Below are 72089 nucleotides of genomic sequence, written 5' to 3'. Positions count from 1 at the left end.
ACGTGTTTACTATGATGCTTGAGGGAAATGGTAAGGCCATTAGGCCACTCTAAGTGTGAAATATCTAATTATGGGTAGAATTGCATATATCAAGATCTTAAAGGAAAGAACCTTGAGAAGTAAACCATGATGTGTTGAATGTATGTTATTTGTGTGTATCCCGATTGGATGAACTATGTTATGTTGTATTCTTCCGTAATCGTATGCATTCTTGTTGAATGATCTACGATGTAATGGCATGAGATCCCAATACTTGTATATAAATATGATCTTCAAATGATTGGTGTGAGGTGTTAATAAATGCATGGTGCATGATGGCCTGTGGGCATGTGAGTATGCGTTGTTGTATACTACGTATTACTTATGTTATTGATTGTTAGGGGTACGTATGCCCGAAATAGTCTGTTGGTCTAGAGCTGAGTCAGTTCCACGATAATCTTAGTCGTGCTATGATCGATGAATTTCCGATGATTTGAGAACTTAACGTAAATTCCGTGAGAACTTAGTATGTGGGGTTTTGAACAAGAATATCTTTTTATTCTTGTGCCCAAAGAATTGATTTTATCATTGGAATTTCATGATTTTGTAAAGTGGGTAAATACCCAAGATGTTTTAATGACGAATTATGAGGTTATGAAAAATATAAATTGTTTAAGCTTTGATGTACATGATTACTTTATTATTCCCAAGTTATGATTTGATATGGTGAATTTCATATTTCTACCATGAGTTTATATTTCAAGTTTTTTCAAGATATGATTTATGGAACTTTGAATCGTCCAATATTGGTATACATAATAACCTTATTATCTTGTTTTCTTGAATTGAGATTTTATGCCATAAATTGCATACCACTACTATAAAAAAAAATTTGAGGATTCTTGATATAATAGTCATGATTTGAGTTACATTACGACATACAAAATCTTACTATGATTTGAAGATCTTAAATGCTTTTCAAAATCTATTGTCATGATTTGAATATTGGAATGAAAGAATGATCATTTGAGAATATTGATTTACATCCGCAAAGTTGGGGTGATTTATATTGATTTTAAGCTCGCAGAGAGGAAATGTTGTGTTATTGATACCATGTTGATGTTGAGGAAAATTAAAATATTTTGAGCTAAATGTGTTGATTTACGAATCCACAAATTGATATGATTTGATAAATGAGAAAGAGACTTGATCTGGTCTTTATGATAGACCCTTGCGATGTTGTGGTGGATTTCCAAAGATATTTGATTTGGTCTTTATGATAGACCCTTGTTATGTTGTGGTGGATTTCCTAACGCGTCCTGAGCTAGTCGGGGAGTATTACTTAGCACCGTGAGGGAAATTTGGTATTTTCCCAAACCTATGTGCCATCGTAGGATTGTTGATGATGATATTGTTGGCCAGAGAGCTGAATTGTGATTATGAAAATTTTAAGGTTGTACTCCCTGGCAAGAGTACAACACTCCCGCCAATGGGAGTGCTCTCCCTAGGAGGGAAAATGTTTGTATTCTACGCGGCTCAAGTGGGGTTGTCGGTTATAGGAAACTCCCCCGTCCATAAGAGTATGTTTCTTGAACTATCAAGTCGCTCCGAGTCTTAAGTTGATGAGTTTGGTTGTCTATGATGAGTCATGAGAATTTATGATGAATATTGATGATTTTATGTTGATTTATGGGATTTTACTTATGTTTTCCTCTCTATAATATTATGAGAAGTATGGATAATAAAATTCAAGCCATGTGAATCTTCATTTTCCGTACGCATGTTTTACGAAATCAAAGATATTATTCAAATTATTGCGTGCACCCCCACATATTCAGTTGCTTATGAGGAGTCATGGTGAGTTATGTAACTACTTCCCATGATTTCTGTGTCAGTATAAATCTTTAGGAGTCAGGGGTGTGAGTTTATTCGATTGATCAGTGTTGGTATCCTGTGATTCAGTAATGCAGTACGCTAGTACAGTAGTGAGTTCCAAGGACAATAAAGTGGTATCTGATCTGTGGTATCTGGTGTCGTTATAATTGTTATAGTGGTTGTGAACTGTGCATTCATATATGTGTTCTCATTCGTTATTCTCATGATTATTCTGTTGATTAAATGTTCATGCATAAGCCCTTGTATTTAGCCTTCCCTGCTTGCATACTCAGTACATCTTAGTACTGACGCATTCGCGCTGTGGTGTTCTTTTATTTTAGGGCACCATAGGTTCAAAGGAGTGAAACTTGGAGCATCTTAGAAGTCACTTGTATAGCAGCAATGGGTGCAGCAGTGAGTCCTCATCATCTGAGGATCTTGTTATTATAGTATTTGATTTTAGTAGACGGAGTTAGTTGGGGGAATTGTCCCTTCAACTCCACAGTTCAGGCAGTGTAGAGGCTTTTCAGACAAATGTATTAGTGTGTGGTTTAAGGTTTTGTATATTTCTAGATGTTTGAACATTATGGCAAGTGTTAGCCAGTTTTCGCATGTATTTTATTATATTATGCAGTGAACAGGTATAGATATCAGAAAAAGGGTTAGCTTGTGGTCCTTCGGGATCATAAGCATCGTGTGGCGTTTTGGTTCTCGGTAATCGGGGCGTTACAGAGATATTCAAGGAAAAATTCATTAATACCACATAAATCCCAAAATATAGGCTTTTCAATCAAAAAGAGTACAACCAAACAAACCTATATCAATATCAGGCCAACAAAATCATACAAGACCCCACACGATCGCACATACAAAATAATGTCTCAAAACCACCAAATATTATCCACATAGGCTCTAACACGACACATGGATCACCTAAACATATTTTTCATGATATAACCCCATACCAATAACATGCTTTTATATTATTATTAATTACCCAACCCGGTTTGAAGAAAGTTAAGTCATAACCTACCTCGAATGCTGAAATTAGGTCCCAAAAGCTTTCAATCCGAAGATTTTACCTCATGAACGGACACAAAATCAAAAAAAAACATACAAATACAGAATCTACCTGTCAAAAGAAAGTCAACAATATTCATAATTCCTATTTTTTAGTCGGAGTCAAAAAGAACCCCCAAAATGGATTTTTGAAATAGAAGCATAAAATTATAATTTAATTTTAAAAGCATGTTTCCTATACTCATAGGAGTCTACAGCTGAAAATTCATGTGAAAACGAGTTTAAAATGAGGTTCAAATAAAAGAAAAACTATTTTCAAGCTTTTCTAGGGAAAATCTCCCCAAACTCATTTTGAAATCAAGAATTTGAAGTTGTTTTGAAGGTGAAATCGAGAGGAAAAATGATAATTATAATATTAGAAAATTACCCATAGAAGAAATCTCAAAAATCCCTTTTGAATCATCAAAATTCGTGCTCCTGAGCCCTAACAATGGTTAAAATGGGGTTTTGATTCTCAACATGGGGAGACATCACGAAAAATAAAATAAAAGTTCTTGGTAAATGGGAGAAATGGAGTTATACATTGATAGACATTGATAATATGAGAAAAATGCATCGAAAAATTATCAAAATCAGAGATTCCTACCTCCAAAAATGTCAAAAATATGAAATGGGGTCAATTTTTGGTCTTAACCATCAGCAATGGCCACTAAAGCAGCCTATTAAATGGTCAAACGCCGCTAAAGCAGTTGACCAGCCGCTTTAGCGCCTACACCAGTACCAGCAATCTTCAAACTTTATTTTTGACCCTCGAAACTCATTTGGAGCCTTATGAACATGATCCAATAGTGAAATTCAATTGTAAACACATTCAGAATCCAATAGAATAATCAAATTTATGAAAAAATGTCATTATCACGAAATGGACCCTAGGACCCTATTTAGACTATTTTCAAACCGAGGGTCAAAATGGGATCCAAAGGCCACAAAGACCCAAATTTGACCTTCTAATTCAATGACGGTATGAGATTTATAAAAAGACAATTTTATAAAATTGATACTCCAGACCTAATTTCACAACTTTTGGAACTGAAGATCGAAATGATATATAAAAGCCATAAAACTACACCAACCATGTTACCAATCTCAAATCGATGTTTCAAATCTATTGGTGCAGTTTGTTTTGCCATTTGACACACAAATCAATAAACATTGAGCGAAGTCAACTATAAGACTTTTCAAGCGACCAAAAACCACAAACTCGCACAAATCACACAAAAATGCATTGAAAATCATGTCAATCATCGCTACACCCCATAAATACCACAAAGCAGCCACTAGGAGGGGTAAAATTGTCAAATTAAATAGAAATTAGTATTTCACAAAAATTACCTAAAATCAAATCATTACATTATCCACCACTGAAAATCTAGTATGCACTCAAATTGAAGCAAGGAAAATACCTGAATCAGGAAAAAGCTAGGGGTAACTACCACGATATAAGACTCGACCTCCCAAGTAGACTTATCTACAGGTCGCTGTCGCCACTGGACCTTAACCACTGAAATATCTTTAGAATGCAACTTTGTCACATCTTTAGTTAAGATGGAGACAGGATCCTCAACAAAAGACAACTGCTTATCTAACTGGATTGAATCCTAATGAATGACATAAGACTCATCTAGAATTGATTACCAAAGGATGAAAACATGAAGAAATAGATGAACAACTGATAAATCTGGAGGTAATACTAACTCATAAGCCATATCCCTAAAAGTTCAAAGAATCTCAAAAGGTTCAATATACTTGAGGCTAAGCTTGCCCCTCTTCTAAAATCTCATCACACTCTTTACGGGCGATGCAACAAGAAAGACAGATCACCAACACTAAATCTCAAGGTACAAAATCTATGATCTACATAGCACTTTTGCCAACTCAGAGTCGTTCGAAGTCTATCCTGATTGACCTAAAAATTATCCAAGGACTCATGAAGCAAGTCTGTACCTCGAGATCTAATCTTAATAACCTCAAACCAACCAACTAGAGAGCGATAATGCCTATCATACAAGGCCTCGAAAGGAGCCATCTCAATACTAGAATAGTAGCTATAATTATAAGAAAACTTCATCAAAGCAAGATATTGCTCCCACTAACCACCAAAGTCCATAACCCAGCATGAAGCATATCCTCTAAAACCTGAATAATTTGCTCCGACTTACCATTGGTCTAGGGGTAAAATATTATGCTATGATAAACTCAGGTATCCACACCTCCAAAAAAGTCTTCCAATAGTGAGATATGAACACTAACCTCTATCTAAGATGATAGACACTGCAGACCATGAAGATAAACTATCTCATAAATATAGACACAAGCCAACCTCTCAGCACTGAAAGAACCCTAAATCTGAATAAAATAAGTAGATTTGGTTAATTGATCCATGATGATCCAAATACTATCAGAACCATGAGAAGTACGAGGCAACCCAATCTCAAAGTCCATAGTGATCCATTCCTATTTTTTCTGGAGAATGGGTAACCTCTGAAGCAAACCACTAGGTCTCAAATGCTCGGCCTTCACCTACTACAACATAGGTAATGAACTACAAAATTTGCTATATCATTTCTCATACCACCCTACTAGTAATGCTACCTCAAATAATGATACATATTAGTCACTCCCAGATGGATGGAATACCTGGAATAATGAGACTCCTCTAAAATCAATTTAGTCCAATCACCCACTCTCAGCATGCAAAATCGGCCACCAATCCTCAAGATACCATGTGGATTAAGCGAGGCTTTCTTAACCTCACCATTCAACACCTTATCCTGAATCACTCTCAAACAAACATCATCAAACTAATAAGCATGACTATACTTCATCAAGAAAAACTAGCCTCCACGAATGTTAAAACACACGCAAGTGTCAAAACATGAAGCCTAAATATCTGGTTATCCAAATACTAAATCTTTAAGGTCAAAGGCCTCTCCTGGGTTAAAAGATACACTAAGCTATCCATATTAGTCAACTTTTGGCTCAAGGCATTTGCAACCATATTAGTCTTGCTCGGATGATAAAGAATAGTCAATTCATAATACTTAAGCAACTTACGCCTATGGCGCTGCCTCATATTAAGATCTTGCTGAGAGAAGAAGTATTAAAGGCTATGATGATCCTATAAAATCTAACAGCAGACTCCATACAAGTGGTTCCTCCATAACTTCAAAGCAAACACTTCCACGCGCAACTCCAAATCATGGGTAGGGTAATTCTTCTCATGAGGCTCTAATTGATGAGAAGCATAAGCAATAAATCCTTGAGCTTTTGAAAAAAAAAACAATGCCCTCCTTGGTCAAAGTAAAGATAGGAGATAAAGTCAATAAATCCTTAAGCTTCTGAAAGCTCGCCTCATAATTATCAGACCACTAGAAGCAAATCTTCTTTTAAATCAACTTGATCAATGGAGCTACAATAGATGAAAAACCCTCATGAAAATACCAATAGTAGCCCTCTAAACTAACAAAATTCCAAATCTCAGAGGGAGAAGTAGGCCAAGCCAAATCATAAACTAATACAATCTGGGATGGATCAACCATAATACTATTCTTGGTCACCACATGACCCAAGAAAGAAATGGACTCCAACCCAAACTCACACTTGGATAACTTAGTATACAACTTCTCATTCCTCAATCTCTAAAGCATAATCTACAATTTTTTTCTCATAGTCGGCCTCGCTCTTGGAATAAACCAAGATATAATCTATAAATACAAAAACAAAGGAGAAAAAATATGGTCAAAATACCTAATTCATCAACTCCATGAATGCAGCTGGGGCATTGGTCAACCCAAAGGACATAACCAAGAAGTCATAATGACCATACCGAGTTTGAAAGGCTATCGTTAGAATATTCAAATCTCCAATCCTCAACTGGTATACCTGGACCTCAAATCAATCTTTGAAAACATTGAACCACCCTAAAGCTGATCAAACAAATCATCAATACGAGGAAGAGGATACTTAATCTTAACTATCACCTTGTTCAACTAACGATAATAAATACACATATGCATAGACCTATCCTTTTATATTACAAACAACATAGGCTTACCCCAAGGTGATTGATTTTTCACAAAATACACTCTAGTTAGAAGTATAATGCAGTTGATTGTAAATATAATAACCTAACTAGGTTGGGGTCGATCCCATAGGGAAAATATGTATAGTTGCTTGACTTTGATGTAATGCACGAGCAGTACAAGAAAGTAAATAGGGGGATTTTAGTATCAATTATAAGTAGTAACCAAATCTCTAGTACTTTTGAGTTGTAGATAATATGAGACAAATTCTAGGCTTATGTTCTCCCTGGCTTCTCAACTTCATAGATTTCTCGCGATCAACCTAACTATTATACTATTCTGTATGCAAAGTCTACAAGATAGGTATTATCAGCCGTCTTAAGGGTACAAAGATAAATCTTACCTTTTACCAGTTAAGTCTCAGGGTGTCTCTTTATTTCTCCTTGCTAAGACCTTATCTCACTATCACCTTTTGGGATTAAGTGATTAGATGAGATGGTAGAGACTAAAAGGGGGAAGTGAATCCCAAAACACTATCCTAATCTTCTTTTCTCGATCACAAACTCCCTTGTGGGGGTGGATGCGAATACAGGCTATCTCAAGCTACTGCAGCTACTTAATATTAATTATCATGAAGACGATTAAGATAGATGCAAAAACCCTAGAATAGATTAGCCACAACCCTAGTCAAGGAGATTAGCCACTCATGTTTGTGCAAGAAAGCATGTTTATCAATAAAGAACACATAAAATCACTTGCACAAGAATAAGATGAATAAGCTCAGAAGTATGTAATTGAATAAACCATAAAATCTCAAGAACAATTGTAAAAGTATTGTAAAGTATTGTAATAATATGTAAAAGAGCGTAACCTAATAAAAGATAAACCCTAGGGTACTTATAGTATCTCAAAATAACATAAAAATCCTAATAAAAATAGGAAAGGTTAAGTTATATTAGCAGTCGGTATGACTCATTTTTCACTCATACCAATATCATACAAGTCGTACCCTACCTTCTCAAATCTGTTCCAGTATCTAATCTCCTAAGGCTTCAACTTTCTGTTCAACATACGACTTCTGTTTATGAGTTATACCTGAGTGTATGACTTATGTCTTTCACTCGTATCCACCTAGAATTTTGTCTTTTCAAGCTTTGAACACTGATTTGTGTATGACTTCCGTGTACGAGTCATACTCAGACCTCTGACTTATACACTTCTAAGACTTCAACTCTTGGATGGTAGCTTAGGTTCTGTTATACTTACGAATACTCTGTACGACTTATATCTTAGATTACAACTTGGATACTTGAGTTGTATCTAACCCATACTTTATTTCTCAGGTTGGATTTTAATTTTGTTTTGCATACGATTCAGCATATGAGTCATATTAAATGTTTACAACTCATGAGATGACTCGTATCTTGATCAGAGTAGGTCTTTTTTAGGTTTTTTTTTCTTTTTTCATTCAAAAACTATTGTAAACCTATTTGACCTGCATTATACACTAAAGTGCATCATATCTAACAAAATATCCTAAGTTTCAAGCAGAAATTTAAAGTTTTAAGCATCAAAAGTGTCGTGTTTCCATGTAACATCAAAACCCTCAACTTAGACTTTTGCATGTCCTCAAGCAAAAAAAATTAAATACCTATTTTATAGCATATAGACGATGCTTAAACAGGAAGATCTCAAGCACACCATGGCAACGATTTTGAAATTGATTTAAATCTTGTTGTTCCCCTCTTAATTTTAACTTTTCAACTCAAACAGCATATAGAAATTTAGCATACGTAGAAACATGAAGGAATCCGATGATGGAATTACATTATAAATAGACACTTTAGCATAGACAAAAATTACATTCATCAAACAACCTAGTAGCATAACCCATGTGCGCTCACAGTCAAGGAAACCCCCTTCACTCTTAGTTTGGATAACCCACTCTATTCAGGGATATAACGAATAACTCTCTCACTCATAAAGAAGTATCATCGGTGCTTACAGAATTCCATAGGCTTGCCCTTATTCCCTTTTCCTAAGTTGTCAGACAATAACAGTAAGATCACTATAGGACTTAATTTGGCTTGTAATGTAGGCTTAAGGCTGGTATAATATCTTTTGAGATTGATTTAGTGACTAAGCCTCCTGGACACTATGCTTTTCTCAGGGTCCACCTACTTTTCACTTCTTCTTTTATTTTTGCCCTTATGTCTCCTTTTTCTTTTTAAGCACATTTCTATTGGGCCGGGTGTGGTTTTCGAGCACTTATTTTTCTTTTCTTTTTCTTTTGTTTTTCATTGGAACTTTTCTTTCTTTTCTTTTCACCACGCCTGCTCAAATTTCCATTATTTTCTTCTTTCCATTTTCTTCATACTCATTTTCTCTCATGCACCCCTATAATAGCCACCCTCAGCTTAGGCAATTTTCCTAAGTTGAGGTGTACAGTGTCCATAGAAGGACCAAGCCCAAAATAGGTTAATTGTAAGTTAAACGAGAAGGTGCTAGGTGTAACAAGAAAAATTAGTCAATCAAGGCTCAAATATTTTGATCAAAGGGATTCATTTGATTAGACCATTTTAGGCTCAAGTGGACTCTCACAGAAATGGCCTATGATCATCTCTTACTTAGCTATCCTAGACCTAGGTAAAACCAATCAGGCAAGTTCTAGATTCTTGGGATACAGTAAACCTCACATGCACTTGCACAGGGCTACACTACTAAGTACTAGTTATCTAACTTTGCAACTATTTTGTCCCTAAATAGTCTATCCCTAATCCTAATGCCATTATCAGATTCACAGTAGTCCCACACACGTATACAAATCACGCAATTAACTAAACAAAATTTTTTGAGGGGGCTTAACTTTTTTGTCATAATTTCAGCACAATAACATATCAAATCAATAGAGTTTTAAAACCCAAATCAATAATAAAATCATTCATTACAACTGAAATTTTTCAAAATCCTCAAAAATTATAATAAAAAAATAATTTGTTGTCATAGGTGCTCTAATATTCTCCTTATCTTAGCTTCCTGCATCAAACTTGCTAGTCATAACAGACTTTCAGTCTTAGCCACTTATACTTTTAGCTACTCCCAGAACTTTTGGAATAACCCCCACCCCCAACTAAAAATTATTGCACTATCCCCAGTGCTACAAAAATTAAATAGAGTAAGGATAAAGGTCATACCTAGGTGATCAAGGTGCCGGTGCATCAATATTAACATAGGAGCCCTCAGATTGGGTTCCACTCTCATTATCTACCGTCCCATCAATTAGGACTGCATCAATAGTAGTAGGGGCACCACATCGACCCCTATAGCATCAAACACTTAAGCTATCAATCCACTATCTTCCCTAGCTATCTCATAGACCCACATCTCTTGGTCCTGCTCATCCTGATTACTATCAAGTTTGGCATTCTTCTTGGCTGCTCTAGCTTCTTTCTTCTTTCTCTTCCTCTCTCTTTTTTATTGTTCAGACTCCTCAATAGAGCATTAGCTAGGTCTGCCCAAATATTAGACACATGGATAGTAGGAATCACTGTCTCTAAATGGGCTCAGCAATCATCGGTCTTTCATAAAGCTTTGAGACAATTTTCTTAATTTTTGCAGACTTAGATTTAATATTAGCTATATTATATGTCTACCCTCTACTCAAATGTCAAGTTATCCTCAAATCAAAAGCATCTAGGTGCCTCTGGACTCGCCTATCCTGCTCCTCAAACTACCTGTTAAGCCAGTTTTCCACTCCTCCTTCCATATGACCTAACTTCACATTAAGTGTGGCTAATTTGGTTATAACCTCAGTCTATACAACTTGGGAGATCATTATAATACTGGGGGCATACCCCGTGGCCTAGGTGGCACTGACTAAACTGGTGGTGGGGTAGTAGAAGTACCCGTTGAATCAGTATGAGGGCCCTCAATAGCCTCAGCTATAGAATGGATATCAGTCTGATCATTCTGAGGGAATAATCCTATAAAAATATCTATTTTCTATCTCGCTGTTCGGGCTAAAAGGTTGGCCACATCTCTAATCTAGCCAATGTCAAATATCCTCCGGGATTTGATTATTTCATCTATCCCAGGGAGTTCTAGCACTCTCGCAGCCAGGTATATTTGTGTAATCATACATGGGTAGGCTAGTAATGCCTTTTGACCCCCAACTGCCCTATCTCTTAACTTTTGGGATAGGAACTCAGTGACATCAAACTCGTAACTGACCGTGAAGTAGGCTATCATAGCTGTCTGAGTCGGGCTTAGGAAATTATCACCAATAGTAGCACACAGCCGGTGTCGGGCTAGTTTATACCAAGCCTTACCCTTAAAGTTGAGGGTACTGTGGGATTCTTCCTCTTCGGCCCTTTTGGAGGTGAGTCTAATTCTTGGGGTACCACTTTTTCCCCTTTGCTTTCTCGGCTTCCTTTCTTTTCTGTGTAGTTTTTCCTGTGGTGGTGTCCTTATATAATTCTCCACTTCTATCAGTGAAAACCTCAAACTCAGAATCATTGGATTTTGCACTCGCAACTAGTGCTTGCTTAGTCACCTTCTTGGCTTGCTTAGATAAGGAAACATTCTTTGGAGGCATTGCTCCTACAAATGTACCCTCATTAGTAACTAAGTAAAGAAAAGAAAAGAAAATTTTTAAACCAAAGTTCAATGTGCTTGTTATGCTTAGGGTACGAATGGTAGGTATTGGTCGTACCTGCAGGGTACGACTCGTATGCTCGAGTTATATCATATATAGTGCATGACCTTTTTTCACTAGTCAGCTTATGACTCCTAACCGGTCATACCGGCAGGATATGACTCATTACCAACAGTAATAAGAAGATCAGAAACATTTATTCTACTTTAAATCATCCCAGGTGGTTACAAATTAATTAGTACGAGTCGTATGGTCTGGGTAAGACTAGTATGATCGAATTGTATCCATTTTAGAACCTTAAATTTGTTAAAATTCTATGTTGTCAATAGGTACGTATACCATTACACTCCCATACCAATGGATACGAGTCGTAAGAGGTTTAGTATCCACAGCAACATAGATGTCCAACTTTAAAGTTTGATGTCCAACTTTAAAGTTTAACTCTAATTCAATTTCCCAAAACACCTACTATAATTTTCAACCATTTCAATCATTTTAACACACACAAACATATCAAATCCATTTCCAAAACCCTAGATATAATCCAATTTCTAATTTCCAACATGAACACCTAAGATAGGTTACCAATAAATCAATATTTGCATAAATCCTACTTAACAAAATTTATAGTAGGAACCACAACTCATTCTAACTTCAAAAGTAAAGAAAATAGGTTCGAAAAACTTAGTGTTTGGAAGATATAAAAGTTTTTCTTCCAAGTTCTAATTGTTCTCAAATTCGCATTCCAATCAAGAAAATTGAGCAATTCGAAGTTGATGGTAGTTTAATCATGTGATTTCAAGTGATTTTGTGGATTAAAGGCTGGAACTAGATTGAAATGTGGTGTGGGTACGAGTTAGGTCAAACGGGTACCCAATCAGGTGCCCCTTCTTATTTTTAATTAAAGAACTGGCCAGGTCAACCCGCAATCTGACCTAGTAAGCATGGGTATGATTTGTGATATGATTTGTACCTAGGATTATGGTTTATTTATTTAACTCGTATAGACCTGAACCTTACCTAGGTTCTAGAGTGGGTACGACTTAAGGTGACGAATCGTACCTAGGGGATACGACTCATTCTGAGAATCATATCCATTCTAGAAACTATTACCTAATTTTGATTTTTCTCCCAGGTCAATACGACTCCTACTCATGAGTGGTACCGTATAAATATGACTCATAAAGAGTCTGTATGACTGGTTTTCTTCATCTTTCCTTGGTATTTTTTTATTTTCTTAGCCCTGCATATTGAACAGAAATATTACCCTATAACTGAATAAGTACAAAAAACATAGGTTGCCTCCTATGCAGCACTTGGTTTAACTTCGCGGCACGACATGGCTTAGTTGGATGCTAAGATTTCACCAAGTAGCCTCATGGCATGCGTCCCATGCAGTGCTTGATTTAATGTTATGGCACTACACAATTTCCTTGACTACTAAGTCTTCATCAAGGCCAATATCAACTACTTCATTCATGTTTTTTATATTTCCCAAGTAGTGCTTCACTCTTTAACCATTTACCTTGAACGGGGGCTCACCATCCCTCTTCAATTCTAAAGCACCATAGGGATAGACTCTTATCACCATGAATGGAACATACCACCTTGACCCGAGCTTACCTGGAAACAAATGAACCTTGTCATTATAGAGCAGTACTTGGTCACCCTTTTCGAATACTCTCTTCTCAATTTTGCGATTGTGATACAACTTCATCTTTTTATTGTAAGGTGTTGAACTTTTATATGCATATAGCCAAAATTCATCCAACTCATTAATATTATTTAACCTTGACTTGGTTGCATTCTTCCACTCTAGATTCAGCTTCGCTAACGCCCATAGGGCTTTATGCTCAAGCTCGATTGGTAAGTTGCAAGCCTTGCCATACACCAACTGATAAGGTAAGGCACCTAAAGGGATTTTATAAGTTATGCGGTAGTCCCACAATGCATCATCTAACTTTCTTTCCCAATCAGTCCTGATGGCATTCACAGTCTTTGCCAATATGGACTTGATTTCTCTATTGGACACTTCAACTTGTACACTAGTCTACAGATGATTGGGCATTGCCATCCTATGTTTAAATCCATATTTCTTAAGCAAATTCTTGAATAGATAATTGTAGAAATATGACCCTTCATCACTAATAATAGTCCGTGGCATGTCGACTCAAGAAAAAATGTTCTTTCTCAAAAATACAGTGACACTGCGTGCTTTATTATTAGGAAGTGTTGTAGCTTCCACCCACTTTCAAACATAGTCTACAACAAGAAGTATGTATTTCATGCCAAACGAACTTATGAAAGGTCCCATGAAACCTATGCCTCATACATCAAATACTTCCAATTCTAAAATAGTTCATGTTTTCTAGAAATCCTACCTTGTCATTGGCATTGCTCACAAGCAGCAGAGTAATAAATCTTTGTATATGGTTGGCCAATAGTAGCCACATTCTAGGATTTTATGAGTTGTGCGGGCACCTACATGATGACCCCTAACTGGCGATGAATGACAAGCTTCAAGTATTCTCATCATCTCCACCTCAGGTATACATCTGTGAATGATTCCATCTTCACAAATGTTAGTTAAGTAAGGTTCATCCTAGAAAAATTTTCTTACCTCATGCATGAACTTTTTCTTTTTCTGATATGAAAGGTCTTCTGGGACTAGAACATTGGCTAAGTAATTTGCATAATCTGCAAACCATGAAATTAGATCTTGGGAAGCTGCCAATATCTGCACATCTGGAAAATTGTCATGAATCTTCAACCCATTAGCAACTTTCCTCCTCTAATCTAGAAAAGTGATCTACAACTTGATTTTCTGTGCCTTTTCTGTCCTTCACCTCAAAGTCAAATTCCTGCAACAATAGCACCCACCGAATAAGCCTAGGCTTTACATCATTTTTAGCCATTAGGTACCGTAATGTTGCATGATCAGTGTGCACAATTTCCTTTGTCCCAATCAAGTAAGATCAAAACTTTTCAAAGGCAAAAACCATTGCCAATAACTCTTGCTCCGTCATGGTATAGTTTTTTTCAGCAGGATTTAGTGCCTTACTAGCGTAGTAGATGGGATGAAAGATCTTTTCTTTCTGTTGGACTAATACAATCCCTAAGGCCACTCCACTAGTGTCACATATAATCTCGAAAGGTAAAGACCAATCAGGGTACACAATGATTGGAGCAATCACCAAATTGGAGCAGTCACCAAATTATCTTTTAGGCTTTCAAAAGCCTTCCTACATGTGTCATCAAAATTAAATTTTACATCCTTCCCCAGAATCTTGCAAAGAGGGTTAGCAATCTTCAAGAAGTTCTTCATAAATCACCTGTAAAAACCTGCATGCCCTAGAAAACTTCAAATTTCCTTAACAAAAATTGGGTAAGGCAATTTTTCAATCACCTCAATCTTTGCTCGATCAATATCTATGCCTCTCTTTAAAATCTTGTGCCCAAGTATAATTTCTTTTTTGACTATAAAATGGCATGTTTCCCAATTAAGTACCAAGATGCATTCTTCACACCTTTGTAAAGCCTTTGCCAAGTGAATGAAACATTTATCAAAAGAGTCACTAAACACCAAAAAATTATCCATAGAAACTTCAATGGAACCTTCGACCATATCAGAGAAATTAGACATCATATATCTCTAAAATGTGGCTGGGGTGTTGCATATCCCGGATGGAATTCATTTGAATGTAAAGGTCCCATAAGGACATGTAAAAGTCATCTTTTCTTAGTCCTCAGGAACAATAGTGATCTGATTATAGCCTGAGTACCCACCAAGAAAACAGTATCATCCTCTGTTTGCTAACTTGTCTAACATATGGTCCATGAAAGGCATTGGAAAATGATCCTTTTGAGTCCATGCATTCAATTTTCTATAATCCATGCACACTTTTCATCCAGTGATTGGCCTCATAGGCACTAGCTCATTCTTCTCTTTAGGCACAACAGTTATTCCACCTTTCTTCAGAATGCATTAAACCAGACTAACCTAGTTGTTATCAGCAATAGGAAATTCCATACCAGCATCCAACCACTTGATGATCTCTTTCTTAACAACCTCCTACATAGGAGGATTAATTCGATATTGATATTTAATAGATGGAACACAATCCATCTTAAATTGTATTTTGTGAGTACACAAACCAGGTGAAATACCCACAATATCTACAATAGACCATCCAATAGCCCACTTGAAATTCTACAACACTGACAATAATGCTTTTACTTTTTATTGGCTCAGATCAGCTGCAATTATAACTGGCAAAGTGTTGTTGGCCCCCAAAAATGCATAAATCAAGTGAGATTGGAAGACCTTCAACTCTAATACGGGTGGTTCCTCAATGGATAGGCAAGCAGGTGGAGTCTTTCTACTCTTTAAGTCTAAGTCAAGATTCGTTGGTGCAAAATTATAAGAACCACTCCTATACAATACACATACTAACTCCTTATACTCCTTGATACCATCAGAGTCAAAATTCATGATCACAACTGTAAGTGCTTTAATACCTAGTCTCTCTTAAATTGGAACAGCCGCATCAAAACCATCATCCCATAAAGTTACTGCATCAACATCATGGAATGAATCTACCTCTTCATCATACACATTAATAACATATATCACTCTCAATTCATCAGGCTGTCTCATGGATTTGCATACATTGAATATCACCTGTTCATTATTCAATCTCAACATTAGATGTCCCAGCTCTAAATCACTCAATGTCTTTTCTATAGTCAAAAATAGTCTTCCAAGAATAATTGGGACTTGGAAGTCTGCTTCACAATCTAAGACCAAAATCAGCAGGAAAAATAAAATAATCCACCTTCACCAATATATCACATAAAATACCTATTAGCTTTTCACACTCCTGTCTGACATTACTAGTCTCATGGTGGTGGGTTTTGGAGCTTCCAACCCTAATTAATTGAATACCATAAATGGCATGAGTTCGATGCTAGCACCTAAGACATACAAAACATGCACAAAGTTGAAAGATCCAATGGTGCAAGGTATAGTGAAAGCATTGGGATCCTTTTTCTTCTCCACTAATGATCTAGTGGCTACAGCACTACAATGATGAACATTATCAACTGGATCATAACTGAATGCTCTCTTCTTGGTGATCAGATCCTTCATAAATTTTACGTATCCAAGATCTTGCTCCAATGCCTCTACTAGCAGTATGTTGACTGAGAGTTCTTTTAGTATAGATAAAACTTATGGTACTTACCATCTTCTTATTTCTTTTTCAGACTTTATGGATAAGTAAAAAGAGGTTTTGGAATGGGATTCAGCACAGATTCCGTAGCCTTCTCTTCTCTGTCATTTTTCTTGCTACTACTCCCTACATCAACTAACTCATCATTATTTTTCTGCTCATTAATAGTGGGTACAAGTGGATCTGTAGTGACTTTATCACTCTGAGTGGTAATGGAATGGCATTAGCTATCATTTATGGGGTTTACCACTGTGTTGCTTGGAAGACTGCCAGGTTGTCTCTGATTTACTGTGGCTAACATCTAACCAAATTACTACTCCAAGTGCTTTATTACTATAGCATGTCACTCAACTTTCTAGTTTAATCCTATTAGATCGGCTTTGATATCCTTTAGGCAGTTCTCTTGACTTTCTTTCCCTTTGACCAGCTCAGATAAAAGTGTTCCCATTCTAGACTCTAGACCTCAACTACCTAGTAGAATATACTCGTCACTATTCTCTTTATAGTCATTTTTATGCTGCCAATCACTATTTTTGTCTCTCCTCCTATCTCTGTATCTACGTTATAATTGTTTCAAACTTGATTCCCTTACCCTTGGGCTCAAAAATCTAACAATCTACGATCAAGATACTTTTCTTCTTCAAATTCAATTTTGAGTAGTTTGGAAGTATACCCCTGTGCCACAACTGCATTCACCTTCTTAGCACTTATTGATGCAAATTGTTTTATAAGCAACCCTATATCTATATTAAGTCATGCAAACTCTTGTACTACCATATCATTTGTCTCTCTGTAGGTATTTGTTCCTTCAATAGCATATATACCACCACCGCATTCTGAATCTTTTGTATCTCATCCCCTATTGGTCATAACAATGTCATCTAGCATTTCCTATGCAGCATCCCAACGAAGACACATAAATGCTTCTCTTGAAATAGTATCTACCATAGCTCTCAAACTGTCATTCAGTGATCTATAGAAGATTTATAACAAATTAGATCCTTTAATTATATGATTTGGTACCATGCTCAGCTTCTTCTTAAATCAAAACCGTGCCTCATACATAGACTCTACAGGTAACTGCCTGAAATTATAAATTTCACCCTTCAACTATAGCAACCGTGTAGGAGGGAAGAATCTGCTCAGAAACTATTTCTTCAACTTGTGCTAAGTAGTGATAGATCCTCTTGGAAGTTCCCCTAACCATAGAGATACTTCTCGTATCAAAGAAAATGGGAACAACCTCGATCTCAATGCTTCCTGATCAACCCCTGGAATAGTATAAGATATGCAGATCCCTAGAAAATTTGCAAGGTGCATGTTTGCATCATCCTTAACTACACCCAAAAATACACCCTTCAGATTCAATAATTTTATCATAGAACTCGTTATATCAAACTTCATATTAGGGGCTGAAGCAGGAGGAACAATGGCTTCAAGCTCAGTAAGCTCAACATAACCCAGATCTTCATCATCCTCCTTATATGAATCTAAGTATTGATATGCCAAAATAAATAGAACTCTGTCTCTCTAATATCGATGATCAATAACCTGTCTAGGCCTGACTAGTCCACCTTACTAAGCTAACCCTACATCTGTAGCAAGTCTAGCCTCTTCAACTTCTCTATGTTCTTGCTCCAACAGTTGTTGTGTTTGTAAGTATACAATATTCTGCAGATCTAATAGAACACAGGGGAGTCCCACATTTGGATCCACTGGTGAGGGGTCTTGAACCCCTTCATGAACTTGTCCTAACATCATTCTCAGTTTTTGAAGAATTTTCTCTGGTTTTGGAATAAAAGAGAGTAAGGGATAGCCTTTACTCCTGGTACTTAGAATACACCAGCGTATGCCAAATCAAAAATAGAACATAAAAACTTGTGAACTTCACCAATTAAATTTACTACTCAAACTGTAGTCCCCGACAATGGCACCAAAATTTGATGTTACCCAAAATACACTCCAATTATAAGTATAATGCAGTCGATCGCAAATGTAATAACCCAACTAGGTTGGGATCGATCCCATAGGGAAAATGTGAATAGTTGCTTGACTTTGATGTAATCCACGAGCAGTATAGGAAAGTAAATTGGAGGTTTTAGTATCAATTGCAAGTAGTAACCAAATCTTGAGTGTTTTTGTGTTGTAGAAAATATGATACAAACACTAGGCTTGTGTTCCCCCTGGCTTATCAACTTAATAAATTTCTCGCAATCAACCCAACTATTCTACTGTTCTGCATGCAAAGTCTACAAGATAGGTATTATCAGCCTCCTTATGGGTGTGAAGATAAATGTCACCCTTTACCATTAAGTCTCAGGGCATTGCCTTGTTACTCCTTGCTATGACCTCATATCAAAAATCACCTTTTGGGATCAAGTGATTAGATGAGATGGCGGGGACTAAGAGATGAAAGTGAATCCAAATCACTATCCTAATCTTTTTCCTAATCACAAACTCTCTTGTGGGGATGGATGTGAATAAGGCTATCTCAAGCTACTGTGGCTACTTGAGATTAATTATTGTGAAGACGATTAAGATACATGCAGAAATGCTAGAACAGATGAGTCTCACACTTTCTCGATGTAGCTAATCCGCCAGGTTCCCACAACCCTATTTAAGGAGATTAGTCACTCGTGTTTGGGCAAGAAACCATGATTCTCACTGAAGAACACATTAAATCACATGCACAAGAATAAGATGAATAAACTCTGAAGTCTATAATTGAATAAACCCTAAAATCTCAAAAACAATTCTAAAAGTATTGTAAAGTATTGTAATAATATGTAAAAGAATGTAACCTAATAAAAAATAAACCCTAGGGTATTTATAGTACCTCCAGATAACATAAAAATCCTAATAGAAATGGGAAAGATTAAGTTATGTCAGCAGCCGATACAACTCGTTCTTCACTCGTATCGGCATCATATGAGTCGTACCCTGCCTTCTCGTATCCGTTCCAGTGTCTAAGCTACCAAGGTTTCAACTTTCTATTCAGCATTCGACTTTTGCTTACGAGTCATACCTAAGTCTTTGAATCATGCCTTTCACTCGTATCCACATGGGACTTTTGTCTCTCCAAACTTTGAACACTGGTTTGTGTACGACTTTCCTATATAAGTTGTACTCAGACTTTTGACTCGTACACTTCTGAGACTTCAAATCCTGGAGGGTAGCTTAGGTTCTGTTATGCTTACGAATGCTTTGTATGACTCATTTCCTAACTTATGACTTGGATACTTGAGTCGTATCTTCCCCATATTTAGCTCCTCGGGATGGCTTTTGATTCTGTTTTGCATACGATTCAGCATACGAGTCATATCAGATGTTCATGACTTAAGAGATGACTCATATCCTAATCAGAGTAGGTCTTTTTCTTCTCTTTTCATTCAAACATTGTGGTAAACCTGTTTTACCTACATTATACACAAAAGTGTGTCATATCTATAAAATATCCTAAGTTCACATAGAAATTTGTGATTTTAAGCATCGAAAGTATCATGTTTCCATGCCGCATCAGTGATACACTAGGTCAGATAAATTCCTTATCCAACAACTCCTGTAAGTGATCTTTTAATTCCTTCAACTTTGTTGGGGCCATCCTATAAGGAGGAATATAAATAGACTTGGTTCCCAGCTCAACATTAATAGACAAGTCAATATCATGAACTGGAGGCATACTAGGCAAATCTGTAGGGAAAACATCCATGAACTCATGGACAACACAAATAGAATCTAAAGGAGGGAAAAAATACTAGTATCATGAATATGACCCAAATAAGGCAAAAATCCCCTCTCGACCAAATGAACAGCCTAAAGGAAAGATATAACCCTCTTTAGACCCAAATGAAGCACGCCTTCTAAGATATCCTTGGCATAATCGGCGAAACTAAAGTCAAGCTCATAACATAAAGATCTAGGACAACAAGATAAAGAGCTAACCAATCCATACCAAAGATGACATCAAAATCTACCATATATAATACAATCATATCTACCTAGTCTCACACCCAGCAAAAGTCATAACACAAGATCGGTGCACCCGATCAACCATTAAAGAGTCTCCTACAAAGATAGATACACAAATAGGCATGGCAAGAGGTTCACAAGCAGAATCAAAGCCTGAAGCAAAATATATAGAGACATAGGAGAAAGTAGAACCCAAATCAAATAACACAAATGTAGATCTAAAAGAAATAAGGATGGTACCTTTAATGACAGCATCGGGGACCTCTGCCTCTAGTCTAGAAGGTATAGCATAGCAGTAATCACATCCACCACCTAACTAGGCAGTCCCATACCCACCAGCATAAGCACCACTACCTCTATCTCTCACACCCTTAGTAGAACCTCCAATTTTTATAGCTGATATGGAAGTAGCTCTAAAACTTAAAGGGGACAGTACATAGCCACATGGCTAGCCTCATCACACACAAAGTAAAACCATATTGCCAGACTCAATAGAAGGATATATGGCTGAGCTAGGATGACCACCCAAAGATGCTGAACCAAAAGACATACAACCTAAACTTTGCAAGGCTACCTTTACTGGTCTACCATGAAACCCATGAAAACTTCTAGAATCTCTACCTCAAGAAACGTGACCTCTGAACTCGCCATGATGGTGCACCTTATTCACGCCTCCTAGAGACGCTCAAAGAATAGATGAGTCATCTTAGCATGATCCGCAATTCTCTGAAATGATGCCCCATATACTACAATTTGAGTCATAACTGGTTGAAAAAAATCCAACCCCTTCACGAACTTTTGAATCTTCTGAAACTCTGTGGAAATACTAGCATAAGAATCTCTAAATAAGTCATGAAAAGGGGCCTCATACTCTGCATCAGTCATAAAGCCCTGCTCCTAGTAATCAAATTAATCTCTTATCTGATCCCACAAACTAAAAGGCACAAAACTATCCAAAAATATCTCAGTAAACTAATCCCAAGTTATCTTTGGCGAACCAAAAGGTCGGCAACCAATAAGTAACCTCCATAAATCTTTGGCAGTATCTCTTAATTGATAAGTAGTATACGCAACCCTATGTGACTCAAGCGATCCAAGGTTATGCAACTTCTCATGATAATCAATCAAGAACTTATAAGCATCCTCGCCTACAACACCACTGAACCTCAGAGGACCTAAATGAGTGAATCTCTCAAACAATCATCTAATGCTCAAAAGACATAAATGTACTTGCAATAATAGAAGGCATAGTAAATATGACTGGATGAGATCCCACCTAAGAAGGTAACATGGAAAAAGCTAAACTTCTAATCTCAGAATACCAAACTCCAATACAAGTGCAGAAAAGAGTGAAACACTATTTAGAACACAAGGTATGAAAGTTCTGCACGATGAGGAACAAAATAAGGAAAGTTTTCTAAGGATATTTTATAGCCTCTCAAAGATAGATACAAACATCTATGTACAAATCCACGAGACTCTATTAGACACCCCGTGCTTACACTGTTAGGACCAATCCACCTGGTTGCTCTAATACTAATTTGTCATGACCCAAAAACCAAGGTCATGATGGAAGTTGTCGCGCAATCCTTGACAAGTAAGTCTATCACCCAAACTGATATAGAAAGATGAATCAATACTAAAATCCAAGGAAAAACTCCTAGTGCGGAGTTGGACCAAACACATATGTAGCAAAACTAAAAATACATAGTCAGAGATACCAATACAATATTCCAAAACCTGGTGTCACAGTATAAGAACTACTAAATATATCACGAATGTCAAAAGATAAAATAATAGTCCAAAAATAATCAAAACTCTATATCTGGATACAAAATAAGATGTGTATTACATTGGAAGAGCTAGTAAATCAACTCTAAAAGCCTGGATCAACCACTACCCTGAATATACTCTAGATACCACCTGAATCAGCTGTTGTGTGTCTCACTCATACCTGGATCTACACCAAAAGGGCACAGTAGGGGTGAGTACTGTCCATTTATACTCAATAGGTATCATAGGTCAACCAAGTAAAGTAAAAAATAAAGCGTAAACATACAAACTATAGGAACGTCACCTGTAATTAGAAAATACCCAAATGATAGCCCACATCGTCTCTAATAATATCTCTACTATATACACATATTGAAAATATTGGTACAAGGAGAAAACATAGATATACGCGTATAGTAGGTACAAGCATGGAAAAGCAATACAAATAGGCAGATATCACATCAAAAATAGAAATACAACACAAAATAAGCATAATATATATAGGGTACAATAAATATGATGATGTTAATAATGAAGCATGAGGTCATTGCACAACCTCTGCATACACCTACCGAGATCTACTCCCAAGTAGGACCGATGGGTTGTTCTCCAACCCATATACAACCAATATTCAATACCAACATTCATAACTCCTCTTTGGCATATATATCGATAGAAGGTTTCTAAAATAGTCACATTTTCTATTAGAAAAGTAAGTATTTCTAGTATTTTTATGGTGGTACCAATGTTTCATGAATAAGTATGATATGAGGATGTAATATTCACAACCAACCAAAATAAGAGTTTCCAATATCCAACCAATGTATTAACTATGTGAGTCAAAATCCACTCAAGCCAACCAACCATCTATGATACAATATAGTCTGTAAACCATCAAGAGAAATACTCAGTGAAAAGTTTATTGATACTATATAAATCCCAAAATATAGGCTTGTTCCACCAAAAAAGTATAACCAAACATACATAAATCAATATCTGGCCAACAAAATCATACAAGACACCACATGATCGCAAATAGCAAATAATGTCTCAAAACTACCAAATATTATCCACATAGGCCCCTACACGGGCACATGAATCACCTAAACACATTTTCCATGATACAACCCCACACCCATAGCATGCTTTTATATCATCATTAAATACCCAACCTAATTTGAAGAAAGTTAAGCCATAACCTACCTCGAATAATAAAAACTTATCTAAAATACTTTAATTTGGAGATTTTCCCTCACGAACGGACCCTGAATCAACTAAAATGTATAAATAAAGAATGTACGCATCAAAAAAATCCAACAATACCCATATTGCCTATTTTTTAGTCGGGTTGAAAATAGACCTTCGAAATAGATTTTTGAAATAGAAGGGTAAAATTATAATTTTATTTTAGAAACATGTTCCTCATACTCATAGGAGTCTATATCTGAAAACCCATGTTTAAACGAGTTTAAAATGAGGTTCAAATCAAAGAAAAACTATTTTCAAACTTTAGCAGCAAAAACCTCCAAAACCTATATTGAAATTGAGAATTTAAAGTTGTTTTGAAGATGAAATCGAGAGACAAAAATAAAAATAAAAATATTCAAAACTTATCCAAGGAAGAAATCTCAAAAATTCCTTTTGAATTGTTCAAACTCGAGCTCCCGAACCCCAACAATGATAAAAATACGTATTGATTCTCAACTTGGGTAGAAATCATGAAAAATAAAATAGAAGTTCTTGGTAAATGAGAGAAATGGAGTTATAAATTGATAGATAATGATAATACAAGAAAAACGCACTGAAAATCGTCAAATTCAAAGCTTCCTAGCTCCAAAAATGTCAAAAATATGAAATAAGGTCCATTTCTAGCCTTGACCATCAATGATGGCCGCTAAAAAGGCATTTTGGCCGCAAAACCAGCCGAGTCAAATGGTCAAAGGCTAGTAAAGCGGTCGACCAGCCACTTTAGCACCTACACCAGCACCAGCAATCTTCAAAAATTATTTTTGACCCACGAAACTCATTCAAAATCCTATGAACATGATCTAATAGTAAAATTCAATTGTTAAACACGTTCTTGATCCAATGGAATCATCAAATTTATAGAAAAAGGTATTTATCACAAAATTGACCCCCCATTTGAACGAAGGATCAAAATGGGATCTAAAGGCCACAAAACCAAACCAACCACCGCTACTAACCCAAATTCGACCTTCTGAATTCAATGGTGATATAAGATTTTTAAAAAAATGTCATTTTCACAAAATTAACCCTCGAGATCTAATTTAACAACTTTTTGAACCAAGGGTCGAAATGAGATATAAAAGCCATAAAATCACACCAACTATGTTACCAACATAAAATCCACGTTCAAGATCTGTTGGCATAGTCCATTTTGATATCTAATGCATAAGTCAATAAATGTTGATCGAAGTCAATTATAAGGCTTTTCAAGGTATCAAAAACCACAAACTCGTATAAATCACACTGAAATGCATTGGAAACTGTGACAATCATCCCCATACCCCATAAATACCATAAAGTAACAACAGAGAGGGGTGAAATGGTCAAATCAAATAAAAATAAATATTTTATAAAAAATCACCGAAAATAAAATTATTACATCATCCACCACTAAAAATGTAGTTCACCCTTGAACTAAAGGCAAGAAAAATATATGAATCAGTAAAAAGCTGTGGATAACTACCATGCATATCAGACTTGACCTCCCAAGTAGACTTATCTACAGGTCATTGTCTCCACTGGACCTTAACTACTAGAATATCTCTAGATCACAACCATCTCACATCTCTAGCTAAGATAGAGCAAAAGACAATCACTCATCTAATTGGACTAAATCCTAATGAATGACATGAGACTCATCCAAAATGTAACACCAAAGCATAAGAATATGAAGAATATGAAGAATTGAAAGAACAACTGATAAATCTAGGGGTAATGCTAACTCATAAGCATATCCCCAATAGCCCAAAGAATCTCAAAAGATCTAATATATTATGATATTATTATCAGATGATGTTGGATAACTATACAAGTCTAAGTGATATGTTATAAGTATACTTATACATCCTATTATATGTGTATTTGTATGTACCTAAAACACCTCTAAGCAGATTGTGACTTGTAGAACTAGGGTCCCTATATAAGTTGTAATCATGTATCTTATTAAAGGCATTAGAGCATGTATTATCAAAAAGCTTATTTACATACAAATATTGTGTGTTTCTATATGGTATGAGAAGCCATCTGGGAAATTTTTTCCCTTGCAAACTCTGATCAATATTTTCTCTCCCATTGTTCCCACCTCTCTTGGTCATGCTCACTATTTTATTTCCCTCAAATTAACTTCTACCAATTATTTATTTTCAGAAACTCAATTGTTACCCTTTCACCGTGGTCAAAATTTACTGGAATTTGTTGATGGTTCCTTACCGTGTCCATCATATCATATCATCATAGAAGTAAAATAAGAAAAAGATACTAAAGGAAAAGATATTCTTGAAATTAATCCCTGTCATGCCTTATAGATCCAATAGGATCAAATCATACTAAGTTTGATTATATCTTCTCTTGTTGAAGAGACCTTGGTAATTGTTATTAGTGTCGCTACCTCCAAAAGGTTTGGGATGCTCTAGAAAAGGCTTTTTCTTCCCCTTCCAATACTCAGATTCTCAATCTTCATATGTCCCTCCAAAATCTTAAGCAGGATAATCTTTCTATCACCCGATATCTTTAAAAGGTTAAACTTATTTCTGATAAGTTGGTTATTGTTGGTAGACCTCTCTGCCTTGTGGATATTAATATCTATATATTTAAGAGTCTTTGTTTTGACTTTAAGGACCTTGTAACCACTCTTTCTGTAAGGCTTGAACCGATGACATTCTTCGAACTTCCTAGTTTGTTGCTAAATCATAAGTTAATATATATGTACACACCTTATCTTCCCTCACTATATCACATTTGCCACAATCTAACCAAATTGTTACTCACTTTAGTCAATGATCTACCTCAAACGATTGCTCTCATAATCATACCTTTAATTATACCTATAATAATCATGGTCATGGAAGAAACTCTAGAGAAAGAGGTGTAAGAGGTGGTCATTCCTCGTCCTCCCAAAATAATTTGCATAGACAATCATGGCGGAACTCTTTTGACACCAAACCTCGCTGCCAAATATGCAATGGAAACAAGCACTAAGCCGACACATACTTTCAGTATTATAGTCACATAATTAATCCTTCTACATATCTCTCTCATCAAGCACTAATTCCACTAAATCAATCAACACACTATGTAATGTCATATCCCTTAAGCATTCATCAAGTAGAGCCATACAAAGGAATAGGTCAACTATACGTTGGCAATAGTACTAATCTACCTATCCACAATACTGGTAATTCCCGATTTTACTCAGCAAATAAATTGTCCCGTCTCACTAATATTCTTCATGTTCCATCAATATATGCATAATCCTTTCATAAATCAATGGGTCGTTGTCAAAAAGATATTGTGATACTTACAACACACTAATGATATGTGTCTTCTTATTCCTAATTTTGACACTTAGTTTCTTCATGCCTTTGCGGATGTTAATTGGGCTGGCTCATTGAATAATCAAAAATTAATGAGTGGTTATGCTATTTTTCCAGTATCTGATTTAGTGTCTTGGTTATAAAAGAAGCAACGTATAGTTGTTAGGTCTTCAACCAAATTAGAATATAAGGTTTTAGCAGATGACGCTGCAGAGCTAACATGGATTCAATCACTTTTATTTGAACTTGTCATTTCTTAGCCTCAAGCTCCTATCTTATGGTGTGACAATATTGGTGCTATATACTTATCTATTAATCTGATATTTCATGCTCATACCCAACATGTGGAAATTAACTTCTATTTCAAAAGAGATAAGGTGGCGAGGAAGGACCTACTTGTATAATTAGTCTCTTCCAAAGATCAGCTAGCTGATATCTTCACCAAGCCCTTGTATGTACCTAAAACACCTAAGCAAATTATGAATCTTAAACAACTAGCGTCATTATATAAGTTGCAGTCTTGTATCTTATTGAAGAAAAGAGAGCTTGTATTATCATTGAATGAGAGAGCTTATTTACATACAAACATTGTGTGTTTCTATACAATATTCCTGGGGCTAAGCTTGCCCCAATTCCCAATCATCCTCACACACTTCATTGGTGACACATAAAAGAAGACATGATCACCAACACTAAATCTCAAGGCACGAAGTCAACGATCTGCGTAGCACTTCTACCTACTCTGATCTGCTCGAAGTCTGTATTAAATGACCCAAAATTTACCCAAGGACTCACAAAGAAAGTCCATACCTTGAGGTATAATGTTAAAAACCTCAAACCAACCAACTGGACAGTGACAATTCCTATCATATAAAAGCCTCAAAAGGAGCCATCTCAATACTGTAATGGTAGCTATTATTATACACAAACTCCTTTAAAGCTAGATGCTACTCAGAATTAATGAATGATGAGATATTACAATTGAAGGGTTAAGCTCTGGTACCTCAAAGTGGATAATTAGGTACTAAGAAAGGTGATGTTGAACACCCGAAACCTGGATAAGGGAAAACTAAGACAAAGATGGAAAGGTTTGTTCAAGGTGATTGGAATCACAGGAAAAGGTGCTTACCAATTAACGGATGAGAATAACAAGCCTCTTCACAATAATTGGAATGTCAGAATCCTTAAAAGATACTACTACTGAATGTGCAGAAACTCTTTTTCTTTTCAATAATTTATGTTACATTGATTTTTTCTTCGACTGATTTTTGTCCCATTCATATTTTTAGGCAAGGTTTTTAATGAGGTACGCGCAAAGCAAATTGATAAAAGAGGAACGAGAAAGCATGTCAAAAGTAGAATCTCAAACACCTTAAAGGAATAAACACTAGGAACTTTTAAGAGCACGCTCACGAAAACTACAAACTAAGAACTAGCAAAATATCCACCATGGAATCCATGAAAATACACATTAAAGGAACATGTAACCGTATGAGGGTTAGCTTCTCTCATGAATGACAACCCAATCCCCATAATGAACAACTCAGTAATAAAAATCATATTGCTCAACAATGGTATGAGGGTCAGTTTCTGTCATGAATGACTGTAAGGAAGTACTTTATAATAGTAATTATTTGCAAATGAATAAACTTTCATACCAATAAATCATCACTAAGATTTATTAGCAATTCTCATTTCCTGGTAAAACATATCCTATGACTCCACATTTAACATAAGTAGGAGATATCCTAACTTATTCAAAAATACTAAAGTGCGATGAAATCTCGCAGAAAGGGCCCCAACTTTTATTAAAGATGAAATATGCAAAATATGTCCAAAAAAATCATAAATAATATGCCATTACTGGGGCACACACCTTAGTGAATGATGGATAAAAAGGGAGCACCAAAATAACAAAATCGATGGGTGGTTGGCTACCTAAGATCATTACAACAGACCATCACGAAAAAAATAAGAAATTCCAACACTTAAAGCCCTAGCAAATAAAGAAATTCAGGGAAAGCCTAAAAAAAGGGTGTTACAATCCAAAAAAACATAACATCTTAAATGTTCATGGGGAAAAACAAAAAGCTACGCTAGGAGCACAATTAAATAGTAACAGAGGAAAACGCAGACTCATCTAAATCACTATTCTTGAATAAATCATCAGGAGTAGAAGCTAACTCCTCAGTGGCCAGGGGATTATAATCATCACATCTGAGATTCTTTGGGCATGCAAAATTTTAACTTCTATCACAGAGGATTTCTTCTGAATACACTCCAAAGCCATGAAATGCCTTTCATTCCTAATCTTTTTCCCCTGCTCACCTTAAAATTTTCTTCAAGCTCTTCCTATATGTATCTAAGTCTTTTACTATCACATGCATATTAAAACCAAAAGGGATTGTTGTTTATATATGTCTCAGATTAAATTATCAAATCATAAGCATATGCATAGTGCTCTGATACTCCCATAAACCCTATTTTAGCGAACAAAACCTAAGTTGGCACCGGTGTTATGGCCACTGGTTTGTTCGATGGGGCTTACCATCTCATTCTTATCGAATCAACATTAGTTTTTCTAAATTTACAACATCCTAATTCCCCAAACCCACTTACTTTGCCTATCAATCCTAAGGATTTTCCTAATAAAGTTGATAGAGATACATTAACAAAATGGAAGATAGTAATAATAAATTGAAATTTATGGTTGTTATGAAACCTAAAGAATCACAGCAAAACAACAAAAATCCCTTAGGCAGTGGCGTTCTAATGAAACAAGTGTCATATATAAATGGAGTACCTAGAGTAACCTGGACTGAAGAAAAGGTTAACAAAATGAGCATTCAGGAAGATTTACAAATGGCGATAATTGATAAATTTTCCTATGGTTGGACAAAATTAGAGGAGCTTAGGATACAAATTCCTAAAGAATACAATATAAAGGGTGATTGTAAGATTGGTCTTCTTTGAAATAGGCATATATTAATGAGGTTAAACTTGATGGATGACTTCGTGAATATGATGTCCAAAAATATTTATCATATCACATGGATATATGGTGTAGCTTATCATATGAGGCCCCTAATCTATGATGCAAAATTCAAGCAGAATAAAGAAATGATCAGGGCATAGCTTGGATTTCATTTTCGAACTTATTACCAACCTTCTTTGTGAATGAATATATTTTCTCTTTGGCATCTACGATTGGTAAGCCTATCCGTCTAGATATAGCTACCATCAATAAGACTAGACCAAGTTGTGAGAGGGTCAAAGTATAAGTGGATTTAGCAGCAACATTACAAGAATATGTGGAACTAGAGGTGGTGAAAATAAAATAAAGGAAGCTAGAATTCAAAAAATCAAAATATACTATGACATGTTTCTTAATTATTGTCATACTTGTAAGATCCAAGGCCATGATGAGAGTGAATGTAGGAATTTACATCAAAATTGAGGAAACAAGCCCAAGAAGAAGAAAATGAGATACCTGATATTCAAAAAAGACACCACCCCAGTGCAAAGGAGATCATTAAAGGTAAGTTTATCCTGTCTAAATGGAACCCCACACAAAGATGGTTTAGCTTTAAGAAGGGTAAACTATTGAAATCGCCACCTGGGGAGAAGTCGTAGCCAGTAATAGCATCAAAACCACCAACCCCTTTGAGATTTTACAAGATAAGGAAGAGAGTGTAAAGGATCTTCCATAAGGGAGTAAAAAGGGGGAAGACATAGAAGAGGGTAATACCAACAAGAATGCAACAATAACATCACCACCAAGCATCAATAAAGTATATAGAAACACAACACATAATCTCAAGCAGACTAGCAATGTAAACCATAATTAGAGAGAAAGAGAAGGTATATTAATTAAAGAGTGGATCACTCAAGCTTTTAAAGAAATATAATAGCAAAACAAGAAAGATGATGAGACTGATAACATCACAAATCCATTGAAAGTTACATGTACAAAGGCTACGGAGAACTCATGTGAACAACAAAGCAACAAAATTAGTAATAAGCAAAGGCAACAAAAATGCAAGTATAGTGAGACACAGTTAGGGCAACTGAAACTACAGGAGGAAAAGAGTGTTTCACCTCCAAATAGAACTATTTTACCACCAACAAATAAAACAGAACCTCTAGTGGAAAGTGTTACAACAGTAGTTGATGATAATCAGGTAAGCAAGGTCCAAAATACAGCTAAAATTAAGACAAATGATAGAGAAAACAGTGAGAAAGTGGCAATAGGTGAAGGGCTAACATTGACATAGTGAGCAATCCCACAAAAATCATGAAGCATAATGTTCAAATCCTGCAAACAAATGTAATAATAGGAAAGGGAAAAGATGGAGTTATTGTTTAATGCCCAATGGTTAAAACCCTTTGACAGTAGTAGAGATCCACATTATTGTGCAAATTTATAAATCTTTAATTGTATTAGATCAAAACACTTTAGCAGTAGGAGAGATCCCCATTATTATGCAAACTGATAAATCTTTGATTGCATTAGGTGAGATTGAATCAAATAATAAAGCATTGCATGACATCCTTACTCACAATGTTAGTGAAATAAAAGGGCCATAAACCAAAGGTGATGAGAATAACAGAGCGGATGTGCATCATATGGAGTAGATTTTCAAGGATGCAGATATCTCTCTAAGAGCCTTGAAGGCCCTTAAATCATCTAGAAAAGAGGAAAACAAGGGAATAGAGATGTGTCCAGCCAACAAGGGTGCAGCCAAAGAGGACTGTGTGTTGCAAAAACTCAAATAAATGATGAAGCTTTCTTTGGAACATTAGTTCAGTTAAGTCACAAAAACTTTCCAAAGAGTGCAAATGCAGCACAAGTTTCATAAATTTTATTTTGTGACTTTACTTGAATATTTTTAGCATCAGACATATTAATAAATACTAAAATTAACTGCAGATGGAAGTAGCAAATTACAATAGAAATGGGAAGATCTAGGTTTTCACTAATCATGGTTACGAAGTGACAGTTTTGGGGAACTCTGATCAGCAACTAACTTTGAAATTGCTGGAAATGGCATCTGGTGTTATACTTGATACTTTATTTGATTATGATAGATATGATAGGACACTTAGATTGGAGTTATAGGAGGAATTTTATAGTATAGCTAATGGTATATATCATCCATGGTTAATAGGAGGGGACTTTAATATGGTGATGAACAGGGAAGAGAAGCTAGGTGGATTTCCTATTCAAGATATTGATGTTGATGACTTTAAATCATTTATTGAATCTAGTGATCCAGTTCAAATACCTTTCAAAGGCAGCCATTTTACTTGGTGGAATCACAGAGTAAGTCATGACTGCATTTTTGAAAGGCTTGATAGAGTTTTAAGGAAAAAAGAATTTCACAAAGTTTTTGATTAATCAGAGGTGGAATATTGCCCATATGGTTCAGATCATGCACCTCTTCTTTACTTGTCAAATTGAATCTCTTAATTTCAATAAGCCTTTCAAATTCCTTAATTTTTGGACTTCTCATGAATCATTTAAATAAGTGGTTAGATTGAACAGGGATTCTTTTGTATCAACTAACCCTTTTCTCGATTTCAAGAAGAAGATTAGAAAGCTGAAAAGAGCTCTTATTGTATAGAGTAGAGATACTTATGGTGATATATTTCAACAGTTATTGATTAGCTAAGATATTTTTAGGATCAAAGAAAAGTTATTTAATGAAAACCCTACTGCTGAAAATAGAGTGGTGGTGTAAAAAGATAGAGTAGAGTACAATAGATACCTTGCATTTGAGGAAGCTTATTGGCAACAAAAGGCTGGTAATGAGTGGTTTGAAATGGGGACAATAATATGAAGTTCTTCCACAATGTAGTGAAAGGAACAAGACATAGACTATAGGTGAACAAAATACAAGACCAAAATGGTTACTGACTAGATAATCAAGAGGATATTGCTATAGAAGCAATTGAATTTTATCATAATTAGTTTTCTCAGGAAAGAGACTCAACTCAATTTGATCTACTATTCCATAGTTTGAAAATGGTTAATGTTGATGATAATGTGGAGCTAGGAGTCATTCCACACCAAGATGAAGTTTGAAATACAGTTTTAGTTTCAACGAGGATAGTGCCTGTGGACCTGATGGCTTATTAGGCAAAAAATTTTGTGAATGTTAGGATGATATTAGAGATGATATTGTGAGAATGGTACAGAATTTTTTTGCAATTAATTCTTTACCAAAATCAATTACTTATACTAATCTGGTCCTCATACCAAAGAAAGATATTGTCAACACTCTCTCTGATCTGAGGCCAATTAGTTTGAGCAATTCTGTCATATGGCACACTCATACCTAGATCTGTATTGAAAGGTGCATTAGGGGTGAGTATTGTCCACTTGTACTCAGTAGGCATCATAGGCCGACTGAGTAAAGTAGAAAAAAGCATATAAACATAAACTATGGGCACATCACCTGCAATCAAAAAATGTCCCAAATGGTAGCTCACATTGTATTCACTAACAGTTCTACTATTTTCACTTATAACAAATACAGTTACAAGAAGAAAACATAGATATAAACGTATAGCAGGTACAAGTAGGGTAAAGTAATACAAATAGGTAGATATCACATCAAAAACAAAAATACTAGCACAGAATAAGCATAATATATATGGGTGCAATGAAGATGATGATGATAATGATGATGCACGAGGTCATCGCACAACCTCTATATAGACCTATCGATCTTTCCTCGTAGGAAGGGCCCATGGGGTATTCGTCAATCCTCACCTACCGAGATTGCTCCCAGGTCGGACTCATAGGGGGTTCGTCAACCCATATTCAAATAATATCCAATACCAATACCATAACTCCTCTTCGGCACATACATCAGTAGAGGTTTTTAAAGATGTCACATTTTTTGTCAGAAAAGCCAATATTTCCACGGTGGTACCAATGTTTCATGAATGATTATGATATGAGGATGTAATGCTCACAACCAACCAAAATGAGAGTTTCCAATATCCAACCAATATATCAAACATGTGAACCAAAATCCACTCAATTCGACCAACCATCCATGATTCAATATAGTCCATAAACCATCAAGAGAAATATTCAAGAAAAAGGTTATTGATACCACATAAATCCCAAAATATAGGCTTTTTCCATCAAAAAGAGTATAATCAAACATACATATATCAATATCATGCCAACAAAACCATACAAGACCCTACACGGTCGCACATAGACCATAAAATATTATTCGCATAGGCCCCCACAAGGGCACATGAATCACCTAAATATATTTTCCATGAGACAACCCCATACTCATAGCATGCTTTTACGTTATTATTAACTACCAACCCAATCAGAAGAAAGTTAAGCCATATGTACCTTGAATGTCGAAAATCAATCCAAAAAGCCTTCAATCCAGAGCTTTCTCCTCACGAACAAACCCAAAATCAACTAAAACATAAAATACAGAATCTACGCATTAAAAACCCAACGATACCCATATTGCCTATTTTTGAGTTAGGGTCATAACGGACCTTCCAAGCAAGTTTTTGAAATAGAAGGAAAATCATAATTTTATTTTAGAAACATATTTCTCATATTCATAGGAGTCTACAACTGAAAATTCATATGAAAACAAGGTTAAAATGAAGTTCAAATCAAAGAAAACTATTTTCAAGCTTTACCAGCAAAAAAACCCCGAAACTCATTTTGAAATCAAAAATTTGAGATTATTTCAAAGATGAAATCAAGAGTAAAAAATGACAATTACAAGATTAGAAACTTATCCATTGAAGAAATCAAAAATCCCTTTTGAATCATCCAAATTCGAGCCCCGAGCCCCAATAATGGTGAAATGGAGTTTAGATTCTCAACTTGGGTAGAAATCACGAAAAAATAAAATAAAAGTTCTTGATAAATGAGAGAAATAGAGTTATAAATTGATAGACAATGATAATATGAGAAAAACGCATTGAAAATCATCAAAATCGAAGCTTTGTAGCTCTAAAAATGTCAAAAATATGGAATGGAGTCGATTTTTGGTCTTAACCTTAGCGATGGCCGCTAAATCGATCAGGTTAAATGGTCAAAGACGATTAAAGCGATCGACCAGCCGCTTTAGCATGTACACCAATATCAACAATTTTCAAAACTTTTTTTTGACCCCCGAAACTGATTATGGACCTTACGAACATAATATAATAATGAAATCTGATTGTAGAACACATTTTGGATCCAATGGATTCATCAAATTTATGAAAAAAGGTCATTATAACAAAATTGACCCTCAGGACCCTATTTACACTATTTTCTAACCAAGGGTAGCAATGGTATCTAAAGGCAATGAAACTGAACCAACCCCGCTACTAACTCAAATTCGACCTACCAGACTCAATGGTAATATCATATTTTCAAAAAAATATCGTTTTCACAAAATTGATCCTCGAGAACCAATTTCACAATTTTTTGAACCAAGGATCGAAATGAGATATAAAAGCCATAAAACCACATCAACCATGTTACCAACCTAAAATCGACGTTCCAGATCTACTAGAGCAGTCCTATTTTCCATCCAATGCACATATCAATAAATGTTGACCGAAGTCAACTATAAGACTTTTGAAGCCACCAAAAATCACACTCACATAAATCACACTGAAATATATTAGGAATCGTGCCAATCATCCCCACACCTCATAAATACCATAATCATGGGGACGAGTAAAATGGTCAAATCACACAAAAATAAATATTTCGCAAAAATCACATAAAATCAAATCATTACATCAGGTCTGGAAACATATGTTGATGAATAGGAATAAGTTAGAGAAGTTCATTTGGTGGAAACCTAAAGGGGGTACCTCTAGCATCTAGTTTGAAAATTGGACTAATATTGGCCCCTTTTATAGTCACCAATCAGAACTACACACATCATAAGATGATAGGTATAGTTGTTTTCCTAAATGGATAGGGTTGGAATTTTAAAGAAATTGAGAATCATGTTCCTAAGTATGTAGTAGCACATATTAGGAACAATATAAGTCAAAGTAAATTATCTAATAAAGGTGATAAAACTTGGTGGACAGGTACAAGAACGGGCATGTTTAGTGTCAAAATTGCATGGGAGTTGTTGAGGAACAAAGAAGAGATTTGTGGTGATTTGAACAAGTTATAGTGTAAGGATCTACCTTTCAAATTATCCTTTTTGGCTGAGAGAATTTGGAAAGGTTAAGTACCAATTTTTCAATTGATGAATACATGGAATTCTAATATCTCATAATTTTACAAGTGTTGTGAAGAACAGAAAACTAAAATTATTGAGCACTTATTCTTAAATGAAGGAGTTGCACAATCAACTTCAATATGCTTCTCAGGTCCAGCAAGGTTGAATCCTCTCCCGAGACTTAAGCCAAATATCAGGAAATGGTGAAGTTTTGATGATAATATTAGAGTTAAGGGGGTTTATCAGATCATGCCTATTATGATACTGTGGTTTATTTGGAATAGAAAGAACATAGTTTTACATAGGGAAAATATTCATTTGACAAGGTTAAGTGGGAGGTCACTCAAGCATTAAAGAAGTTCCTGAAGGCCAGACTCAATATTCAAATATTCAGAGTGAAGATAAAAATTGTCCTCAAATTATTGAGGGACTTGAAAGATATATTCCAGTTTTTACCTTTAAGATTGTTAAATGGGTCCCTCCTCCTATACACTAGTTTAAATGTAATACTGTTGGAGCCTCAAGGGGCAATCCTGGCCCTAGCTCAATTTTTTTTTCAGCAATTTAGATGATGATTTTATTTTTGAAAAAAAGGTGAGACTACCAGATACAATGAATATAGTAGTCGAGGCTAGGTCTATTAGAGAGGGGTTGACCTACGGCAGGGACAATAATCTTAACAATGTTATTGTATAATCTGATTTGGTTTTAGTCCAGATTATCTAAGGGGTGTGAAAGGTTCCATGGAACATAGCATTAGAAGTGGATGGCATAAACAGTATAAGGGATTCTTTGTCAGTGAGAGTACTTTACTCCCTTCGGGAGGAAAACACTTGTCGACTTTTTTCTAACCTTATTTTATGTTCTAGCATGGGGAGGAAGATACTTACTTTAAACAAGCATATCACTCTAAACATTGGAAGAAGACTAGTTCACAATGCATAATAAAGTAACAAGTTTGCAGTATCTCTAAGCAAGCTAAAGCAATGTCACTTCAGTTAAAAGAAATACCAGTGTAAACGCAATAGATAAGCACTAATCTAAAGAAATTTCATGAGGTTATACTATCTGCAACTTTGAGAATTTTGGATTTGATCCAATGATAAACCAAGATTAGTTGTTTTATCTATGATATTTCACTGGGTTTCCTCAAATCGAGAGGTGGAATAGTACCTGCAAAGGGAGAAACAAGAAGATGACTAATAATTAGTTATATTACTTTATTTTGGACACTGGATCTGATGGCGGTATTAACCTCAATAGAGGTTTAACCCATCGATTTGGTGTTAAAAGGTAAAAGAATTAAGATAACAGGTCGGTTACACAAGCTTAAAACTTATCTAAATACACAGATGAACGCTCGAACAAAAAAAAGTTGGAACTACGAAATCACCAGCTACTTGAAGGAGGAAGCAGAAAACCTTAGATAGACATGTGCAGCATAGCTTAAAGGTTTACACCTATCATCACAGCTATTAGACAATAAACCAGATCTTTGAGGACAAAATTGACACAAAATTAAGAAAAGTCTTCTTGTTTCAAGCAATGAATAGCTAGACTAGTTATCAGCTAGAGCTAAGTAGAAACAAAATCAGGATCGGCTTTGAAATGGTGGAGATCTCTATCGAAGCCTCTTCACTTTCCTTTTTCATTTGTTTTTTTTTTTGGAAGACCTTGTTTTTTTCTCTCTTTATTTTGTGTGGACTGGGTCACTTTGGGACCTAGCCCATTTGTTTTGTAAATATTTTTTTTGCATAGCTTTTATTTTACAAAAAGGCTTGGCCCCTTTTAATTTAAAAATATTCCACATGGGGTCTTTTCTCGAGCATGGTAATCAGATAGGTAACCTCTAGGTCTGCCTCTTTCTCCTTCTTCAGGGAAACTTCAAGCTCTCCATACCTATGTATGATCTTAGAGTTGAGTCCTACCAAATTAAGAGACAACTAGGCACTGATTTCGGTTAGAACACCCCTCTCAACAGCGTATTAATTCTCAGAGGCATATGTTTGGTCCTTAGGATCCTCACCTTCTCCCTGTAGTATCTCGGTCTTTATTTTGAAGGGCAACCAGTCCTTGGTTAGGGGTCCTTTCATTTAAAGAGAATCAGGATGAGGCCTCGAACATAACAACGTACCCCTAGCAAAAACAGAAAGGGTTAATATAGCTAAAAGCACGTGTCGATCTCCCAAAAGAGGGAAACAAGAGTAGAGGATTGTCACCCCAAAAAAATGGAAAAGATCCTGACTCAAAAAAACAAGGTCCTTGGCTTTATCAAACCTTGGAGAGTTTCTTTCATCATCAAATTAATGGGATGAGGGTACAATGTCAGCAAATCATCCCTGTTGGGGGCTAGTAACGACCCTGGGACATTTTCAACAGTTGTAGCTCTCTCTTACAATGGTGGCAAGTCCAGCACTAATTACTAAGGAACAAAAGCCCTATGATTTGTCCCTGAGGCCTCTTAGAACTGCGGAGCAGCCTCTCGAACACTTTCCACCTCTAATAAAAGGGAACTCAATAGAAGGACCGACGATCGAACTAGAAATGTCAAGAGGATTGAACGGTGCAACACTTATGCCTAATGGGGCTGATAAAAGCGAAGCCAACCACTGAGGATTGCCCCGGGAATTTCCCCCTTTCTTCTTCTTATTCTTTTTCTTTTTGATTTACTACTCAATGACGAATCCGTATCAGAACTCTTCTTCCTTTTCCTTTTGATCTCTTTTAATTTTCTCTATTCCTTTCAAATAAGAAAAATGCAGCCCCCTCAAGGGTGAAAAGGAACTTGCACCAGCAGATCTCTGCCACTCCTATTTTGATACCTGAGTGGAGATACAAGAGTGAGTGGGTTAAAATGAAGGGACAAAAAGAGAAATAAAAACCTCACCATGATCCATAAAGCACCAACCCATCTTGCTAAAAATAAAGCTCCAAGCACGCTCTGAACGGTTCATAGAGACAAAGATCGTCTTGACTCACGCTTTAATGTCAAAGTCATGGTCGTAGACATCTAAGGAAGGCTAAAGAACAAACACAAAAGTTAAAGGGGTAAGAAGTGGTACACCAGTACAATCAAGTGTAAGATAGCAAGACGAGGGAAACTCACAGATGCAATTCCACTCATCCAAAATTTGACAACTCGAGAAAGATTAGTAGACCTCATCAAGGTTGGAAAGAATACCTATCTTTTCGAAACAACAGATGATAAAAAGTTTCTCTCACACAAGAGGGGTAAATAGAACAGCATAAAATGCTCCAGGGCAAAGAAAAGATTCAGGCACTTAGTAATGACAAGAAGACTGGCGAGGACTCTCCAAACTGTCAGATGCATCTGGCCAAGCGAAATTCTATATTTCTCACAGAAATGCAAGAAAAATCTGAAGATCGATTCGTAACCAAAACTCATCAAGAAAGAATAAGTGTAGACAATGACATAGTTGGGTTTAATAAGACTTGAAGCAACCTCATTCGGAGAGGAGAATGTACATCAAACCAAACAGGGCATCCATAGTCATTCTTGATTCTGGGATGTCTCTGTCACAAATATCGAAAGTTATGAAGGAAATAGAACAGATTATCGACTCTCTATTATCATTGATAAAATTTGCCTGCCGACGATCTTTTGTCCTGTAGTCAAGCCTCTCTGCCAAAAACATGAAATTAAGAAAGGCTTTCTTCTATTGGAATGCATCGGGTTCCTAGAAAGGGTTAAATGATCATTTCCCCGTAGGATAAAAGAAAGCATCTTTTGTGCTCATGATGGGGAAAACAACTACAATTATAACAAAACTAGAAAGGGTTGAGGTCCACACAAAGAAAAGGAAACGAATATGAAAGGTTTGTATGGTTAATGATAAGGAAGAGGGAGGGGGCGTCGATTGTCTTTCAAAGAAAGGCGTGAAAAAGGGACACTTGTCACATAGTGACTTATGAGATGGAAAAGGCAGGTGAAAAAAGGTCACCACCTCCTTATTCTGGGTCCTCGAGGTTGCCAATAGTTCACTTCCCGACAACATCTAAACTGAGTCGTCAAAAAATGGAAAAGACTTTGTATTAGGCAAAGATTCTCGATAGTTGTTGAATGGGATGACGGGACCTCTTGCTAGAAAGTAATACATAACGAGTTTGGATATGGTATATGCAGCAAGACCCACCTAGGGTGTCTCGAGAGAGACAATGTTCAAAGAAGACACCATCGTGATGGCGAGGATAACATGAAAGAAAAGAATAGTAAACAAAGGCGATAAGAGTTGTCGGGTAACCCAAACAGAGATTAGTGGTTAGCACCTGCAACGAATAGGGTACTGGCATCACATAATTGGTCATAGTACTAAAGGGGCCTCTTAAAGAATCACTTTCAGCAGGGTTACTAGTCGTCCATTGTACCTTAATTATGGATTCTTTTAATTTTTAAACCATCACATCTTCTTGCTTGCTCTTTATGTTGTCCCTTTACTCTTATTTGTGCACTCAAACCTCTTGTGGAAGGCATCCTCACTAGCGAATGATGGAGGACATCGTCCAAGACCTAACTACTGCTGTCTGTTAAGTAACTGTTACTTTATTTTTCTTGTTTTTGATGCACCATCTTTCTGTTAATTGGTCCATGATAAACATATGCAAAGAGGGTTAGATTTAACACACTTGCTCTTGACTGCATATACAAATTGAACTATGTTGTTTTCAGGGTAAACAATAATGTTGGGCAAATTCAATGCAATAAACGGAAGGGGAGCATTTTTGAGTCATTTCTAATAGGAAAGGGCACTTCATATCCAAACAGTGGAAGGGGACAAATTTGATGTACCACGTAGAAGGAGAGCCTTGTTATTATGGTAAGGGTATTTTTGACCCTTTCATAAAACTATAATAACTATGAGAAAGAGAAAATTACCTACCCAACAAGTATCTATCCACCACCGGGTATGCATTTAAAATGCACAACAAGGGCCAGATAAAGGGAATATGAGAAATCAGTAATCCAGTATGTGTTACTCAACTCTTTTAAGATGCACTATCAAGTTCTCTCAAAACTCCTCTGCTGTTTAAGTCGTCAGAAATATATCAACCATGATTGTGCAGACAAGAAACCCAAAAACCAGCCGCCCAAAAGGAATGATACTCGTGATGCAACCAAATGAAAGCAAATAGGGATCAGGCTCACACATACGCAGTGGTCAATATCGGCATTAGAAAATTACTTATAGAGATGCGTTTCAGTGTGGAAGAAGAGAGTATAAAAAGCCTTTTAGTCACGTTACCAAAAACCTCGAAGGAAGAAGGCATGAGATTTAAGACATCTTTCACGTCTCAAATCAAATTTAACCCGTGTCTTCGGAAAGAGAAAACCTTTGATGGCAGTATGAACCACGTCTGAAATAGGCCCTACTAAAAGCGGGGTACAGTAAAATATCCTAATGTAAAATCCAAGCATACGTCTCTAGCTGGAAAACTGTCATGGCAAGTACTAAAGCAGTAACAGATAGCCTGGACTACATGAAAAGACAGATATCAATAGAACTGGAAGAAATTAAGAATACAAGAGAAATTTAGGGGGGAAATTTCACTTGAAAGATTGGCTGGCGACAGTTACTTTTCCAATCAATGAAACGATTTGGACATTAACAACCCAACATTACCAGGTTCTACCATGAAGAATTATACATAAATGCCAGGTGAGAACTATCTACTGGAATAAACTATTTTAATCTTATCACATTTCACAGAGGACCTTCCATATCAAGTCCTGTGGATCTTAAAACCGAAGACCCTTGGAACATAATTCTGTGTAGGCTTTTGCGGCTTCAGGTGTCCAGAAGTCATCAAAAAGAGGTGAGGAAATGTTGTCCCAAAGTAAGCTCCATCAATATCTTGGTCAGTTAAAAAAATCAGATCCAGGGAAGAGTGATATTTTAGTCACAGTAAGGAAGCAAACAATAATATGAACTATGAGCAGAACTAGTCTTGATGCTTATATGCATCCATGTCCAAACGAAGCATAAAATAAGCAGAACAACAAAATAAAAAAGTTTGAAACAAACCTAGCTACCAAAAGGGCTTTTGAGCAATGCATAATGTACTAGAAGAGTGGACTGGTGTTTAAGGACCGTTAGAGGCGTGCTTAAGCCCTGAAACTACGTGCAGAATACATTATGTGATTCCCCAGCTTGATAGGAGCTCTAGTGCAGGAACTACAAGGACCCAAAACGTGTGCACCATTGCCCTTGGGCTCTATCTTGGAGAGTGGCACCAAGCAATAAATATTTCACCTATGTTTTGTCAGTACAATTTGTTTGGGTTTATAGTTACTATTTTTTACTTTACAAATATATTTTTTCCCCTTCAATTGTGTCTTTTTCCATTAAAGGCGCAACTTAGTTTACACTTTGTCCTAGGTCCTTGAAGCCCCAATAGATTTCAGTGTTTTTTTTTCGCTTTTTGCCTTTATAATACGGCTATAGAGGAAATGTCTTAAGGAGAAAGAGCATAAATATGATAATAGTAAAGGATACTGCCTTGGTACTTTGATCGTGGATAGTAGATATCTTCACATTTTGGACAGTAAATTTTTACGGTACTTGAGCGTGGAATATCAGACTGACCAACTGGTAGACAAGGCTGTCCACTGCAATAAACTCGTGGGCATCTCCCAAAGTCGTAGTTCTTGTACTTCTCCAACTGAAAATTGTTTAAATCATGATTATAGACAACTTGCACGACAAAATGAGCACCACCAAAGGAAAGAAAAAGGAGGAGGAAGAGGGGAGGGAGGAGGGGCATGTGAGGCTACAAAAGCAGAGAATCATATAAATAGAAGCCTGATATGGAAGACACATTACCATTGCAGCCATCCCCTTGCTAGTCAAAATATACCGGACGTGGATCAAGCCATACAGCATCTCTGCTGCTGATTCAACCAATTCATTTTGCTCCTCAGTGAACATATCACCTATTCAAAGCAGGAGAAATTTTTGAAAAGATCATAGCAGGAAAAATTACGACCTCCTACAAATACGGAAAAATGGAGTACTCCATTTTGATTAGTATTAACATTTTTAGTTGCACTAAAATAGACCTAAAGATTGCACGGCGAATAGAAAAAATACTTTGTTTTCATAAGCTGAAATTTAAAACAAAGTGATCAAAAAATTGTTTTGACATCATATGACACAAGGATACGCTGGTAATAAAGAGGTCTTGAACACAATTATTTTATCCAAGATTCAAGAGTTCATATAGAAAGGAATAATCGCATTCAAGGATAATATCAGTTTTCCAAGAACCGGAATTCTTTCAGAGATCATAATATCTGATTAGAACAACATGCCTCTTCCAAAAAGGAAGCAAATGAAAATTCAGTATTATATAGAGCAGACAGAATTAAGCTATACAAGTTTCAACTTCCAATGGGAAGTAGTCTTTGGTTGGTCAGAATTTGCAGAGAACTGAGAAAACCCTTCTCGAAATTTTTCGTTTTCATCCAACTAAGCTTAGGAGTCACGGTCCAAGTTAAGTAAAGAATCTAATTTAGATATACTGCGACTCAATTGCAATTTTTTGCAAGCAAAAGGTAGATTTATATCATAAGACAGATGCATCATGGTTAATAGATTTAGCACGTTTATCAACAGTGTTTTAAATACTCTTTCCAGGTGTACTAACTGTTTATCAATAGGCACCACTAGATATTACCCATTCCCCACAAGCGTTTACCTACTGAAACATAAATGAGAATTCCTGAAATGAGAACCTTCATATGTGATGCGTAGGGATGGCAATGGGGCAGTGCGGGTCTGAGCTTGCAGAATGGGGCGGGTTGATTTTCTAAAAGAAATTTTTTTGCAGGTTGCAAGGTGGATGCAGGTCAGCTTTTCTCCTACCGTAAGTTCACTTACACTGATGAACCTTTTCTTCAAGCTTTTGAATCTTGTGATTATACAATCTTTTTTTATAGTTATATGAATCATTTTACGGGGTTGTCTTTCATTTTTAAATGCAATGGTTTATCATAAAAAGATTGAAACCTGAGTTTTGCATTTATTAAGTATGATCATTGAATTCCTTTTCCTTACTTTTTTGGGAGTTTCAGTTGATTGTATTTTTTCTTTGAAAGTTCTATTTTGATCTGCCACTGCTTAAAAGATGTGGAGTTTTTATTTTATCACATCTCTTTTGTTTGCTGAAAGAAATTTTGTAAAGATTACCGTGTATAGAAATTGTACTTCAGATTTTCAGATGTTGCAGAATCGTGGTTTAGATATTTGTCTTCATGTTTTCTATGCTGCCTAAAAATGTATGCAGTATCCTTAGCGGGGACGTGGTAGGGCGGGTTGATGTGGGTGTATTGCGGGGCAGATGAACATGGGTGAAAATTCAATTGCAGGCAGGACGAGTTGAGAGTTTGCGGGTTAAGACAAAACCTTCGCCGTGCACCGCCCCACCCAATTGCCGTCCCTAGTGATGCGCAATACTACACAGTGGAATTTGAATATCTGCCCAATAACAAAACGGAATTGGAAGTATGCTTCCACAGAAAGAATAACTAAATGGTGGATGTGGCAGATTGATCATTGATCCAGCCATACAAGGTAAAATATATCAATGATTGTTGGCATCAGAAGAGAAATGAAGTACAGATTATAGCATGATCCTGTAAACACTAACAACACTGGCTCTGCAGGGTCCAAAAATGGTGACCTTGAAATGCCAAAAACAAAAACCAACAGAACTCTCAAGGTTAGGTCCAGTATGGACTGAACTTAATACAGAATCTTTGTCCCTTTCATAGCCCTCATCTTACACATCTACGTCTTCACCCTACCCATCTTTACACATTAGCCCTTTCAAATACTGGTTCCCTTCTTTAACTATAACCAACAAATATATACCTATAGTATACTATCCGGGAGAAGGTTGGGGTGACGTCAGTGGAGTGTAAGATGCGGGAAGCACGATTGAGATGGTTCGGACACGTGAAGAGGAGGGGCATGGATGCCCCGGTCCGTAGGTGTGAGAGGCTAGCGTTGGATGGTTTTAGACGGGGTAGGGGTAGACCGAAGAAGTACTGGGGTGAGGTGATTAGGCGGGACATGGAACAGTTACAGCTTACCGAGGACATGACCCTAGATAGGAAGGTCTGGAAGACGCGAATTACGGCAGAGGATTAGGGCCTGTTCGGGTCGCTAATGTAGGGAGGTAATTGGTGGGGGTGTATTCCTGGTATGATTCCGTATTCAATGTTCTGTTCCGTGTTCCGTGTTCTATGTTTGTTACGAATCTGTGTGCTTTCCTCTGCTTTATATTCCTGCATTCCTGCTTTACTCTGTTTTATATTCCTTATGGCTGCAGTATCTATGTTATGTCATCTGCTTCTGTGCTGTACTATGTGTTTGTTTGATATCTCGTAACTTGAGCCGGGGGTCTTTCGGAAACAGCCTTTCTACTTCATCAGAGGTAGAGGTATGGACTGCGTACATCTTACCCCCCCCAGACCCCACAAAGTGGGAATACACTGGGTTTGTTGTTGTTGTTGTTGTTATATACCTATAGTATACAGTACTAGAGCGTTGAGGCATGTCATGTTAATTTCCTAATAATTTATGAACACCATAACAACTTAAAGGTACCACCAACTTAAAGGTACCAGCTTCTTGCTTCAGCCTAATCAATTGGTTCAGATACCGTCCTTCATTCCGCTGCTCATCGAGGTGTACATTGAGTAAATACAACCAACACCATTAAGAACTGGAACAGTGACTGATTGATTTACAGTTGTTAATTGTTTTTTTTACAAGCGATGAACTCGGAGGGGCTAAAGACCAACTTAAAAGAACTAGCCATTTACCCCTAACCAGAGTCATTCTTTGATGAATAATCACTATGTGCCAGACTTAATAGAATTTGATCAATACTATTTTCTATCCTTAAGGTGAACTGAACCAAGAATTCTCTTGCTTCATCATCAATCAAATCACTATTCGTGATGGATGCAGTTAGCAAAAGTCATGGTAGTTCGGTTTGAAAGGAAAGTTGAAGGGAAATTCAGTCATCCACATTCCATGCGTACAATCCTAAATAAGGAAAGTATGCTATCTCTCCAAGCAATCTTTCTTGTTGTGATTCCATTTCCTGCACCAACCACTGTTTGAGTAATAGCAATGGGATTTCCCAAGAAAAGCTAGAATTTCCAAAAGAAAATGCCGTTCGTTTGATGAGAAACAAAAAGTATCGAAATTCGAAAGGTTGAATCTGAAGCAGCTACATTTTTTGATCAAGTACATTCAAAGTAACAGAAAGAAAAGCAATGACCTCAGTGTCAAAAAGAGGATTCTTCACTTCTTTCTCATTCAAAACCGTGCATGAGACTTTCATCTCGACACAGTGCCACTGTTTTTGAACAACTTGGAGCCAACAATCGTAGAATGCTTTGGTTTACCTAGTCCTGATAAACAAAGGAACCCACAGGTCTAACAGTAAAGGTTGTCTTCTCAAAGTCCGTACCTATACCAAAAGAGATTAGACCTTGGGAAGGCATCACATATGTAGGTCAAACCCAAGTTGCTCGGACTCGGGTGCGGGTAACCAAGTATGGATACGGGTGCGGGAATTCGGCTTAAGAAAATCAAATATTATAAATATAGAGTTATAAAGGTATTCTAAAAATAAAAAGTTAACTATAATTAAGAGTACTTTTTCCTTTTTTCAATGTTAGGGCAACTTACGTTTAATTATATATTAATATACATTTTTTATATAATATAAAGAATATCAAATACAAAAGTCGGGTGCTTTCAGTCCAATAAACCGACAGCTGTCTCGGTTTTATTAAAAAATATATATTGATAATATTAATATTAATAAATATTTATATAACAACACAAACAAATAAACAAATATTAACGCTGCTGCTTTGTTTTTATTTAATAAATATTAATATTAATAAATATAAATATATATATATATATATATAACAACACAAACAAATAGAACGCCAACGCCAACGCCGACGGGGTGGCACATCGACAACGACAGATGATTGACGACGACGACTGAGGTGGCCGACGACGACGATGGCTTCTCGGCGACGGTGACGCCGGTGGTACATCGACAACGCCGTCTCTCTTCCGGCGGTCGCTGGTTGGAATTTTTTCAGTAAGTTTCCACTCGCCGGTTAATTATTCGATTTTCCCCTCAAATTTCTTCATTAATTTGGTCAACGTCTCCGAAATCGTTTGACCGAATCGGAGACGGCGGAAGCATCCGCACTGCCTCAGTCTCGTGTCGAGACAGGTTCGGCAGCAAAACGACCGAGTCCGAGTAACATAGGGTCTAACAGTCCTTATTAGTAGCACAAATTTGTTTTGTGATTAGCTACTGTTTAAGAGTTTATGTAAATGCCCTATATTCAAAGGAAGCTATTAACTTAGGGGTCGTTCGGTTGGGAAACAAGTTATGCTAGGATTAGTTGTCCTGGTATTATTTTTTAGTGATTGTTTGGTTTCTGGTACTAAAAATAATATGCATTGTATTCTTTTTAAGAATTGATAGTTTGTTTACAAAAATACCCTTCACCTTACTTAGTTTAATTATTTTCCTTCACATTAAACCATACAAAAAAATTGAAAGTTACTATTTTCTTTTTAAACTTTAGTAGTTTCTTTTTCCTTAAAAAACATGTTAAGAAATTTATGTTAATATTTCTTAAATGTGTATGAAGCTTTAATATTTCATGTTAAATTACTTATTTTGTCCTAAATGTTGATAATCCCATTTTTTGTTAAAAAAATTTATCATCAAAAACTGTGAAAAACAATTACTCTTATTTTTCATTATTTAGTATCATCTTTGGGAGTTAAATTGTACTTTTTTAAAAAAATAAATTTTCAAACATTTTTAGCTATATTAAAAAAAAATTATCTAATAATTAAGCATGCACTAAGTTAGAAAGGGAACGTCAAAATATTAATTACTTGTCCATGATAAATTGGTTAGGAAAAATGAAAATCTAAAGTAGATTAATAAACATTTCTACAAAATAGAAAGACAATAAACCCTTGCATCAATTTTGAATTTGATTGTATAAATAGTTTTTATGGTGTCACTATTATTTTTTCATGACAAATCACTTTTATAGCATTTAATAAGCTCAAATAATTGTTCAAATTTATCAAAATGATTGAAGATTTGTAAGGATTTGGGGTAATTTTGTCATTTGATAATTTTATCCCAAGGATTAATTGTGTTGGGATTGTTATACCACCATATGTGTGGGATAACTTATCCCGGTACTATTTATTAGTCCCGGCATAAGTTTATACGAATATTGGCAACCAAACGACGCATCAAAAATTTTATGCCGGGACTATTATTTTATCTCGCGATTATATGCTTTAGTACCTCACACCAAACGACCCCTTAAAGTATCCCTGATCCAAGGGTGAGCAATAATTTTGTATGGTGGAGAGGAAAGGAAGAAGTCATAGTAAAGGAAGACGACATTTACAATTTTTTATGCCAGCCTAAAGGCTTATTTAGCTTTTTGTCTCTCTGTTGGTAGATGATTTCCAACACCCTAGGTATGTTTTTGGAAAATAATAAGAGACAGTGGAGTTGCAGGAAAGCAAAAGCTAAAGAAGAACTAAAAAAAGAGGAATCCACTAAAAAAGAGCTAACCACTGATGATTTTGGTCATCTTAAGCACCTCGTTAAACCTATGGAATAAAGGTCTTCAAACCACCGACAACTCCCAAAGTTCACTAAAACGGAGGATACTCCATGGAAGACTATTGAGTGACCCGCCGAGCTAATCCGACACCAAGAGGGTTGCACCTTAGAGGTCTAAATATGAATCCTTCTTTGGATATCAGGAAGGAGAGGGTGTTATAATTTCTTAGCTAGAACCACGCAAGGAACTGTCGCAACTTGATCTCAGGAACGCGCGACTCTAATTCTCTCGCAAGAGAGAAAACAAGAGGGCCAAGAACAAATAATTGATTCGAGTTTGAAATAAAGAAGATAAAAAAAAGTAATCCACTTACGAATAGGAATGGATTGTCGATGGAAAATAGAAGGTTGGGTGAAAGATATTTGAAACCAATTTCAAAAAGGAGCCAACACATAGTGCCGTGAATTAATGAGTCCTATTTTGCCAGGTCCATTCCTCAAGGGCCAGAAAGGGAAACTTAGTTTCTAACTTTAGGACGGACTAGAAGGGCTTCCACAACACCCTATTGCTAACAAAAAAGGGAACCTATCCTTTATTGCTTTTGAAACATACCCACCCCCGAAGTACCTTTTCAAATCTCGGGCCCCGACTCCGTCCTTCGAAAAAATAGATGTTGTAGGAAAGGTTAGGAAGGACTTTGCTAAAGATGGTATGCCTGTGGGCGAGGAAGGTCTGTTTCCTTTCTCCTCTCATTACTTGGTGCTGCTCGTGGGGTCAACCCACCTCATGGCTTTCAGAAAGGGCCTAAAGTGCATGAAGATTCGATTTCCAAAATATAAATATATAATGAGACTTATATCTGATCATGTTCCCATTGCTTTACATTGTGATCCTTGGGATCAAAACAAGTCATATTTCAAGTTCGAAAATTGGTGGCTAAATACAGAAGGCTTCACAGATAGAATCAGTTCATGGTGGTATTCCTTCACATTCCATGGGAAACCAGATTATATACTAGCTTGCAAGCTCAAAGCTCTAAAAGAAAAGCTTAAGGAATGGAGCAAAGAAGAGAGAGGTAATCTGCAGATCCAAAAAACCAACCTACTTAATAAAATGGCAAGTTTGGATTCATTAATGGAAAATAGAGCTCTAACAGAAGATGAGGTATCTTTGAAGGCAACAACTTTTATGGAGTATGAAGAATTAATCAAAAATGAAGAAATAGCATGGAGACAATGGTCCAGAATTTTATGGTTGAAAGAAGGTGACAACAATACCAAGTTTTTCCATATTTCAGCCAATGCTCACAAAAGAAGCAATTGCATTGACCAATTACAAGTCCAAGGGGAATCAGTGAAGGAACCAAGCAGAGCTAAGGAGGAAATAGTCCTGTTGTACAAGAATTTGTACACAGACACACAAAGGTGGAGACCAACAGGAACATCACAAATTGTCCAAAGATTTCAGAAGCAGAAAAGATACAACTTCAAGCTACGTTTGACGAACATGAGGTACATAGTTGCTTAAAAAAATGTGCTGCAGATAAGGCCCCTGCCCCTGGACCAGATGGTTACACCATGGGATTCTATATCAAATGCTGGGATGTAATAAAAAATGACATCATGGCGGCTTTCAACAATTTCTATGAACAAGAAATGTTTGAAAAGAGGTTCAATGCCACATACATTGCTCTGATTCCGAAGAAGAAAGGGGCCAAGGAGCTGAAAGATTTCAGGCCAATAAACCTGATAGGAAGCTTCTACAGGTTATTGTCCAAGGTCCTCACGGAAAGGATCAAGGGGGGTAATGGACAAGTTGGTGGATTCTCAACAGATGGCATTTATTCGAGGGAGGCAAATCATGGATGCTGTGTTGATAGCAAATGAAGCAGTCGATTCCAGAATGACACAAAAGAAGCCAGGAATCTTATGCAAATTGGACATCGAAAAAGCATATGACCATGTGAATTGGGGATTCATGCTGAACACACGCAAAACAATGGGATTTTGGTGAGAAATGGATTAGGTGGATAAGTTACAGCATCTCCACAGTCAAGTTCTCTGTTCTTATCAATGGCGCACCTGAAGGATTCTTCGATTCACAAAGGGGAATAAGACAAGGGGATCCCCTATCCCCTATTTTATTCATACTTGCTATGGAGGGTCTTAAAAATATGATTAAGACAGCAAAAATCAATGGATGGATTTCCGGTTTTGAGGTAGCTACCCACAATGCAGACACCTTGGAAGTGGCACACTTACACTATGCCGATGACACGCTGATTTGTTGTGATGCAGAGGAGGAACAACTAAAACACTTGAGAGTAATACTTGTACTCTTTGAAGGAATATCGGGATTGCATATAACTTGGGGTAAGAGTCATATATACCCCATCAACATAGTCACAAATATAGAGTAACTAGCCTCAATACTGAGAGGTGAGATGGGTGCTCTTCCTTCTATATACTTAAGGATGCCATTGGGGGCCAAATCAAGATCAAAAGAAATCTGGGAGAATGTGTTAGAGAAATGTGAAAGAAAGTTGTCCAAATGGAAAGCTCAATACCTGTCCCTGGGAGGCAGACTTACTTTGATCAATGCAGTTCTTGATGCACTCCCGACCTACATGATGACCTTATTCCCCATCCCAGCAAGTGTGGTACAAAGGTTGGATAAAATCAGAAGGTCATTCTTTTGGGAAGGTAACAAAACCAGGAAAGGGTTTCACCTAGCGAAGTGGAAAGTTCTCATAACCAGTAAAAATCAAGGAGGACTGGGTATCAAGAACTTGAAGAATCAATGTAAAGCATTGAAAATGAAGTGGTTGTGGAGATATGCTCAAGAGTCGCAAACTCTATGGAAAAGGGTGATCGGGCTGAAGTACGGAGATATGAATGGTTGGGTTACCAAAGAAGCTACCAATCCTTATAGTGTAACTGTTTGGAGGTCAATCAGGAATTGGTGGACTATAATGCAAAACCATGTCGCCATCAAAGTCTTTGATAGTAACAAAACAATCTTTTGGAAAGACCGATGGTTAGGTAATAGGAGCTTTACAGAGATGTTCCCAGCCTTGTTTGCTCTAACTCAACAACAAGACAAATCTGTAGCTGATATGTGGTCTCCACAAGGTTGGGATTTAAGCCTCAGACAAAATTTGAATGATTGGGAAATCCCACGAATGGTGGAACTCCTTAAAGTTCTTCAATCATTTGAAGGTTTTAAAGAGGGAAAGGATATACTTTGGTGGAATGAACATCACAAAGGGACATATAAGGTCAACTCTGGATACAAGCTACTAAATAGAACAACGCCACAACATAGCAGCTGGTCATGGAAACAAATCTGGAAAACAAATACCCCCCTGAAAGTTGCGTGCTTTTCATGGTTGTTAGCGAAAGAGGCTGTGTTAACACATGAAAATTTGAGAAAGCGGAATATAATTCTAGTCACACATTGTTGTCTATGTGGAGAGGAAGCTGAGACAGTGGGACATCTATTTTTGCATTGCAAAGTCACTGACCAACTATGGAAGATCTTCGTCAATTTTAAAGGCATACAATGGGTAATCCTAGAAAGATTGTTGACACTCTATCTAGTTGGGAGGAAGCTGGGAAGGAAGCAAAGAACTTGAAATATTGGAGAACTATTCCATCTTGTATTTGGTGGACTGTTTGGAAGGAGAGAAATGCAAGAAGTTTTGAAAGCAAAAGTAGATCACTTCAGAAGATTAAGACTGATTGTATTTTACTTTTATGCTTTTGGTGTACAAAGAATTCCCCTGTAGAAGCGGAACACATCCTAGAAGTTTTAGAAGCTTACTAGGATGGGAAGCCTTTTTCTTGTTTTGTTTTTCTATTTTCTTTTAGCTAGACGCTCAATCTGTAAGGGGTTTTCTGCACTACCTAAGTGCTGTTTTATAATACAAATGTTACCTTATCAAAAACAAATATATATAATGAGAAGTCCATCCCTCCCTCCCTCCCTGGGGGCGCACAATTGCTTTTTTCCTCTATAGCAATCGACAAAAGATAAAGATACCACAGGAGCTAGCGAAAATATCTTCATCTTCTAATTAGAAATCAGGTTCTACGACTCCACTGCTTATACTTCTTCATCATGACAGGGTGCAGAGTACAATGAGCTTAACCAAGGCTGTCCAGGGGAAAAGTATCAATGCATGTGTGAGACTATTTTGAATATTATGGGGATTATTTCGTCGATGCCAAGAACTGAAGAATTGTTGCAGTGTTGGTCAAGCAAAGGACGGGGAAAGGAAAAATGGAGGGTTTGGGACACAATTTCTATTGCAGTTTAGAGATGCATCTCGAAGAAAAGAAAAGCGAGAATCTTTGAAAACAAATCTAAATCTGTAAATAGCGCTAAATACAAATGTATCTCTCTTCTAATTATTGGGTGTAACATGGCAATTGCAAATGACAGAGAGGCCATCGTAAACATTTTGAACTCATTACGCAATACGAAGTGATGCTGCCTCTTGTACATAAGTTACAGCACTTTTTTTTAAAAAAAAATGAATAACACTAGGAACGCATACACTGTCTTGTCCTCATAAGTTACAGCTTATTTTTTATGCTGGATATCAATGAACTTTACTTTAGCAAACAAAAACAAAAGTCCAATTAAAACACCAGCCTAAGTGGAGACAGGCCAAGATAAAACAATACGACAACATACCCAATGTATTCCCATAAAGTGGGGTCTGGGCGGGTAAAGTGTACACAGTCCATGTTAGAATATGAATAAGAATAGCATATTGAATTCTACTTAAAAAGGGATTGTAATGTAGTGTACTATTAGGAATAGGATTGGAATGTGGTGTCTATAAATAGGGTTTTAATATAATAATTTAGATACAACAATACAATAATATTCTCTCATATTTTTCACATGGTATCAGAGCAGGTTTTGTGAGAAAATTTCTGGGAAGAAAACTCAATAAGACAGCCCGGTATTTCAATTTTCGGCGACTGTTAAGTCCAATTTGAGCCCTCGTCTATTTTTTAAGTTTTGTGTGCGAAAACCAACACCACCACGAGGTGAGAAACACCCAGGCGAGCAAACCCCAATGGTCGAATCTTATCTCCGGTGATCCACGCGTCACAAGAACTTTCAGATCTGCGCCTCACGCGCTTCACGCGCCGGCGCGTGCGGTTTATTCCGGCCAAGTTTTTTTTCAGCTAGGTTGCCACTTCATTACAAGGTTGTACCAATAGTTTTTTCTAATTACGAGCAACTTTTGAACATCAGATCTTATATCCGAGGACTTTCCTTTTTTCCGGGCCAAATTCCAACAGTATTTCTTTTTCATGATTAAATTTGAATCTTAATGAGGAGATCAGATACTCAAATGTCAGAGCTTATAAAGAATCAACGAAGTGAAGGTCGATTTGGAAGATCTCGACCTAGGTGTAGTTATTGTAAAAGACTTGGACATACTCGTGGTGTATGTTATTCTCGACCTAAGTGTAGTTATTGTAAAAGGCTTCAACCATCCAAATATGCTCATATTGCTCAGTCTAACACCACAGATGATCAACGTGTATATTTATCTACAAGGAATATAATGAGTATCTTCAGTATCAATCAAGTAAGCATATGTTTCTACCAATAGCCTCAACTGCAAAATCTCCTACCTTTGGATCATGGGTTGTGGACTCTGGTGCTTCTGACCATATTTTTGGTGACAAATACTTGTCTGATATTGTTTATTCACAATCTCTTCCAGCTATTACTTTAGCTAATGGAATTGGAACAGAGCCAAAAGGAGTTAGACAAGCCAAACCCATATCTATTGTCACTCTAGACTCTGTTCTTTATGTCCCTAGTCGTCCTTTTAATCTTGCATCTGTTAGTCGTTTGACACGTGCCTTTAATTGTAGTATAACTTTTTTTTATGATTCTTTTCTAATGCAGGACCACAAAATGAGACAAACAATTGGCATATGACATGAATCACAAGGCCTTTACCATCTTACCTCTTCACATTCCTTATGAATCACAAGGCCTTTACCATCTTACCTCTTCACATTCCTTCACAGCATGCACCCTACAGATTCTCCCGACCTTATTCACAAACGTTTGGGACATCCTAGTCTATCCAAGAAACAAAAGATGGTGCCTAGTTTGTCTTAGTCTATCCACATTAGATTGTGAGTCGTGTCAACTTGGGAAACACACCCGTGCTACTTGTTCACGTAGTATTGAGAGTCGCTCAGAGTCTATTTTCTCATTAAGTCATTCCAATATTTGGGGTCCTAGCAGAGTCAATTCACCCTTAGGATTTCGTTACTTTGTTACTTTCATCGATGATTTTTGAAGATGTACTTGGATTTACTTAATGAAAGATCGTTCCGAGTTATTCTCTATATTCAAAAGTTTTTGTGCTGAAATACAAAATCAATTTGGTGTTTCTATTCGTGCTTTTCGTAGTGATAATGCCTTAGAATACTTATCCTCCCAGTTTTAGGAGTTCATGACTCATCAAGAAATCACTCACCAAACATCATGTCTATACACCCCTTAACAGAACGGTATAGCAGAAAGGAAAAATAGGCATCTCATTGAGACTGCTTGCACTCTTCTCATTGAATCCCATGTTCCACTACATTTTTGGGGCGATGGGTCCTCGCATCATACTATCTCATTAACAGAATGCCATCATCTTCGATCCAGAATAAGGTTTCCCATTCCATACTATTTCCTCAATCATATCTCTAATCTATCCCCCCTCGTGTTTTCGGGAGCACATGTTTTGTTCATAACTTAGCCCCAAGAAAAGATAAACTAGCCCCTCGTGCTCTCAAATGTGTGTTCCTTGGTTACCCTCGAGTTCAAAAGGGGTATCGATGCTATTCACCTGATCTGGGTCGCTACCTTATGTCCGTTGATGTCACATTCTTTGAATCTCAACCTTTCTATACATCTTCTGATCATCTTAATATCTCTGAGGTTTTACCCATACCTCCAGTCTTACCCACACCAATCTTTGAGGAATCTATGGTTACTTCTCCATCTCCAGCTACAATGCCACCACTTTTGACTTATCACCGCCGCCCACGTCCAGTATCAGTCCCAGATGATTCATGTCCTGCGCCTGACGCTTCCCCTACTGTAGACCTGCCTCTTCCTAGTCAATCAGTTGCACTTCAAAAAGGTATAAGATCCACTCATAATACTAACCCATATTATACTTTCTTGAGTTATCATCGTTTGTCATCACCCCATTATGCTTTTGTATCATCTTTGTCCTCTATTTCCATTCCTAAGACTACAGGTGAAGCACTTTCCCATTCAGGATGGAAACAGGCTATGATTGATGAGATATCTGTTTTACATACGAGTGGTACTTGGGAGCTTGTTTCCCTTCCTGCAGGTAAATCTACTATTGGTTTTCGTTGGGTTTATCCAGTCAAAATTGGTTCAGATAGTCAGGTTGATCGGCTGAAGGCTCGCTTTGTTGTCAAAGGATATACACAGATATTTGGACTTGATTATAGTGACACTTTCTCTCCCGTGGCTAAAATAGCATATATCTGTCTTTTTCTCTCAATGGCTGCCGTTTGTCATTGGCCTCTTTATCAGTTGGACATTAAGAATGTTTTTATGCATGGAGAAGTTTATCTGGAGCAACCACCTAGTTTTGTTGCACAGGGAGAGTCTAGTAGCCTTGTATGTCGATTGCGCAAGTCACACTATGGTTTGAAACAATCTCCTCGAACCTGGTTCTAAAAGTTTAGCACAGTTATTCAGGAGTTTGGCATGATTCGTAGTGGAGCTGATCATTCAGTGTTTTATCACAATTCTGAACCAAATCTGTGTATTTATTTGGTGGTTTATGTTGACGATATTGTTATCACCGGCAATGATCAAGATGGTATCACTAACTTGAAGCAACATCTCTTTCAGCATTTCCATACTAAAGACCTTGGCAAATTGAAATACTTTCTAGGTATTGAGGTTGCTCAGTCCAGCTCAGGTATTGTTATTTCTCAACGCAAGTATGCTTTAGACATTCTTGAGGAAACAAGAATGATGGGATGTCGACCCATTAACACTTCTATGGATCCAAATGCTAAACTTCTTTCTAAAAGGTATAAGCGGTTGGTTGGAAAGTTGAATTATCTCCCCTGCCATCTCTTTTCCTGTGAGTGTTGTAAGTCAGTTTATGACTCCCCCCAGTGATAGTCCTTGGGATGCAGTTGTTCGAATTTTGCGATATATAAAGTCATCTTCAGGTAAAGGACTACTCTTCGAGAATCGAGGCAATGAACATATCATTGGATATACAGATGCTGATTAGGCAGGATCACCCTCTGATAGACATTTTACATCTGAATATTGTGTTTTAATAGGATTTGGTGTCCTGGAAGAGTAAGAAACAGAGTGTGGTAGCCTGATCTAGTGCCGAAACAGAATATCGAGCAATGGATGCAGCAACTTGCGAGCTGGTTTGGATCAAGCAATCGCTGAGAGAATTAAAATTTGGAGAAACTGGTAAGATGGAACTTGTATGTGATAATCAGGCAGCCCTTCATATTGCATCTAATCCAGTGTTCCATGAGAGGACCAAGCACATAGAGATTGATTGTCACTTTGTCAGAGAAAAGATACTCTCGGGAGATATTGTTACAAAATTTATGAAGTCGAGTGATCAACTTACAAGGTCATTCCGAGTGAGAATCTTTCGACCCAGCATAGGCTATTGGTGATGGACTTGGGCATAAAGAAGGGTAAGAAAAGTAGGGGTGAGGAGGGGCGATCGAGAATTAAGTGGGGCGACCTGACGCCGGTGAGTGCGCAGGAGATTGGGGAGAAGTTGGCAGGTATGGGGGTGTGGGAGTGTAGGGGAGACATAGATGGTATGTGGGATAGGGCGGCTAGGTGCATCAAGGAGATTGCTAGTGAAGTGTTGGGTACATCCAGGGGCCGGGCTAGTCACCATCGGGGGGATTGGTGGTGGAATGAAGAGGTAAAGAAGAAAGTAGAGACTAAGAAGGGGGCGTATGCAAAGTTGATTGAGAGTAAGGATGAAGAAGAGAAGTGGGTGTATAGTGAGGAGTACAAGTTAGCGAGGAAGGAGGCTAAGCTAGCAGTTACGGCTGCTAAGACGGCAGCGTTTGAGAGCTTGTATGCGGGGTTAGAGGAGAAAGGAGGGAAAAAAAGGTTGTTTAGGCTGGCTAAGGCTAGAGAAAGGAAGGGTCGTGATCTAGACCAGGTGAAGTGCATTAAGAGGGAGGATGGTAAGAATGCTGGTGGAAGATGGTTACATTAAGAAGATATGGCAGTCGTATTTTCATAGGCTCTTAAATGATGAAGGGGAGAGAGTTATTGAGTTAGGTGAGCTAGAGCAATCAAAGGAGTGCCGTGATTTTAGTTATTATAGACGTTTTAAGGTGGAGAAGGTCAGAGAGGCTATTCGCAGGATGCGAAGGGGTAAGGCGACGAGACCTGATGAGATCCCCGTGGATTTTTGGAAGTTTTCTGGTGAGGCTGGTTTAAATTTTCAAGTCGGCGAAAATGCCTAAGGCCTGGAGATGAAGCACTATGATCCCTCTGTATATGAATAAGGGTGACATTCAGAGTTGCAATAACTATAGAGGTATTAAGTTATTGAGTCACACGATGAAGATTTAGGAGAGTGGTCGAGTGGAGGTTGAGGAGGTTAGTGTCTATTTCGGAGAACCAGTTTGGATTTATGCCCGGGCGCTCTACGACCGAGACAATTCACCTAGTGCGGAAACTGGTGGAACAGTATAGGAAAAGGAAGAAGGACCTGCATATGGTGTTTATCGACTTGGAGAAGGCATATGACAAAGTCCCTAGGGAAGTCCTTTAGAGATGTTTGAAGGTGAGTAGGGTCCCGGTGGCGTATATCAGAGCAATTAAGGACATGTATGATGGAGCTAAGACCCAAGTGAGGACGGCAGGAGGAGATTCAGAGCATTTTCCGGTCTTGACAGGCATCAGGGATCTACTCTTAGCCCGTTTTTGTTTGTTTTGGTTATGGAGGTGTTGACGCGGCGTATCCAAGAAGAGGTGCCCTGGTGTATACTTTTTGCGAACAATGTGGTTTTGATTGACGAGACCCGGGGAGGTGTGAATGATAAATTAGAGGTGTGGAGACAGACCCTTGAGTCTAAAGGGTTCAGGTTGAGTAGGAGCAAGACCGAATATTTGGAATGTAAGTTTAATGGCTCGAGGGAGCAGGACAAGGTGGTAGTAAGGTTGGATTCCCAGGTGGTGTGTAAGAGGGATAGTTTCAAGTACCTCGGGTCCATTATTCAGGAGAATGGTATGATTGACGAGGATGTCTCTCACCGGATTAGGGCGGGATAGATGAAGTGGAAGCTCGCCTCGAGGGTGTTGTGTGGATTAGAAGGTGTCGCCCAAGCTTAAAGGCAAATTTTACAAGATGGCAGTCCGGCCATGTTGTATGGAGCGGAGTGTTGGCCAGTCAAGAACTCTCATATTCAAAAATTGAAGGTGGCGGAAATGCGAATGTTACGTTGGATGTGTGGTCTTACTAGGGGAGATAGGATTCGGAATGAGATTATCCGGAAGAGGGTTGGAGTGGCTTCGGTGGAGGACAAGATGCAAAAGGTCCATTTGAGATGGTTCAGACATGTGATGAGGAGGGGCACAGATGCACCAGTTCGTAGGTGTGAGAAGCTTGCTTTGGATGATTTCAAGCGGGGAAGGGGTAGGCCAAAGAAATATTGGAGAGAGGTGATTAGGCGGGACATGGAGCAGTTACATCTTACTGAGGACATGACCCTAGATAGGAAGAGCTGGAGGACGCGTATTAGGATAGAAAGCTAGTGACTATTAGGGTAGGTAGGGTAGGGCATTACCTATTTGGTGTATTACTCTTGTTAGGCTACCTTGTTGCATGTTGTATTACGAGTGCCTACTATTCTTTGTTTACTTTCCATTGTAGGGGCGTTTTTATGTCTTGCCATCATGTTCCATGCGTTTTGTACGGTTGTGATTACTTATATTATATTGAGCCGGGGGTCTATCGGAAACAGCCTTGCTACTTCTCCAGAGGTAGTGGTATGGACTGCGTACATCTTACCCTCCCCAGACCTCACTATGTGGGAATACACTGGGTTTGTTGTTGTTAAGTGATCTACTTGCAGAAATATCTTCACCAAGTCCCTCACTAGTCCTCGTATTAATTACATTTGTAACAAGCTTGGTACATATGACTTGTAAGCACCAGCTTGAGGGGGAGTGTTAGAATATGAATAGGAATAGCATATTGAATTCTACTTAGAAAGGGATTGTAATGTAGTGTCCTATTAGGAATAGGATTGAAATGTAGTGTCTATAAATAGGGTCTCAATGTAATAATTTAGATACAACAATTCAATAATATTCTCTCATATTTTTCACAGTCCATACCACAATCTCAGATGAAGTAGAGAGGCTGCTTAGATTTTTTTTATAAGTAGAAACAAATAAAAATATTAATAATTTTAGTAAAAAGTTACTATACACAAACAGCAATCATAATATCATATATACTGGACAATCTACAATTAAGTGAAATGTATATCAAGCTAAAAAACTTATTAATCAAGTTCAAAAACCATCTTAAATATTGATCCACCTTCAAAAATGAAATTTAAGTTTCTAATAAAAGTTCAGTAAATTTCCTTACTAAATTTATAATTTTCCTAATCTAAATCAATAATTTATTCAACCAAATATTTTCTTGACAATACTTTCATAAGAATAATACTTTCTTGAAAATAAATTGGCTAGTTATTTGTTTCCATACATTAGCATTTCTTATAAACTAGCCTAACTAAATTAGTGGTTGATTTTTCCTAAAGGTGGGCATTATTGCACCTTGGTACACCTCACTGACAAACCTAAGAAACATGAAGCAACCAACCTGCACTTACCTAAGAAACATGAAGCAACCAACCTGCACTTACCTCTCTTCAATTATATACCTCAAGCATGCCCTCAACCATATTGAGGGTAGCATCAAAACCCTATGGAGCATAAACAACATCGAAGAATTAACCTAAATAGTCGCTCACACAACCGCTTAGACTAAAAATAGCAGGGGGTGTATATTATGTGTATAATCAGTGTAAAATCTATGTAGCCAGCTAGGAAAAGTAAATAATGAACTCAGACAGCTATTTCTGTAAAGATCACCAAACACCGGTCGACAACATTTAATACAAACCATAACACTAATCAAGGACATGTAGAACCTCATTTTGCTCATATGAAAATCCAAATAACCCATTTTTCTACAACTAATCTACACCAGCTAAGCAGATGTTGCCATGATACATTACCAGAGACTCTTCTTTTTTTGTAGCCCTGAAAACAAGTGTACCTCAGTCAACCTCAAAATATCAAATCGAGCTTACTAGTGCAGAAACATGCTCACCAAAATTAACATTGTATTAATTTGTATAAAAACAAAAAAAAAGCTCCACATGGAAGAGTCAACAAGGAAAAGAAAAAGAAAACCATGTTTTACCTACAAAAGACCAACAACTTATATCATTCAACAGAAAAGACAGCCAAAATAGTTATCTTGCAATTCATCAGAAAATCTAAAGAAGCAACTATACTTACCATGAGAGGATTCAACATCAAGGATTAGGTCAAGTGCATAGTCATAGTATGGAACTTGACCACTCAATCCACAGAGGTTAAAATCATCTTGAATGTAGTCATCATCAACCTCACAGAAGAACTCATTCCCACGCAGGTTACAAAACCAAGAAATCCATGATGTGTCATCTCCATCGGAACCACTAACATCAGACTCTTCACTGTCTGATTCAGATTCCTCTGCAAAGTACACAACCATGGGCATTTGATCATACCATGTTTGACATGCAAGTAAGAAAGTTGGCATCAAGAAAACAAAAGCATGGGCAAACTAAATGCAGTCATTGTATTTAATGGCTGGTGTCATTAGAGTAATAAATATACAGCAAAAACATGTTCTGACTTTTCCTAAAAGGAGTAACAAGATTATAGCGGGAACTTGCGTAGGTTTTCCAGTATCTATGAGTAAAATACTAACTATCAGAAATAAATCACTGGAAGATACCAGTAATAAAAATTCAACGTTGATGTCAAAAGAGTAGTGAAAATAGAGTGGAAACATGAATTAGCTATCCAAGTAGCTGTAGGTAGTAAGTAGAAAGAAATTGATAAAACTCTTGGTTTCAATGGCTGTGAGCTACCAAACTAATGCATCAGTTATAACCTGATTACCCCACCACCTGAAACCATAATTATTAGATGTTGCAGCTGAGTACTCATCAGTAGAACCATCTCCAATAAATCCACCTCCTCGGAAGCCCAAATAAGCAGATACAACATTCCCACCAATAAAAGCAATTGCAAATAAAACCTACAGTTGTAACTCGTAAGCCACGACCAACAATGTGTCATGCTTATACCAGGATATTTTGTGAAACCCTATATAATCTTTTTATAACCAAGTGATCCCCGAAAGACAATGGCACACGGTTTGAAACTGCGAATAATGAACCCGCCACTCTACCCTTCTCCACTTAAAAACCAGGCTTTTTGTCTAATGTTTGAATCCATGATGTGCACCTAACCCATGCATCACGCGTCTAAAACCATAGATGATCTTAAGTTAAATATTTTGAGAATCTAGAAATACAAACAATATACACAACATTCCAGCAACAGCTTTCCAGCCATGTTACCACTTTGACACATGACAGAACTTTTTCCTGATCACGTTCTACGTTTTTTTTTTTGATAAGGTAACGTAAGCGTGACCACATTCTACATGCTTTCTGAAGAAAAAAATAATCTGTTACTTGAAGCCAAGTTAAACGCATTTTATCAGGATATAAACCCCTAATTAAGGAACATAGATCCATTCAAGACCCTGCTGATAAGTGCTAAAGGAGCTCCTTTACATATCCATGCAGATACATATGCAATTTAGAGAGTTTAATAACCAATTTCCATATATAATTTAGTAAAGAAAAAGATAGTCAATTGGATCTCCAAGAAACCTGCACCGCCACCACAAATACAAAAATGATAGAACCATATCATCATCTCCAACTAAGGATCAGAGATAGAAGAAGGAAGCGAATGATTAACCAGTTAATTCACCTGGTTTTTTCCAATATATGCGAAAAATTAATGCACTCAGAAACATGAAAAAATAAATTGGTTGTAGAAGTAAGGGAAAAAAGGGGGGCACTTTTACTTAAGAGAAAAAAAAATGATCCTAACCATCGGAGCACTTGTTTTTTGTGGTGAGAGTAGAGGAAGAGAGAGTGTCCATATGATGATTATGATGACGCTGATGCAATTTAGCAGCAGAGGTGGAGGGAACAGCTTTGTCCTTCAACGCTCTCGTTGTAGACGCTGAAGACTTTTCCAACTGCTTATCTAATGCATCGTTGATTCGCTTCCGATCCAATGCTCCAGAAGAAACCCCACCACCTCGATCTCTATACATTTCTTTTCCTTCTCTATTTCTATAGGTCGATTACAAAAGACAGCCGAAAGTGTCGAAGATCCGGGAAATGGAAAGAGAGATCGAACAGAAACCCTAAATATGGAGAGAAGAACAAGGACAAGCTTTGTGTGCGCGTGCAGACTGTGAGTTGGAGAGACGGAGATAACTAGGGTTTCGTCTACATTCGAGGGGGAAAGAGAAAGGACACGAGAGCTCCTCGAGTTCTCTTTTCTCTCTCTTCGGGTGTGTTTGGTAGGAAGGAAGTACTTCCTCTGTTTTTTTTTCTTTTAAAATTTAACCTACTTGGACTTGCACAAAATTTAACAAAACAAGAAAGAGTTTTAAATATTATAACTTTAAATTAAAATTGTATCAAATATATTAAAATATCTTTTAATCTTATGATCTTAAATATGGCATATAAAAAGTTAAAATTAAAGTATTATTAAAAAAATAAAAAGAAATCATTCTTTTTTAAATAAATTAAAAGAAAAGTAGATCATTCTTTTTTAAATAGGGAAAGTAATATTTTTTGAAAATTCTATTTTCATTTATCATGCTTAGGTAGGGGTGTTCATGGGTTTGGTTAAAAAGCAAATCGAACCGTAAATCGAACTAAACCGATTAAAAACTGAAGTTTGGTTTGGTTTTAAATTTAAAAAAATCGGTTTGGTTATGGTTTTACTTAAAAGAAATGTAAAAATAACCAAACTGAACCGATAAATTATATATATATATATATATATATATATATATATATTATAATTATTTATATATAATTTATAATTAAAATATAAATATTTTATTAAATTTAATTTAAAACTAAATTTTAATCTATGTCTAGCCCAACCAATACTTTAACCCAATTGCCCAAAACCCCAAACCCAAACCCAAGCCCAACTCTACTTATTATTACTGATAAGTTAATCCTATGGCTCCTACATCACTTTTTCTTCAGCTTTCATAATACGAGTTACCATGGTCCCTGGTTCAAATGATAGTTTTATGTCTCCTTATCTATTCAATTTTTCCTTATATGATTAGCTCACCTAGCTAATTTTTAAAGTAAATAGATAACTCAAATTTGCCCAACTCTATCTCTTCTTACAGTGCACTGCAATAGAATATAAAGCTCTGTTTTACAATGTACATGTATGTGTTTATATGTTGTTGGATAATCTTAGTGCCAACAATACAAAGCTGATGCTTTTCATCTCAATTTTGGTTTTGTTTAATGTGTTTGTTCTGATTTTTAAGTGTTTATAGCATCATTTGTCCATTACTGTACAAATATTTTATGAGAAATTATTCAATGCGATACTTTTTTCTATGGGTTAAAAAAAGAAGTTTATTCTAGAGATGGTTGGAGTAGGCTAGTCAATAACCCAAAAAACCGACAAACCAAATCAAAACAGTTATTTTCTTTTTGTGGTTTGGTTTAGTTTTAGAAATTCAAAAACCGACTAAATTGGTTTTGGTTATAATTTTAACCACTATCCGATCCAAACCAACCCATTAACACCCCCTACTTAGGATTGCTGTTACAAAACTGTTTATTTGACAAGCACTTTTGTAAAATAATTTTTTAGAAAAGTGCTTTTAAAAAATAATAATTTGTGTTTAATAAATTCATTTGAAACGTATTTTTGATAAACAAATTATTTTTGGATAATCTTTTTCAAGAAATATTTTTTTTTAAGACAAATAGCCAAAAAGAACATGCATCAATAGACCTTTATTACTAAAATCAATTTATAGAGAAAATTTATTTTAAATATTTATTATAATATTTTTAATTAATTTTTTTATTTAATTAAAAAGTATGTACTCTATAATTTTTAATCAATAATTATATACATAAATACATCAAAAAAATATTAAATAGTGATATATTACTTAAATAATTTAAATATTACTTAAAAACATCAAACAAAAATGAATATAAAAATTATGATTATTTTTAATTAAAACTTCTTCATCAAACACATCATCAGTCGTATCACAATTTTTCCTAGCCAATGGAATATCTGTAAATAAATAAATAAATATTATTAAATTTAATTACGTGAGATTGACAATTTATTTATTGCTCATAGCTACGTAAGATTGACAATAATTACGTAAATTATTCAAATCTAAAAACTTTATAGCTAAAATAAGCTCAATTAAAAAAAATCATATGTTTCAAAAGCAAATTATAATAAATAACATCATAAATCTAATCTGTATGAAGCATGGTCTTCCTTTCCAGCCATTGCAATTGCAATTCTGCATCTTCTTGTGCTAAGAACATTTCACTCATTGATTATTTGACAAGTAAATCACTCGTTTTCCACCATAAATCACTACCAACAGTCATATTAGACAAATTGTGAACTATAGTCATTACACTCTTAATACTAAGAAAAGTTTCTCTCGACTCCGTTGAAGTGCATAATTCAATGGCGTCAGCAATTCTCTCTATTGATGAACTAAATTTCTGACTAGGATTAGTTTTTTTTCGTTTCTGTTGAAACCTTTCTTTTTCTTCTAGTATCACTCTCACTATTATTATTTTTTTTTAACTTCAATTAATTCTTCTAAACTATCAATAATTACAAATTCTTCATTATTTATTAGAGTGTCAAACTCAAATAGTTGCTCAGATTAAAACCACCTACTCTCTTGTATACCATTTGATAAAACTCCAGATGATGGTGCCCACGCATGTTCTCCAGTAGCAACAACATCCTTAAAACATATCTTCATTTGAGTTAGATATTGTAAGCCTTTTTCTTTAAATTTCTCTTACATCTGGATTTTCTTACAATAATGAGAAGAAATAAGATATGTTCTTAGTGATCAAAAAAAACATAATAACTTATCAAGTTTAAGTGAATAATATGTAATAAGATTAGAAGTACCTTTATTTTTCCATCCCACCATTCGACACTCGCTTGAATAGTTTTCTTCTCGCTACCTCATCCTAAATTAGTTTCCTTTCCAACTAAAGCGTCTCATTCTTTCCAAGTGGTTTTAAGATTATCCCATTTATTCTTCAATTTGACTTTGTCATCATAATCAATGATATTTTTAAATTTATTTAAAGAAAATGAGTGAAAATAAAATAACAATATATAAATCATAAAGAATTATGACATAAATATGAAATGTAGAATTTTAAAAATCAAACGTCAATTAAACTTGTAAGATATGTTAATTAATAAGAAACATATGTATATATATGTATGTGTGTGTGCGCGTGCGCTAGGAATATTTTTGTCATATAAAAATTATTTTCTGCTTTTACTTCTGCTTTTTGTTTAAAGCAGAAACTTTCTGTAAGTTTATCAAACACCCCTCTTTTTTAAAAAAGAAATTTTTTTCAAAATAAGTGCTTATTTTGGAAAATAAGAAATCACAAACAGGTACTAAAGCCTTCCTTTGCCCATGAAAAATATTTAAAAAAGAATATTTTATTCAAAAAAATGCTTGATCATAAAAACTTTAAATACAATTTAAGATTGTATCTGAAAAAAGTGAAAACAAGTCTCAATCTATTTTCATTTTTTCTTGCTTCACTTTTATATTTTAAAAAGTCTTTTCAAAAATTTAAAAAAATCTTTTAAAAAAAAATATGGTTAAACACAACTTCAACTCCAAATTTATTTGTTTTCATAGCCAAACACCTACTAAATATTTTTGGAGAATGTTTTTAAAATATCTTTCTTTTCCTTAAATTTAAGAAAAATAATTTTATTTATAAAATAGAAAAGGAATAAATATACCCTGAATTATTATAAATAGTAGGCATACACAGTCGTTTTGCTTTGAGTATGTATATACCCTTGTCATGAATATTTTGGTTTGTATAGAGTCCTTAAAGTAAAACAACGAGCAATTTCACCACAAACAAGTCCTCGCCAAATTAATAATAGAATCATAGCTAATTTTGAACATGATATAATGTCTAATTTATGAAATTAAAAAAAAAAAGAGTAGGAAATTAAATCAGATTTGGTGTTAAGAACTGAAATTTAGAGCTTGATAGAAAGAGAAAATTTTAGGGTTTAAAGTAAGGTAGAAGAAAAATAACGATGAAGAGGTTTCTTAATCGTTTTACTGCTACCTCTTGAATCGGGTTTTCAGATTCGAGGTTAAAATTGGATTTTAAATTTTGAATTTTATTTGGGTTTGGGTAATGAATAGTTGGGTGGATTATTTTTATTTCAAATAATAAATAAAAATTGAGTAATGCCTAGGATGATGTCATTTGTCCCACGATTTGCATAAAAAGCATATACAACCCAAAGGATTGACAACAAAGGTAAATACATATCCAAAGTACTAGATACCCGTACTCGTGTAAGGCACGGGCATTTTGGCAACACTAATGTGCAAAAGAGATTCAATTTTGGAGAAGATTATTTCTTACTTGTTTTAATTGTTTAGTATAAGAGTAAAATAAAAGAAATGTAATACAATAAACCGATGTTAACATAATATATACATTCAGTGTAGACATTTAATAAGGAACAAAAAAATATTTATAAAAAAAATACTATCATGTATAATTCAATTACAAAGGTCTAATGAAAATATTATTAAAATAATACATGAGGACAAAACCAATAAATATAAGAAAAAATCAAATGCATGTGTAACCATTTTATTGCACCATAAAAATAATGATAAAACTAATAAATATAAGAAAAAAAATCATTTGCATGTGTAACCATTTTACTTACTATTATATATAAGTGGAAGTTGAGGTGACTAAAATTATCGAAATACCCTTGGTAGTCAACCGAACCTTCACTTATATATATATATTACATATATAAGGGAGATACCAAAATTTGGTAGTCCTCACAATGACACTATGTTGATTTTAATTTTCTTAAAATCCTATAGAATTGAGACATGTGTTGGTAAATTATTTTTCTCCTCTAAAATTATAACATGTAGTTGATAAGATTATGTTAATTTTAATTTTTTTAAAATCCTTTAAAATTGTGACATGTGATTGATAAATTATTTTTCTCATCCAAAATTATGACATGTAGTTGATAAAATTATTTTTCTCCCTCTAAAATTGTGACATGTTGTTGATAAAATTTCTTTTCTCCCTAAAACATTATGACATGTAGTTGATAAAATTATTTTTTTCACACATTTCTTTTCTTGCCACTTGAGCCTTTGCAATTGATATATCATAATAATATAATAAATTATTCTATTTATTGAGTTTGTCTTTGTACTTTTAATTGTTTGACTAATCGGTAAATTCTCTTAGAAGTTTTCATTATAATATTCAGTTTCTGAAAAATTATATATTGTTTAATTAATTCAATTGATAAATATAAAAAATAAATATCCGATACTTTATTTTATCTATTTAATTATTTATATTTTATGACTTTTATTAACACAACTGTCAATAACATTATTTCTATAAATTTTGACAATACTTATTCGATGACAAAATTAAAAAGGTTTTATTTTAAAAATATCTTTAGCATGTTGATTTATCTTCAAAGAATTAAAATTATCTTAAAAATAATAATATTATACACGTATTTCTATTTTATGTGTTTTGAAGAATTTATCTTGTTTATTACTTTTTGTTGATGCACCTTTTTGGCAGATGAATGCAATATTATGAAATGTTTCATAGAAATATCAACCAAATTCTTTTTATGAAAATAGTCTTCATTAGGTAGCCTAATCTATTAATAAATTGGTATTCTTCAGTTATATAATCCATAAGGAAAACTGAGTTGGACATATATAAAAAGGGTCAAGATATGGGTAGTATATTATATTCTCTTAAATTAAAATTAAGAACTAATTAAGTTTGCCATATCATTTTTCTGGTGGAATTATTGTAAAATTCAATCATAGTGACTTTTGTGATGACCGAAGCAAAGAAAAATGACTTTTGTGTAATGAATGAAAGAAAAATGACTTTTGTGTAATAGACACAAAACTAAGTGACTATGAATGAAATTTACTCTTTGAATATACTACCCTTCTTAGGTTCTTATCCACTGTTAGTGGATAATGAAAAAATCCTTTGCTTATCTATGTGCAAAATGTTTTACTCTTAAGTATAAATGCTACTGTATTCAAATTTGTTATGCGTTATTTAAAACAAAACTTTGCCTTTATAGTATTATTTTGGGTTGCTTCCGGTGGACTTGAATATATACATATATGATGGTTTTTCATTTTTAATTTCATGGATAAAATTGTTAATCTGTGTTTCTCTTTCCTTCGTATAAAATTTGTTTAGTCATCACTTATCTTTCCTTTGCAACTTTATGCCTCCATATGTTGGGCCCGTGCTAAGCACGGGCATAAATCTAGTAGTAGTAATAATGAAGGGTATATGCATAATTTTTAATAATTTAGGGTATATTTGTTCGTTCTTCGTAAAATAAATAGAAATGAGGTAAATGCCTGAATGATGCTATGTGTCCCGCCATTTGGATAAAGGATATATACAACCCCAAAGATTGACGGCAATGGTTTATACATAGCCAAAGTATAACTGAGACTATATGCATATCATTTATGATAGTTCAGGAGTATATTTGTCCCTTTTTCGTTTATAAAATAAAAAAAATATTTTCTTAAATTCTTTTAATCTTACCACTCGACTCCCAATTATGACCTTGAAACCCAATATCGACTCCTAATCCTGACATGAACCCCGACCCAAGTCTTTACTCTTAACATCAACCTCAATTCGACACTCAACTCCCGACCTAAACTCGACTCAAGGTTGGGTCTCTAGTCAAGTCCCAGATTGGGGTCAAGATTTTGGACCCCAATTAGGTTTGGGATTCTAGGTTACGGTAGGTATTAGGTCGGGAGTCGGGTTTCAGATTTGGATAGAGAGTCGAGACCCGAGTTAAGTTTAGGATTTCGGGTTGGGGTTGGGATCAAGAGTCAAGTCCTGAGTGAGGGTCGATAGTTGGGGTAGAGATTAAGATATGAGTTTTAGATCGAGATTGAGAGAAAGGACTAAGGTTAGATTCGGTATTCGAAGTCAGGATTGGGATTAGAAGTCGAGTCTTAGGTCAGTAGTTTGGGTCGAGATGAAGAATCAGATTTGGGGCTAGTTGGGGTCAGATTTTGAGTTGTGGTTGGCTTAAGGTTGGGAGTGAGGTATCAAGATCAGGTTGGTAGTCGAATCTCAGGTCAGGATAGGGTATCAAGATCGGGCTGGTAGTTGAATCTCGAGCTAGGATTAGTAGTCAAGGTTTTAGGTTAGGGTATAATTTATGTCTCAAATCGAGGTCGGGAGTTAGGATCTCGGGTCAATAATCGAATCCCGATCTAGGTTTAAGAGTCAGGGTCTTAGTTTGGGATACAAAGTTAGATCCAATGTCGAATCAGGAGTTAGGGTCTCGAGTTGGGAGTCAGGGTTAAAAGTCTGATGTCGAGGTCAAAAGTTGGGTCTCGATTCGAAGTTTGGAATCAGATCTCGATCTGATGTCGTGAGTTTGGTCTCAAGTTGAGGTACCTAATTGGATCTCATATTAAATAAAGATACATGGTTAGAATTGGATCTTGGATCTGGGTCAGGAGTCGGAGTCAAAACTCGAGTTGGGGTCCAGAGTTGTGATTGAAGTCATGGTTGGAAGTCTTGGATAGGAGCTTAATCTCAACTTGAGTTGAGATTCGGGTCTCAAATAGGGGTCGAGGTCAAGAGTATGGTCTCAAATCGAGTGTCGTGGTCGAGAATTGAGTCTTGAGTTGGGGTTTGGGTTGAATTAATGATTAAGAGTCAGCTAAACAACATATAGAGTCAAGTCCCATATCGAGTTGAGAGACGGGGTTTCAGCTCGGGATTGAGGTTGGGTTCTTGTCAAATTATTTATCCATATTATACCTAAATGCTCTTGGGAGAGTATTTTACACGTACTAACAAACACTAGAAAATAATTAAGAAGCCATTTATTTTCTTAGAAACTATTTTTCTTGGAAACTTCATACCAAACTAATTTTCCATGGAAAACTTGTTCCTCTATAACTAGGGCTTCATCTATATTCAAGGGGTAAAGTGAAAGGACACGAGAGATCCCCCGGTTCTTTTTTCTCTTTCTTCATCTTTCTTTTTTTCTCTTTGTTTTTCTAGTTTCTCTATTTTGATTTTCTTTTTTCCTCTTCTACATTTATTTTCAGTAGAGATGTACAAACCAAACCAATAAAAAGAACCGGTCAAAATCGTTTACATTCCTAACTTTGTTTTAAAAATAAAAAATTCTCCTTATTATGAACAACATACATCCCCCCCCTCCCCCCCAAATCTTATCCAACTAGTTTCATGAGGCGCATGCTAAGCCCGACACAAACTCAAGATATAAAGAAATGGTGATGTATAATTTCTTAGATATGTATACAAATAAATTTATTATGATACTTATTGGTCGCGCATAATTTCATGTGTCAAGAGCTTTTGTAAAACTGATTTTTTCAATTTTATAGAATCATCTAATACAATAAAAATATTTCAATGATTGTTAATTCAAAATTAAAGTATTGTTAATTTAAAAT

At 36.0% G+C, this 72089-nt stretch overlaps 2 protein-coding genes across 2 annotated transcripts; both read right to left on the bottom strand.

Annotated features, from left to right (window-relative positions):
- Positions 1–16138: 16138 nt before the first annotated feature.
- On the bottom strand, positions 16139–16759 carry LOC124887725. Its single transcript, XM_047397635.1, has 2 exons — positions 16556–16759; positions 16139–16291 (listed from the first exon to the last, which is right to left on the bottom strand). Exons 1-2 carry the CDS (start codon positions 16757–16759, stop codon positions 16139–16141), a joined length of 357 nt encoding a protein of 118 aa, XP_047253591.1.
- A 25100-nt stretch (positions 16760–41859) lies between these two features.
- Positions 41860–63841, bottom strand: LOC107845490 (putative casein kinase II subunit beta-4). The gene is made up of 5 exons (XM_016689842.2): positions 63317–63841; positions 61658–61876; positions 43206–43315; positions 42879–43044; positions 41860–42236 (listed from the first exon to the last, which is right to left on the bottom strand). Exons 1-5 carry the CDS (start codon positions 63543–63545, stop codon positions 42106–42108), a joined length of 855 nt encoding a protein of 284 aa, XP_016545328.1. The 5' UTR covers positions 63546–63841; the 3' UTR covers positions 41860–42105.
- Between the last annotated feature and the right edge of the window lie 8248 nt (positions 63842–72089).

Source organism: Capsicum annuum, chromosome 10 (genome assembly GCF_002878395.1).
Source record: "Capsicum annuum cultivar UCD-10X-F1 chromosome 10, UCD10Xv1.1, whole genome shotgun sequence".
NCBI classification, from domain to species: domain Eukaryota; kingdom Viridiplantae; phylum Streptophyta; class Magnoliopsida; order Solanales; family Solanaceae; genus Capsicum; species Capsicum annuum.
The sequence above is the reverse complement of the archived record's forward strand: the minus strand, read 5'-3'. Positions and strand labels throughout refer to the sequence as shown.

Excerpts from the sequence above, each read along its gene's own strand:
- LOC124887725 (XM_047397635.1), bottom strand. The coding sequence starts at position 16,759 with ATGAAGGATCTGATCACCAAGAAGAGAGCATTCAGTTATGATCCAGTT. Across the intron at positions 16,292-16,555 it reads TCGAACTCATGCCATTTATG|GTGATATTCAATGTATGCAA; the intron begins GTATTCAATTAA and ends AATAATGAACAG.
- LOC107845490 (XM_016689842.2), bottom strand. The coding sequence starts at position 63,545 with ATGTATAGAGATCGAGGTGGTGGGGTTTCTTCTGGAGCATTGGATCGG. Across the intron at positions 43,316-61,657 it reads TGATGTTGAATCCTCTCATG|GTGATATGTTCACTGAGGAG; the intron begins GTAAGTATAGTT and ends TGCTTTGAATAG. Across the intron at positions 42,237-42,878 it reads ACGATCAAAGTACCAAGGCA|ATATTGATGGAGCTTACTTT; the intron begins GTATCCTTTACT and ends TAACTGACCAAG.